The sequence below is a fragment of the Salvelinus namaycush genome, chromosome 5 (genome assembly GCF_016432855.1).
Source record: "Salvelinus namaycush isolate Seneca chromosome 5, SaNama_1.0, whole genome shotgun sequence".
NCBI lineage: Eukaryota > Metazoa > Chordata > Actinopteri > Salmoniformes > Salmonidae > Salvelinus > Salvelinus namaycush.
In genome coordinates, this window is record NC_052311.1 from 62,018,959 (window position 1) to 62,073,114 (window position 54,156).

Genomic DNA, 54,156 nt, shown 5'->3' on the forward strand with positions numbered 1-54,156 from the left:
CATGGAGAACACTAAACATGATGACAGACTAACCATGGAGAACACTAAACATGATGACAGACTAACCATGAAGAACACTAAACATGATGACAGACTAACCATGGAGAGCACTAAACATGATGACAGCCTAACCAGTGAGAACACTAAACATGATGACAGACTAACCAGGGAGAACACTAAACATGATGACAGACTAACCATGGAGAACACTAAACATGATGACAGACTAACCATGGAGAACACTAAACATGAGGACAGACTAACCATGGAGAACACTAAACATGATGACAGACTAACCATGGAGAACACTAAACATGATGACAGACTAACCAGTGAGAACACTAAACATGATGACAGACTAACCAGGGAGAACACTAAACATGATGACAGACTAACCAGGGAGAACACTAAACATGATGACAGACTAACCATGGAGAACACTAAACATGATGACAGACTAACCATGGAGAACATAAAACATGATGACAGACTAACCATGGAGAACACTAAACATGATGACAGACTAACCATGGAGAACACTAAACATGATGACAGACTAACCAGGGAGAACACAAAACATGATGACAGACTAACCATGGAGAACACTAAACATGATGACAGACTAACCATGGAGAACACTAAACATGATGACAGACTAACCAGGGAGAACACTAAACATGATGACAGACTAACCAGGGAGAACACTAAACATGATGACAGACTAACCATGGAGAACACTAAACATGATGACAGACTAACCATGGAGAACATAAAACATGATGACAGACTAACCATGGAGAACACTAAACATGATGACAGACTAACCATGGAGAACACTAAACATGATGACAGACTAACCAGGGAGAACACAAAACATGATGACAGACTAACCATGGAGAACACTAAACATGATGACAGACTAACCATGGAGAACACTAAACATGATGACAGACTAGGATAACCCTTTTTGATTCCAGGTAGAACACTTTTGGTTTCAGGTAGAACCCTATTGGGTTCCATATAAAACCCTTTCTCTAGAGGGTTCTACATGGAACCCAAAAGTTCTACCTGGAACCAAAAAGGACTCTCCTATGGGGACAGCCGAAGAACCATTTTTTTCTAAGAGTGTAGGATTTGAATATGTGTATGGAATGTGAGGCTCTCACATAGAGAGGGAGTTCCAGAGTTGGCTAAAAGCCCGGTCTCCAATGGAGTGGAGCCTGGTGTGAGGGATGATGAGGCAGCCAGTATCAGAGGAGCTCAGTGAACAGGTGGGAGTGTAGGCATAGCATAGGCACAAGAAAACATGTTTTGCATGAGCTATAGATGGCTATATCCGGTCAGCTAATAAAGGACTAGCAAAGGCCCAGTGCACTACTTTTGTAAAAAAAAATATATATATTTTTTTTGGTCCGTTAAAATGACATCAAATTGATCAGAAATACAGTGTAGACATTGTTAATGTTGTAAATTACTATTGTAGCTGGAAACGGCTGTTTTTTAATGGAATATCTACATAGGCGTACAGAGGCCCATTATGAGCAACCATCACTCCTGTGTTCCAATGGCACGTTGTGTTAGCTAATCCAAGATTGTCATTTTAAAAGGCTAATTGACCTTTAGAAAACCCTTTTGCAATTATGTTAGCACAGCTGAAAACTGTTGTTCTGATTAAAGAAGCAAAAAAACTGGCCTTCTTTAGACTAGTTGAGTATCTGGAGCATCAGCATTTGTGGGTTCGATTACAGGCTCAAGATGGCCAGAAACAAATAACTTTCTTCTGAAACTTGTCAGTCTATTCTTGTTCTGAGAAATGAAGGCTATTCCATGTGAGAAATTGCCAAGAAACTGAAGATTTCGTACAACTTTGTGTACTACTCCCTCACAGAACAGCGCCAACTGTCTCTAACCAGAATAAAAAGAGTAGTGGGAGGCTCCGGTGCACAACTGAGCAAGAGGACAAGTACATTAGAGTGTGTAGTTTGAGAAACAGACACCTCACAATTCCTCAACTGGCAGCTTCATTAAATAATACCCGCAAAACACCAGTCTCAAAGTCAACAGTGAAGAGGCGAGTCCGGGATGCTGGCCTTCTAGGCAGAGTTGCAAAGAAAAAGCCATATATCAGACTGGCCAATAAAAATAAAAGATTAAGATGGGCAAAATAACACAAACACTGGACAGAGGAACTCTGTCTAGAAGGCCAGCATCCTGGAGTCGCCTCTTCCCTGTTGACATTGAGACTGGTGTTTTGCGGGTACTATTTAATGAAGCTGCCAGTTGAGGACTTGTGAGGTGTCTGTTTCTTGTTATTTACTGCAAGGACTTCTGATTGGTCAACCCCAGGCTAGGGTGGGGGGTTATAAGTGGCATCCTGTTTCTTTGTTCTGTGGAGAAAAGCTGAGGACAGGGGGAATGAAAATCTACTGTACCTCCCAGCATAACATCTATGACAAGGAAACTTAGCAACTGTGTGTTGATCCAGAGGAAAGAGAGAAGGCTGCCCGCAACTCACTTTGGGAAGTCAACTCTTAATCTCCTGATTGATGGCTGGGTGAGTCTAGACCAATATCCTTTTAAAAGAACCAAATCAGGTTAAAATAGTGCATGCAATGAGTGATATGTATCTGTGATGTACAAGGGTTCAAGTCCTTTTTTCTATTACAGAGTTTAGTTCTTTGTTTGCTCGGTTAGGGGTTCAAGTCCTCTATTAAAAGGTTTGAGTCCTTTCTCTATTATAGGGGTTTGAGTCCTATTAAAAGGTTTGAGGCCTCTGTTTTTGTGAAACCTTCTTGTAGCATAGAAGTGAGTTGCTAGTTGAGTAGCAATTTTTACACATGCGGTAAATGTAAGCCTTTAAAGCATTCAACAAGCTTTGAAGTGAACATACGTTTTATGGGTAACCAGGCCCTACAGAAACAATTTGTGTTCTAGAAGATAATAGAGATTTGAGTCCACAAAAGGGGTTACATAAATATATGTATATTGGGGTTAAGTAAATATATAAACATAGAGATATACATTATACAACTTTTGATGTTAATGTAATGTCATTGTTAAGTGAGAAAAGCACTCTGGAAAAGGGAGGAACAGCTCTTCCGGATGTGAACATGAAACAGATTTTAAACTCACCGTCCAGTGATATAAAGAACCATTGCAAAGTAGAGGAGGAGACATGGGTGAAAAAGTCAGACGTGACCCCCACCTGTAGCCTCTCTGTTCCCTCTATATATCCTCACATTGAGTTGTGCAAGACAGATCAGGTTTCAAGCATCTGGTCAGTACTGCCTGGCTTTGAGTCAACGGATACTGACAGCAGAGACGAACGATGTCTTAGGCCAACCAGAACACAGGCTGTAAAAGGTAGTAAAGATAAACCTCTAGTGACAGTAATCACACATAAATCAGTATCTCCAAAGCAATTTGATGAATGGTCAAAAACTTTTAAGCATCCACGAGACGTGGGTATCAGAGTTGTGCAGGATCAGAGTGAAACCAACAACATTATTCGTTCAGCAAAAAAGGAGCCTGGTGTATGTCATTATTGCGGGATTTCTGTTCACTGGTAACGAGAATGTCGGAAAAGAAAACGTGATTTTATGAGAAGTGGCCAGGAGAAGTAGGGTCCGTCTAAGGGAAAATGGAATCAAGACAACAGCCACAAAGACAACGCTAATGCAGAAATGTAAGAAGCTCTCTCTGGCTCAGCAGCAGAGTTTGCTGGATACCGTGGAGGTAAACTAACAGGCCCTGCAGAAACAATTTGTGTTCTAGTAGATAATAGGTTTGAGTCCTTAAAAGGGGTTATATACAGTTGAAGTCGGAAGTTTACATACACTTAGGTTGGAGTCATTAAAACAAATTTTTCAACCACTCCACCAATTTCTTGTTAACAAACTATAGTTTTGGCAAGTCGGTTAGGATATCTACTTTGTGCATGACACAAGTAATTTGTCCAACAATTGTTTACAGACAGATTATTTCACTTATAATTCACCGCATCACAATTCCAGTGGGTCAGAAGTTTACATACACTAAGTTGACAGTGCCTTTAACAGCTTGGAAAATTCCAGAAAATTATATCATGGCTTTAGAAGCTTCTGATAGGCTAATTGACATTATTTGAGTTAATTGGAGGTGTACCTGTAGATGTATTTCAAGGCCTACCTTCAAACTCAGTGCCACTTTGCTTGACATCATGGGAAAATCAAAAGAAATCAGTCAAGACCTCAGAAAAAAAATGGTATACCTCCACAAGTCTGGTTCATCCTTGGGAGCAATTTCCAAATGCCTGAAGGTACCACGTTCATCTGTACAAACAATAGTATGCAAGTATAAACACCATGGGACCACGCAGCCGCCATACCGCTCAGGAAGGAGACGCGTTCGCTCTCCTAGAGATGAACGTACTTTGGTGCGAAAAGTGCAAATCAATCCCAGAACAACAGCAAAGGACCTTGTGAAGATGCTGGAGGAAACAGGTACAAAAGTATCTATATCCACAGTAAAAATGAGTCCTATATCGACATAACCTGAAAGGCTGCTCAGCAAGGAAGAAGCCAATGCTCCAAAACCGCCATAAAAAAGCCAGACTACGGTTTGCAACTGCACATGGGGAAAATATCTTACTTTTTGGAGAAATGTCTTCTGGTCTGATGAAACAAAAATAGAACTGTTTGGCCATGATGACCATTGTTATGTTTGGAGGGAAAAGGGGGAGGCTTGCAAGCCGAAGAACAACATCCCAACCGTGAAGCACGGGGTGGCAGCATCATGTTGTGGGGGTGCTTTGTTGCAGGAGGGACTGGTGCACTTCACAAAATAGATGGCTTCATGAGGAAGGAAAATTATGTGGATATTTTGAAGCAACATCTCAAGACATCAGTCAGGAAGTTAAAGCTTGGTCGCAAATGGATCTTCCAAATGGACAATGACCCCAAACATACTTCCAAAGTTGTGGCAAAATGGCTTAAGGACAACAAAGTCATGGTATTGGAGTGGCCATCACAAAGCCCTGACCTCAATCCTATAGAAAATTTGTGGGCAGAACTGAAAAAGTGTGTGCGAGCAAGGAGGCCTACAAACCTGACTCAGTTCCACCAGCTCTTGACAATAGGACGATTGAATATTATTGTCTTGCAGACAAGTGAAAGATGTTTGAAATGATTTTCCTTGTGAGTTTATACAGTATGTGCTTATACAGTATGTGGGTGGTGTTTCCATTTCTAACACAGATGCATCAGAAGGATGAGGGACACTCGGGCATCAATACGTTTCTAGCTCTCTCTCTACACTATTCCACAGTAGTCAATAAAAGTAGTTGTTGGGTTTGTACGCATGCTCCAGTCACATCAAGACCAGGTTTTCCATTAAGGGCTATTCCTCTTAACCAGAGTGAAATGTTGGTTATATGGAGAGATCTTAATTGGTATAAGGTGATTATTGGTACTAATTGGGGTGAGAATGTTGAGTATCAACATACAAGAGTACCTAGTTCTGCAGATAGGTGCTGGAGGAGGCCTGATACTCCTGGATGTGTGTCCATTCAACAACATGTGGATGAGTTGGGGGTGGAGCTGACATCCTGGAGTGATAGGTACCTTCCTTCATTTGAGGTTACCAATGACACTAATCTGCGACCACCTTACCTAGTTATTACACATGCCCCTGTTTGGTGGTTATGTTTTAATAGGTCATTCTCTCTGAACTTATCTCAACTGCACCAGGACGTGTTTGTCAAAGTAGGACAGAGTAAGTGTGACCAGACAACAGATCTATCTGCCTGTGACGGTACTAAAGTTGCGGAATGTCTAATGTCTGGGTACATGGGGAAGTTTTTTGGTGAGCATGATACTTCCAAAAGTGGGAGTTGTGGTCATTTTTCTTATCCTCATCCAGGTTATCAGATGTGCTATTGCCCGATGTTTGTCTGCTAAAATCCGACGGTTACGTGATAGGGGATATCATAAAATTCATCAAACGTGTCCTTTTGGAGATGGGTGTCAGTGGTGTTCACAAGAATGTGATGGGGATCACAAGGGTCCTCATCATCACACCAAGCCTCATGATTGTGGTCAATGTGTCCGTGGAAACTGTCCTCGGTGCTGTAACGAACCATGCTCTCTCAGATGTGGTATCACATCTGTTAATACCTCTTTTCTATAACTTTGTGTGAAATCTATTTCTTATTGCAACGGCAAGTAAAATATGCCCTTTGTGTTTTATAGGAATGTGTAACGGCGGCCTTCCCTCTCTTCACTAGAAGAGGGGGTGAAACAGGGATCGGACCAACACGCAGCGTAGCCAGTGCTCAACATGTTTAATTAACAAAAAACTACAGTGAACACTAAACAAATACAAAATAACAAAAGTGGCAAACCGATACAGACCTATCTGGTGCAGAATACAAACACAGAGACAGGAAACAACCACCCACAATCCCCAACACAAAACAAGCCACCTATATATGATTCTCAATCAGGGACAACGATTGACAGCTGTCTCTGATTGAGAACCATATTAGGCTGAACACAGAAACAGACGAACTAGACACACAACATAGAATTCCCACCCAGCTCACGTCCTGACCAACACTAAACAAGCAAAACACATAAGAACTCTGGTCAGGACGTTAAAGAATGCAAGGTGTTTAATGTGAATGATTTTATGCTTACCGCTAATGTTTTTATTCTGTCTATTTTTTCATGTTTTCTATTGTTTTCCAAAAATATATTTTAAGTATATTTATTTTTTAAATGGTCTAGGGGGTATAAGAATATTTTGAAGATCAAATCAAATCAAATGTATTTATATAGCCCTTCTTAGATCAGCTGATATCTCAAAGTGCTGTACAGAAACTCAGCCTAAAACGCCAAACAACAAGCAATGCAGGTGTAGAAGCACGGTAGCTAGGAAAAACTCCCTAGAAAGGCCAAAACCCAGGAAGAAACCTAGAGAGGAACCAGGCTATGAGGGGTGGCCATTCCTCTTCTGGCTGTGCCGGGTGGAGATTATAACAGAACATTTGCCAAGATGTTCAAATGTTCATAAATGACCAGCATGGTCAAATAATAATAATCACAGTAGTTGTTGAGGGTGCAACAAGTCAGAACCTCAGGAGTAAATGTCAGTTGGCTTTTCATAGCCGATCATTGAGAGTATCTCTACCACTCCTGCTGTCTCTAGAGAGTTGAAAACAGCAGGTCTGGGACAGGTAGCACGTCCGGTGAACAGGTCAGGGTTCCATAGCCGCAGGCAGAACAGTTGAAACTGGAGCAGCAGCACGGCCAGGTGGACTGGGGACAGCAAGGAGTCATTATGCCAGGTAGTCCTGAGGCATGGTACTAGGGCTCAGGTCCTCCGAGAGAGAGAAAGAAAGAAAGAGAGAAAGAGAGAATTAGAGAGAGCATACTTAAATTCACACAGGACACCGGATAAGACAGGAGAAGTACTCCAGATATAACAGACTGACCCTAGCCCCCCGACACATAAACTACTGCAGCATAAATACTGGAGGCTGAGACAGGAGGGGTCAGGAGACACTGTGGCCCCATCCGATGATACCCCCGGACAGGGCCAAACAGGCAGGATATAACCCCACCCACTTTACCAAAGCACAGCCCCCACACCACTAGAGGGATATCTTCAACCACCAAGATAAATACACAACACAGAGGATGAAAGGACGAGAGTACTAAATACGAAATAGAGTACTAATGGTCAATAGGGAATTGTCAATGGAAATAGTTGGTTCAGTTCAACAGCTGTTTAGAATCTGTGGAATGTCAGTCCTGAACTCAGAGCTACGTGTGCCACATTTTCATTGGTCTGTACATTGAGTCTGGAGCAGGATACTTGTTAGAAAAAGCCATATATCAGACTGGCCAATAAAAATAAAAGATTAAGATGGGCAAAAGAACACAAACACTGGACAGAGGAACTCCGTCTAGAAGGCCAGCATCCTGGAGTCGCCTCTTCCCTGTTGACATTGAGACTGGTGTTTTGCGGGTACTATTTAATGAAGCTGCCAGTTGAGGACTTGCGAGGTGTCTGTTTCTTGTTATTTGTCCATTGGCCCAGTTGTACTGCAATGACTTCTGATTGGTCATCCCCAGGCTAGGGTGGGGGGTTATAAGTGGCATCCTGTTTCTTTGTTCTGTGGAGAAAAGCTGAGGACAGGGGAAATTAACATCTACCATCTACCACCCAGCATAACATCTATGATTTGTCCTTCTCAAATAAATCCATTTTTCTCCCCCTAATTTGCTTTGGGGTCTGTGTTATTGAAGAATAATATGAACTGCTAACACTCGCCACCATTTGCCTTGATGACAGCTTTGCACACTCTTGGCATTCTCTCAACCAGCTTCACCTGGAATGCTTTGCCAACAGGCTTGAAGGAGTTCCCACATATGCTGAGCACTCGTTGGCTGCTTTTCCTTCACTCTGCAGTCTGACTCATCCCAAACCATCTCAATTTGTTTGAGGTCAGGGGATTGTGGAGGCCAGATCATCTGATGCACCACTCAATTACTCTTCTTCTTGGTAAAATAGCCCTTAAATAGCCTGGACATGTGTTGGGTCATTGTCCTGTTGAAAAATAAATGATAGTCCAACTAAGCCAGATGGGATGGGTTATTGCTGCAGAATGCTGTGGTAGCCATGCTGGTTAAGTGTGCCTTGAATTCTAAATAAATCACAGACAGTGTCACCAGCAAAGCACTCCCACACCATAACACCTCCTCCTCCATGCTTTACGGTGGGAAATGCACATGCGGAGATCATCCGTTCACCCACACCGCGTCTCACAAAGACACAGCTGTTGGAACCAAAAATCTAAAATTTGAACTCATCAGACCAAAGGACAGTTTACCACCGGTCTAATGTCCATTGCTCGTGTTTCTTGGCCCAAGGACGTCTCTTCTTATTATTGGTGTCCTTTAGTAGTGGTTTCTTTGCAGCAATTCGACCATGAAGGCCTGATTCACACAGTCTCCTCTGAACAGTTGATGTTGAGATTAGAGGTCGACCGATTAATCGGAATGGCCGATTAATTAGGGCCGATTTCAAGTTTTCATAACAATCGGAAATCGGTATTTTTGGACACCGATTTGGCAGATTTTTTTACACCTTTATTTAACTAGGCAAGTCAGTTAAAAACACATTCTTATTTTCAATGACGGCCTAGGAACGGTGGGCCTTGTTCAGGGGCAGAACAACAGATTTTTACCTTGTCAGCTCGGGGATTCAATCTTGCAACCTCACAGTTAACTAGTCCAACGCTATAACCACCTGCCTCTCATTGCACTCCACGAGGAGCCTGCCTGTTACGCGAATGCAGTAAGAAGCCAAGGTAAGTTGCTAGCTAGCATTAAACTTATCTTATAAAAAACAATCAATCAATCAATCATAATCACTAGTTAACTACACATGGTTGATGATATTACTAGTTTATCTAGCATGTCCTGCGTTGCATATAATCGATGCAGTGCGCACTCACGGAAAAAGGACTGTCGTTGCTCCAATGTGTACCTAACCATAAACATCAATGCCTTTCTTAAAATCAATACACAGAAGTATATATTTTTAAACCTGCATATTTAGCTAAAAGAAATCCAGGTTAGCAGGCAATATTAACCAGGTGAAATTGTGTCACTTCTCTTGCGTTCATTGCACGCAGAGTCAGGGTATATGCGATAATAATAAACGTTTTGTTTTCGAAATGATAGTTTCCGGATTCGACCATATTAAGGACCAAAGGCTCGTATTTCTGTGTGTTATTATGTTATAATTAAGTCTATGATTTGATATTTGATAGAGCAGTCTGACTGAGCGATGGTAGGCAGCAGCAGGCTCATAAGCATTCATTCAAACAGCACTTTCGTGCGTTTTGCCAGCAGCTCTTCACTGTGCTTCAAGTATTGCGCTGTTTATGACTTCAAGCCTATCAACTCCCGAGATTAGGCTGGTGTAACCGATGTGAAATGGCTAGCTAGTTAGCGGGGTGCGCGCTAATAGCGTTTCATACGTCACTCGCTCTGAGACTTGGAGTAGTTGTTCGCCTTGCACTGCATGGGTAACGCTGCTTCGAGGGTGGCTGTTGTCGATGTGTTCCTTGTTCGAGCCCAGGTAGGAGCGAGGAGAGGGACGGAAGCTATACTGTTACACTGGCAATACTAAAGTGCCTATAAGAACATCCAATAGTCAAAGGTATATGGAATACAAATGGTATAGAGAGAAATAGTCCTATAAATACTATATTAACTACAACCTAAAACCTCTTACCTTGGAATATTGAAGTCTCATGTTAAAAGGAACCACCAGCTTTCATATGTTCTCATGTTCTGAGCAAGGAACTTAAACGTTAGCTTTCTTACATGGCACATATTGCACTTTTACTTTCTTCTCCAACACTTTGTTTTTGCATTGTTTAAACCAAATTGAACATGTTTCATTATTTATTTGAGGCTAACTTTATGTATTATATTAAGTTAAAATAAGTGTTCATTCAGTATTGTTGTAATTGTCATTATTACAAATAAAAATAAAAATCGGCCGATTAATCGGTATCGGCTTTTTTTGGTCCTCCAATTATCGGTATCGGCATTGAAAAATCATCTAGTTGATATGTGTCTGTTACTTGAACTCTGGGAAGCATTTGTTTGGGCTACAATTTCTGAGGCTGATAACTCTAATGTACTTATTATCTGCAGCAGAGGTAACTCTGGGTCTTCCATTCCTGTGGCAGTCCTCATGAGAGCCAGTTTCATCATAGTGCTTGATGGCTTTTGCGACTCCACTTTTTCCGGATTGACTGACCTTCATGTCTTAAAGTAATGATTGGCTGTCGTTTCTCTTTGCTTATTTGAGCTGTTCTTGCCATAATATGGACTTGGTATTTTACCAAATAGGGCAATCTTCTGTATACCACCCCTACCTTGTCACAACACAACTGATTGGCTCAAACGCATTAAGAAGGAAAGAAATTCCACAAATTAACTTTTAACAAGGCACACCTGTTAATTGTAATGCATTCCAGGTGACTACCTCATGGTTGAGAGAATGCCAAGAGCGTGCAAAGCTGTCATCAAGACAAAGGGTTGCTATTTTGAATAATCTCAGATATAACATAGATTTTGATTTGTTTAACACTTTTTTGCATTCTACCAGATTTCATGTGTTATTTTATAGTTTTGATGTCTTCACTATTATTCTACAATGTAGAAAATAGTACAAATTAAGAAAAACCCTGGGATGTCCAAACTTTTAACTGGTACTGTATATATACACATATATAGACCAAATTAATTACTTAAAAAAACAGATTTTCTTATGGGGTGCTGCAGCACCCACAGCACCCCAACTTCTCGTTGCTATGAGTGTAGGGGTGCAGGAGGTCCGTAATGTATGTAAGCATGAGCAATTTGAAGATGATTCTGTATTGAACTGGAAGCCAGTGGATTTTGATGAGAGTGGGGGTGATGTGGTCCCAAGGTCTGATGTGTGTGATGACTCGTGCGTAGGCCAGGTACCAAAACAAAGGCATGAATGAGGGTTTCTGCGGTGGGGTCAGTGAGATATTTTTGAGATGGAAGAAGGCTGACTTGGTGATATTCCGGATGTGGGGTTCAAATGAAAGAGTTGGGTCAAATGTCACCCAAAAATTCCTGACTTTGGAGTTGGAGTGGATAGTGCAGCCGTCAACTGTCATGTTGAGTTGAATACTCTGACACACTCAAATCTTTTTCAGTCAAAGGATCGAGGGCAGGGGTAGGCAACCCTGTTCCTGGAGTGCCACAGGTACTGCAGGATTTTGTCCCAACTTGGCACCATACCTGACCAACTGAGCTCATTGATCAGTTCAGTGATTGCCTAAATTCAACATACTTGGTTTTCCAGGTTGGTTAAATCAAAAACATGAAGTGCCTGCAGCAGTCCGGGACCAGGGTTTCATACCCCTGGTTGTCTATCCCTGGTCTAGGGCCACATCTATCCACCGCTCATCCTCTTACACTCACTGAGACACAGGAAGTCAGACCCCACTGAACCATGTTTTGTTCAAGTCCTGGGTGGGCTTGTTTGCTGTAACAGTAAAAGACAAAGACTCTGAACAATAGTGTTGAGGGAGTCGCACAATAAATTTGAGGTTTAGGTACCGCTTAGTTTTTCACTGTCAGCATGTAGGCGTTTTGTCTGGAGTCTGTATCATGTGTTTTACTTTAGGGGGTCTCCTGTTTCTCATGTCCTTGAAACGGTCTCTTATAGCTAGTGTTAGGAGCCTACAATAATGTCCTGCCATTGCTGTCACGTATACTCCCTCTCCGGCCTCTAGGTCATCAGGCTGCTGATCCCGCACACCTGTCACCATCATCTTGCGTACCTGCGCCTCATGACACTCACCTGGACTCTATCACCTCCTTGATTATCTTCCCTATATCTGTCACTCCCCTTGGTTTGCCTTGGTTCCGGGAACTGCTACAGGCTCTCGTGCCTCAACCAGATCGTCGGGCTTCCCCCCCTTCAGCCGGCTTGTCGGGCCCCACCCCCTCAGCCGGCTCGTCTGGCTTTCATTCCTCCGCCGGATCACCGGGCTCTCCTGCTTCCATCGGCTCGTCAGGTTCTCATGCCTCAGCCGGATCGCCAGGCTCCCCTGCCTCAACCGATCTGTCAGGTTCCCGCGCCACAGCTGAATCGACAGGTTCCCGCGCCTCAGCTGGCATGACAGGTTCTTGCGCATCAGCAGGGGTGAACGGTCCGCTCCTGATCCCCGGGTTCGTCCCCTTTGACGGTGTCCTGTGGCTGGAGCCGCGTCTGTCAAGGAGGGGGTACTGTCACGTATACTCCCTCTCCGACCTCTAGGTCATCAGGCTGCTGATTATCCCGCACACCTGTCACCATCGTCTCGCGCACCTGCGCCTCATGACACTCACCTGGACTCTATCACCTCCTTGATTATCTTCTCTATCTGTCACTCCCCTTGGTTCTTTCCTCGGGTGTTATTGACTATGTGTTCATGTCGGTGCGTTTGTGTTTCGTGTTTATTGTATTTATTAAAACACTCACTCCCTGAACTTGCTTCCCGACTCTCAGCACACTCGTTACAATTGCAATGCTTATCTGTTAATAATATATTGTTGATACAGTATTTTTATAAATGCAGTATATGTCGATGTTTTGAAGTTCTTAGTCAATATTTACAGGATATTTTACGTCTTCCTCTTTTTCTCTTCATTCCTCTGATGCATCTCTTCTGGTGGATCACCCACATCTTTCTATCCCTCCCTTCTCTCCTCTCTCTTGTCCAATCCCTCCCTTCTCTCCTCTCTCTTGTCCAATCCCTCCCTTCTCTCCTCTCTCTTGTCCAATCCCTCACGTGCGACAATGAGACACAGTATGCTTGGTAAGCCAATGGTGCTGCAACAAATGTCCACCAGGTAAGCCATTTTGAATAAGACGTGTGTGTGTGTGTGTGAGTGTAAAATGTACTGTATTGTCCTATGCAGGCCAGCGTATGGTGGGACGCTGCATTGGTCAGAACAGCCCAAACAAGGGTGCTGAATAGTCAGAATGTAATTGATAGCAAGTATATCAACACCTGTGCCAGATTTAACTGGGTTCAGATGATTAGAGGACATAAAATGTTTTGTGATTCAGTATTATTCTCTCTCAAAAAAAGTTACCCACTGGGCACAGACGTCAGTTCAACGTCTAGTTTTGATTTATATTTGGTTGAGCTATCAACTAACGTGAAATCAACCAAAAATGTCACCTTGTCATTGGATTTAGGTTAAAAGTTGGGTGAAGAAGAAACAGAATTCCCTTACGGGGATGACTTTTTGTAAATCCAATCAGTGTTCCATGTTGATTCAACATCATGACATTACATTTTTTGCTTGAAATTATGTGGAAACAACGCTGATTGAACCAGTTTTCACCCAGTAGGTAGTGTGAACACCAATTAGAAATCACTTAGAATATATTAAATAACGTTTTCAACTCTGTCAAAATCAGTCCTATTATTTGTGTGGTCGTTGATACAGTTTGTTTGCTGGTCAAGCTTAGCGTCACCATAGTGAAATAAAATCACAGACCATGTTGTTCCAGGAACTGGTAAGACAAAACACATCTGTAAAAGAGGTTCCTTTTTACTATAAGCACATTTCAGTTCCCATACCACATGGAAGTAGTGTACTCAGTCAAACTTGTTACGGTACACACAGGTATCCAAATGCATTAATCAGCAATGATGAAGCCAAGTTTTATTGTTTCAACCAATCAGAAATCCTGTAATACATTACGCTTGCCTAAATGGATCTGAGTGAAATATTTTGTTTGATGGTGACTAGGCCCATTCACACCTCTCTGGCCTACAGGACCTCTGCCATAAACAGAGTAAGTCAACCACCTTTTCATCAGTTGCTGACTGCAGAGGCAAGACACTTCCAATCTCATCTCTGGTAAGAAATAACGTTGCTGCAGTTTTTGTGGCTCAATTATGTTTTCATGACTTTTACCCTCAAGACATTCATACAATCGTTGGCAGGCAGCATTTGTAAGTAGGTTACACAACTAGCACCACCAGTCATTCAGGTGGTTTATACCAGTATGTGTCCTCACATGACACCTATTACAGACTACCCCTCTACTTCTTCAGTAAGCTTCTCCAGTCCCATGGGAAACAGTGTCCAGCGGCCACATGTTCCATGAAAAAGCTGCAGTTCCATGAAAAAGCTGCAGCATCTACCTCAAAAAGTACTACACAAGATCTTCACAAAACCTACTGGTTATACTACTTGATTGATACTGAGATGTGTAGTGATTTATGTAATGATAAATTGGGACATTTTTACTACTGGTGAACCCTACATATTTCCTATTTAAATCACTACATATTTCTCCCTTAATGACTACTGTGTAACTAATGAGCTTTTGGGTATCTAATACTTAAAACCTACACATACTTAAACAATTCCTACATGTTCACTACTGAATTACTACACAATGCCTACACATTACTGCTGTATGCCTACTCAATCCCTATTGATACTACTGCCAGTGCCATCTGTGTGTTTAGTGTTGTCACTACTGAATTGCTCCTGATCCTTTTTCCTTTCCTACATAAACCCTTTTGAATTACTATTAAAAACATTTACTACTGTTTGCTTATTCAAAATCACTATTGACATCTTGTTTAACTACTAGACTGGTGCACTTGTTTCTAACTGTAGTTATATCATCAAACAAGAAATAATACGCTTATACAAACTTTATAGCACTTTGTATTAATAAAATGAAGTCCCTTTGAGGCCTTGTTTTCATGCAGCTTTGATAGAGCTATCTTCAGATCCTCTTTTTTTTTTTTTGCAGACACTTCTCCATCACGTAACATTTTTAGAAAATAAAGAAAAGCACAAAAAAAAACCAATTATGTCATTATCAATAATCTGCTAACAGAGGTCACATAATACAACAGAAAAACATTTGATAAACAATGTTAATTTTATTATCAATGGCTTCCAGTCTTCTTACAGATGTAGGATCTTAATTTGAGCTAGTTTGCTACAGCAGGAAAATACATCTGCAATAACAGGAAATGTGAATTATTTGGATTATAGTTAATGGACATTTGTGTAGGGGTCGATACATTTTCGTAAGGGCAAATCAAGTCTGAAACTTCAAAGTGGAAATCGAAGCTGTATAAGTCTCTTTAAGCCTCATGCACTACAAGTTTGCATTTCCTGTTGTCCAGGACAATTCTCAGCAAAAGAGTGATCAAATTAAGATCCTACATCTGTATGTCGAGGGCTTCCTTGGCAACAGGTTAAAAGAGGTAGGTAGAATGGGTAAGTAAACCAACGGGAACATACTGTACATTTGCATACAAACACACACACTTATTAGCTAGCATGACAAAAACAGAGGCTACATGGCTACATTTCAATAGGGCTAGCAAACATATATGCTAAACTCAATACATCTCTATGACAACGGCTAACGGCTAATACCATTTTGGCTAGCAATCTAAAAAGATATATAAACGGCTAAACAACGATATGAAAGTATTCATAAAACATAAAGGAAAGTTAAACTTACAAATGGTGCCTGCATAAGTGCTATCAAAGACAGGATGATGAAGGATGGAAGGTGATTACATTCGGGATTGTCAAAAACAGTAGCTAGCTAACAACCAACAACTTCCTGTTTTGCCTTCTGTGGTTTCAAAAAGCCAGTGTAGTCTGGCTGTAGTGTTGTGATACTTATTTACTACCATCATCAAGTAGTCAAAACTCTGCCTGATTACTGTTGAAAAGACTGTTTAGTAAAGCTGTAGTGTTTTTGCTAGTTATGAACTACCAACATAAAGTTGTAAAAATCTCTACCTGATTACAACACGACTGTTTTCCTACTGAACACTACAGAACTCTACTTCTGTATCTTGAGTAGTTGTAACGATCGTCCTGGAAAGAAGGTGACCAAAATGCAGCGTGGTAAGTGTTCATTGTAATTTAATAAAATAACCTGAATACTGAAACAACAAAACCAACAAAGAGAGTGAATGAAACGAAACAGTTCTGTCTGGTGCAACAACAGAAAACTACCCACCACACACAGGTGGAAAAAGGCTACCTAAGTATGGTTCTCAATCAGAGACAACGATAGACAGCTGCCTCTGATTGAGAACCACACCCGGCCAAACACACAGAAAAGAAAATATAGAACACCAGACATAGAATGCCCACCCCAACTCACACCATAACCAAACCAAAATAGAGACATAAAAAGGATCTCTAAGGTCAGGGCGTGACAGTAGTGCATAAATTACACATTCACTACACAATCCCTGCAAGTCTCTAAATAGTCACACATGTACAAATAGGTTTTGTGTAGTAATTCAGAAGTACTTTTTCATGAGGGCACTTCATGTTATGGTGAGGATATATTTAACTGTCAATCAGCCCAGAACAATAACAATGTGAAACACCGTACGTTGCTACACAGTAACAAAGAGGAAACATTATTTTGGGAAAAACGCTGTTTCCCTTCACAATTACTGATCACGTGCTTCGTTCATATTTTCAACTGTCTCCATTTATGTGTCTTTATTAATAAACCCATCTTGAATGGGTGAGGGGTAGTGAGAGTGGAAGTGGGCTGCCTGGCAACTGTACTTCACCTTTCAAATGGCACATTACTTCCTGTTTACGCTAATAACTCATAATATATCAATATTAATATAATATCAAGGCTGTTTGACCACAAAAATGTTTAGAATACATTGATATCCAATTTCGTGAGTGCATCTGTGCATCTCTGTGTGTGTGTGGTTGGGGGTTGGTGTTGGGTGTCTTTGCATGTGAACAGTGCTGAGAAGAGCAGAGTTTAGGGCCCATTATAGAAATATATAGAGGACTCATTGTGTGTATATAACCTGTTTTTTAACATCAACATTGCCATTGAGGGCTTCCACTATGCGCTGGCCATGCTGTCACAGACGCTATAATGGCACAGATATAAAGATGAGATCTCTTAGTGTTCCACATGCAGCTTGTTCTATCGATAGCTCACCTCACATACTACAGCTGCACCGGACGCTGCAAAGGTGTGAAAAAAACACTGCAACTACACCATGTGCACAGACCAGACAAGAAGAACAGAGACCGACACTGAAACAAGCCAGATGTGTGTGTGTGTGTGTGTATGTGTATGTGTGTGTGTGTGTGTGTGTGTGTGTGTGTGTGTGTGTGTGTGTGCGAGAGACAGGTGATGTGGTTTGATGGCTTCGGTGGGGATCACAACATGAAAGAAAGTAGTAGAAAAAGGATGTAAAGAGGGTTAGAAAGTAAGATAAGTTGAAATCAAGATAAAGAACATTTGGTTCATTCATAATGAAAACCTTAGAGATCACAATGTCATAATACTAGTTCCGCATTTAAGATGCCATATGTCCGTGGCAGAGTTATTGCAAATTATATATCTCTTTTTTCATGGGCCTAATGGGAAAGACTTATTTTAACTGTCAAAATGTATGACCTTTTAATGTGGCATGAACACAACCAGTCATAATGTTTTAATCTAATTGTCAGAACAGCTACCTGCTCAAATTTGTCTACTCCAAAATCATTCCAGCATCCAAACAGTGCACTGTGTGCACCTGCCATTTGATGAATGGAAAGACACAATTGTTACAAATTGCTAAAAAGTCACATTTGACGATTGCTATTAGGTTCACACTTTTGTTGCCTGAATTAATTGATGCATCTTGCTGATAAATTTTCATTTTTTGAAAAAAGAAAACTCAAGACACCTGAAAAAGGGCTGAAATACGTGACTGTCCCAGGATGAAAAGTGCAGCTACATGGGAAAATGTAGAAACTATGACAGAGAGTTGGGAGTGTTCGTTTCATTTGGAATAAGATTAGATTTTCATATTTACCACTGTAGCAGTACAAAATTGCATCTTAAACAAATTGGACAATGGTTAAATTAGCAGTAATTACTTAGAGACCCCCCAAAGTTTGACTTTTGTTGCATTTAAGGGTGCTTATCTCTCATTCAGGGGGGTTTAGTCCCCCGTAATTCACACTCTGGGGTAGGTGGAGTCTGTTCAGTGTGACTGTGGTTAATTGTGCCAACCTCAGCACAGGATCTTATCATCCTTCACCTTTGTGCAAGCCAACAATGTTAAACAATTTTTTTTCTCATCTCTCTTCTTTTTGTTATGGCGTCCAACAATGTGTTTTAATTAATAACACATTCGTTACAAACAACAGGAAAACAAGGCATGGAATATAATGAATACAAATTAATGCTCATTCACAAATAAATCTGATACAAATCTGTGATCAACATTGAGCCTGTAGAAGTATTACAAATGAATAAATATTGCATATGAATACCTTTGAGTTTATTTCCTGTCTCCTGGTTCCTCCCCATTTACTGAAAATAGCAGTTCTGTTTGACATCATGCTCACAACGCGGCAGCCCATCATCTCTGTGGAAACTGATTGATTGACTGCATCAATACCATTCAAAGGCATGGTAAGTGTCCCGATATACACATATTCCAACTGCATATACAAAATACTCACTATCACATTGAATAACAACATTGATTTTGTACAAATGGGTACAGGTTTATTTTATTTGTCTATTGCTTTAAAAAAATAAGTTGGGAGCATTAATGGTATTATAAGCAATTTTATATTACTTTTCATAATGCACATTGTTAATAACAATAGGCTTTCAATTAGTTAAATGCACTGAAAAAAAAATCTAAATTTGAATCAGACCTAAGAGAAGCACCTTAACATTAAGTGTAGGTGTGAACAGTCTTTGAATGAGTCAAATTGAATCGTCTGAAAATACCGAAACCCAGAAGTTATTGACATTTGACAACTCCGATAGGGCTTTAGATAGTGTCCCCACATCGCATTTAGCATGTTTCACAGGTGCAGTGCAGGGTATATAATATGTGTGAAAAGAAAGACAGTACCCACACATTTTGTTAAGATGTTCAGATGTTCCACAATAACGCACCAATATTTTGACTCACAGTTGCATTATTGGGGTGCATCTGAAAATATTGTGACTATATTCTCCTTCCTTCTCATAGTATGTTTTGGACATCTAACCCCTTTTAAACATTGTGTGAGCTACAGACTTCTGGGTTGTATTATTAGATTTGTTTATAGATAGATACCAACCATTAACAAGGGTTGAGTGGCATTTGTGAGACAAGGGTGGACCCCTGGTCTTTTTACAAAAATGTATGTAAAAGCTATCTATGAAAAACTGAAACTCTCACAAACACACACATGTAACATGTTTTGCAGTATGATGCTCACAAGCTACACAAGAGTCGTTAAAACATAAGGGGTTCTTCTACATAGAAGATCATAGTGAATCCCAGGACATAGTGTCTATAATACTGTAATAAGCTAACATAGTTGCTGTCAAACTCCAACAGTTGTCACTGACTAGTTGGATATTAATTTCCCAGTGAGCAAACATTCCGTACTTATAGCATTCATTAAAATTCATTTTTCATGTGTTTTTTTTTGCTTTAGCAGAGTTTAAAAATGTGTTTGTGTAATTGTTTATGTCAAATAGTTTTGTGTTGTACTTACAGCCCTGGTTGTCCTGAAAATAAAATGTTAAAACATTTAATTGTGGGGCTAAATATAAGGACTGGACATGCAGATAAAAGCCGATTTTTGTTGGGGTCTCTGGACTGATAGGGTTAACTGAAGACGATGTTGGCGATGAAACTACAGAAAGCCATTCATATCCAATGGAAGAGAAGCAAAGTGGGCAGCTTTCCCAAACTTTGGTTCCGCCCTGTTCAGACTCCATCACCCATGCTCGCATCGCCCAACGGTCCCCTCGCCCACTTCACTTCCCTTCATTGAAAATGTATGGGGCTCCGGTTGTGTTATGTGGAAATGCACTATAATGGCTGTTGATACCTAGCACTACCTAGCCTGCTTGCTAGCACCAAAATCAGGGTGAAGCTAGTGTGGCTATGCAAATGATCATGTTATGTGTAAGTTCACTACAAGGAAATTAGATCAAGTGTTAACCAGTGATAGTGACACCTGCATAGCTGTTGTTTTGGTGGTGTTCAAATCAAGTAACATTTTATTGGTCACATGCAGATGTTAATGCGAGTGTAGCGAAATGCTTGTTCTTGTAATTCCGACTATGCAGTAATATCTAACAAGTAATCTAACAAATTCACAACAACAACCTTATACACACAAATACACACAAATGTAAAGGGATGAATAAGTATGTACATGTAAATATATGGATGAGCGATGGCCGTGCGGCATAGGCAAGATGCAGTAGATGGTGTAGAATACAGTATATACTGTACATATGAGATGAGTAATGTAGGATACGTAAACATTATTAAAGTGGCGTTATTTATAGTGACTAGTGATACATTTATTAAGTCTGTTTATTTAAGTGGCCAGAGATTTGAGTCTGTATGTAGGCAGCAGCCTCTCTATGTTAGTGATGGCTGTTTAACAGACTGATGGCCTTGATATAGAAGCTGTTTTTCAGCCTCTCGCTCCCAGCTTTGATGCACCTGTACTGACCTCGCCTTCTGGATGATAGCGGGGTGAGCAGGCAGTGGCTCGGGTGGTTGTTGTCCTTGAGGATCTTTTTGGTCTTCCTGTGACATCGGGTGCTGTAGGTGTCCTGGAGGGCAGGTAGTTTGCCCCCGGTGATGTGTTGTGAAGGCCGCACTAACCTCTGGTGAGCCTTGTGGTTGAGGGCGGTGCAATTGCCGTACCAGGCGGTGATACAGCCCGACAGGATGCTCTCGATTGTGCATCTGTAAAAGTTTCTTCAGCCTCCTGAGGTTGAAGAGGCGCTGTTGCGCCTTCTTCACCGCGCTGTCTGTGTGGGTGGACCATTTCAGTTTGTCCGTGACGTGTACGCCGAGGAACTTTAAACTTATGACCTTCTCCACTACTGTCCCATCGATGTGGATGGCGGGGTGCTCCCTCTGCTGTTCTCACTTCGGCTCTTCTATAGTAATGGCGTCTTTTTGTAAGCACTAACTCCGCCATGGCCAAAGCATACGGAAATGTTTTTATTTATTTGGTGGGGGGTAGGGGGGGGGGGGGGGGGGGGGGGGGTTGGTTAGATCTTATATGTTTTGTTCTATGAGATCATCTTCATCAGTTAACATCACTTTTGTGAATTCTGAAGAATTTATGTAATACAAACAAACAAATAAAGACATTTTTTTCCGAAAAGTCATGTTAACTGTTAGATATTATCTCATAGAACAAAAGGTATAAGATCTCTGTACCTTATTTTCGGCGTTTATCCCAAAACCCCATTCTTTCCCCATTAATTTCCCCCATAGGAATGGCTGAACGAACCAAAGGCAACTAATTTCTGTATCAGTCAGTAGACAGCGCCCCCTTGGGTGCACAATGGAGCCGTCTGTATGATCATTTGTCATAAATATATAATCATCTGAATTACAGTCCCAGTCATCTGAAAATATATTTGTCACACATATATCATACTAAAGCCACATAAATCCTACTGGTGAAACACTCCAGGAAAAACAATACTTTTGGCACTTTTTCTGACATTGCATTTTACTCACACACCGTGAAGCCTAAATCAAACTGAATGTAAAACTGAATTTGTTCTGTTTCCTTTACAGGAATCTTTCACGGCCAATGGTGAGAAATTTACAATTAACATATCTGTCATTGACCTCGAATATTATTTTGACAAGGAGTATAGTAACTACACCGATACCAGTGACACGTGCTGTTCTACTGGGGAGGTGTGCAGCTTGGAGGAGGGTATGAGATTTGATGCTGTGTTCCTGCCCGTGTTCTACTCCCTGACACTGGTTCTGGGGCTGCTGGGTAACGGGTTGGTCCTGTTGGTTCTGGTCCAGAGGAGGCGTGGCTGGAGCGTGACGGACACCTTCATCCTGCACCTCTGTGTGGCTGACATCCTGCTGCTCCTCACTCTGCCCTTTTGGGCTGCTCAGGCCGCTGGGGAATGGAGCTTCGGGACCCCCCTCTGCAAGATCACTGGAGCCATATTCACAGTAAGGGGGGTGGAGAGGAGGGGCTGGTCTGGGAAGCAAGAGTATACGTATCTGTAATAACACATAAATAAACTGCAACGAAATTGTTATCAAGATACCCAATTACAGCAGTAGTCTTTGTCTGAACCTTGTAACAGTTGTATAACAGTCATGTTTCCCTCTGTCTCGGTGTCTCTGTCTCAGATCAACTTTTACTGTGGCATCTTCCTGCTGGCCTGCATCAGTCTGGACCGCTACCTGTCCGTGGTCCACGCGGTCCAGATGTACTCTCGCAAGAAGCCCTGGATGGTGCAGGCCAGCTGCCTGTCCGTGTGGCTCCTCTCCATCCTCCTCTCCATCCCCGACTGGCACTTCCTGGAGTCTGTGAGGGACACCAGACGAGACAAACAGGAGTGTGTCCACAACTACCCGTCTCTCTCCCAGTCTGGGTTTGACTGGCGCCTGGCCTCCCGCCTGCTCTACCACATTGTGGGCTTCCTCCTCCCATCTGCCGTGCTGCTCTTCTGCTACTCCTGCATCCTGCTGCAGCTGCAGCGTGGCTCCCAGGGCCTCCAGAAGCAGAGGGCCATCCGGGTCATCCTGGTGTTGGTGCTGGTCTTCTTCCTCTGCTGGACGCCCTACAACATCACCCTAATGGTGGACACCCTCTACTCCAACAACACCTGCGAGAGCCATAAAGCCCTGGACATCTCCCTGACGGCCACCTCCTCTCTGGGCTACCTGCACTGCAGCCTCAACCCTGTGCTCTACGCCTTCGTGGGGGTGAAGTTCCGGCGCCACCTGCTGGACATGCTGAGGTCCCTGGGCTGCAAGCTGAAGAGTGGAGTCAGGCTGCAGACTGCCAGCCGGAGGAGCTCCATGTGGTCTGAGTCTGGAGACACCTCCCACACCTCTGCCATCTATTAAGGACTTATCTCTCTATCCCAAGGTCTCCCAAACTATGTCCTAAGGACCTCAAATGGTGCATGTTTTGTTTTTTACCCTAGCACTACACATCTGATACAAATAATTGGCTAATCATCAAGCTTTGAAAATGTGAATCAGCTGTGTAGTGTTAGGGCAAAAACCAAAACGTCCACGCCTTGGTGTCCCGAGGACCGAGTTTAGGAAACACTGCTCTATCCTGTTGCTCTTGAGTTGTCATTGACTCAATAATTGGATGATCAATGTGACCTTTAGCCTACTCCAACCTCCCCTCCAGTAGATTTGGGCTGGAGGAAAGGTTGTTAGATCCACCGTGTTTCACCATCATCTTTTCCCAATAGAGCACGCTCAGAAAACTCATTATTTTGTAGAATTATTGCCTATTAAAGAAACTCTTTGTAAATAATGGAGCCTATAATGAAGTTACACATAAGTAAATCAGATGTACATACTAAAAAATAATAACGTGATTACAAAATTATATTTCCACTATAAAAAAAAAGATATAATTTTTTTTTTAGAGTATGAACAATATCTTATGAGTTTTAAGCTTGTCATTTATCATTTTACTTACCTGCTTTATGTTTTGTTAAATGACAACTGGCATATGTGCTCTGTTATAGTTAATGCATTTGTTATTACTGACACATGCAATGATTTGATGTATATTTTTTTCATAACAAAAATGCACAGTATCCTATGACAGGTTAAAATTTCAAGGAACCATAGTGAAATACTGAATAAAGTTGAATTCTTTATACTATCGTTCAGAATCTCTGTCTTTTAATGGTTGGTAAAAAAATGTCTGTACATCAAAAACGAAACCCCCTAGAGGAAGCCACTCAGATCAGCAGAGATTTAGCCACACCACCAACAAGGGCCTGTTCAGGATGATTCAACATCACAGAACAATCATAGACATGTATGATTGTCTGGCATGTAGAATGGGGAATTGTGTCAGCTCTATACATTACATTTCTATCTGTAAACATTCTGAACATTCCACCTCACTAAACACAACATTGTAGGCCTGCTGGTAGTCTAGCGGTTAAGAGTGTTGCACCAGTAACCGGAAGGTCTCTGGTTTGAATCTCTGTGGAGATTAGGTAAAAAACTAAATCGGCAGATGTGCCCTTGAGCAAGGCACATAACCCTAATTGCTCTGGAAAAGAGTGTCTGCAAAAAGATAACATAATTACCCAAATTCTCTGTGATTTCAGCTGAAAAAGACATACTTTTACTGTGGCAGGAAGCCAAGTAAAGCTTACCAACATGGGGTGACAAAGCTTGGCACACAAAAAATTAAATATAACACAGGAGTGAAGAGCGATATGAGAAGTCACCACCCAAGATGACGAAGAGACAGTCTACAGCATCTGTGCACCTAAATGTTTATTCTAGAAGGACATGCAGTAGCAACAAAAACTTTCACTTGTTCCATTCAAGAGCTTCATAAGCACTTCAGCCTTTAGTTAGCTTTACTTAATCATCAACAATGTTGAGTGACAGGACTTAAATGGACAGCATCATTCAGTCCAACTGAACAGCTTGCCTCTACCACCTTTTAGCAAGAAGAGAAAAGTGGCATCTACTTTAGCTGATACAGGAAGAGAAACAGGAAGCAGGTCATATCTTGAGTTTGGTGTGTTGCTTCTACTGCCACATGATTCCTCTGTCCTCCATATCTCATAGAAAACAAGAGGTGAAATATCACACAGTGAAACAAAACCAAAACATGTATAAACATGAACGAAAACAGGAAGGAGGAAAAGTGGTTAAAATTGTGTTTTGTGCTAAAGAATTGGAAACCAGACATTCAGCTTAACCAAAATACAAATAGGGTCAAGATCTGTCATGAATATTCCAGGTCAGTTCTTCTGTTCCATTCCATGTCAAATTTGTTCTGAATCACATATACAGTATATACAGTACCAGTCCTAAGTTTGTACACACCTACTCAATCAAGGGTTTTTCTATATTTTTACTATTTTCTACAATGTATAATAATAATTGTGAAGACATCAAAACTATGACATTTTGATTTGTTTAACACCTTTTTGCTTACTACATGATTCCATATGTGTTATTTCATAGTTTTGATGTATTCACTATTATTCTACAATGTAGACAATTATAAAACATTTAGAAAAACCCTTGAATGAGTAGGTGTGTCCAAACTTGACAGTTACAGGATATTTCTTTTACAACTCATTTACATGACATAATCTGCTCAAAAATAGCCCATTGTATTTAAAAGACATGTATTGACTTGCATGTCAATGTTTAGCATTGAAAACAAAGGATTAGTGAGTCACACACCGTGCAACCCTAAAATCATCTCTCTTTCTCTATATCTCTCTCCACCTCCTTCTTTTCTGTTTCCTCTTATCTTGCCTTCTCCCACAGTGTGACCTGGTTGACAATGCCCACTACAGTCCTCTCTTAGTAAAATAAACAGTGGAGTATTCAGACGGATATCGATTAACCATGGCTGTGTGGGACGGAGTGGGAAACCCTGTCTCATGCTGCTGTCAGACAGGGTAAAACCAGCCAGTAGAAATGGTAAAACAACATTGGGCTTCCCCAGAGTGGGTCAATTTACAGGATATTGTGACACCGACTTGAGGAAATCAAAAGTGAAACAATTGTTGTAAAAAGGGAAACATACTCTTATTCATTAATTATATACAGTAATGGAAAAATAAAATAACAGTATATAATTGAAAAAAATAACATTATAGTTACACAATAGAACAGTAACATACACAAGTCTTACTAAAACTTCAATATTCTGTGAGAAAAGTTTGGGATTTCTTCATACAGATAATTATGAATGAATCTGAATAATATTGAGTGAGAAAGTTACAGATATATAAATATCATACTCATAAATATCCAAAATATCATACAGAAAATCCTATGCTCCCCTGTTATTGGTAATGGCGAGAGGTTAGCATTCCTTGGGGGCATGATCTTTGTGCATCTGTAACTTTCTTACTCATCACTAATCACGATTGATTCAGGATTATCCGTAATCATGGTAGCCACTTTAATATAGAAGAAAACACATTCTATTCTTATTTATAATAAAAGTGACTCCAGAATGAAACAATACAATATTTATCATTAATTTCTATTCGACATAACATAATCTGAAACACATCAAAAACAAACTGCAAACGCATCCAACAAGTTTGTAGAGTCACATGCTTGATGAAGTCATTGCGTGCTAGAATTATGGGACCAAAAACTAAACTTTTGACAAAATTTAACACACTAAAGTGAATTTGTCCAAATACTTATGACACCTTCTAGGACTAGATACATAAAGTGCATTCATTTCTAAACAGTAAAACAGATACTTATGAAAACACCCTCAAATAAAAGGTGACATGCTGTACTGTCTAATATTGTCACGTCCTGACCTTAGTATTCTTTGTTTTCTTTATTATTTTTGGTTAGGTCAGGGTGTGACAAGGGTGATATATGTTTTTTGTCCTGTCTTTGTCCTGTCTAGGGTTAGTTGCCTGTGTCAGCACTATTATTATATAGCTTCACGTTCATTTTGTTGTTTTTGTATAGTTCGTTCAGTGTTCTTTCTTTATTAAAGAAGATGTACTCAAATCACGCTGCGCTTTGGTCTCATCACTATAACGAACGTGACAAATATAAAACATTTGATTTCAAATCCAAAATGCTGCAGTATAGAGCCACATAAAAAGTTTTAGCTTCACTTTCCAAATAAATATGTAGGGGAGTGTAACAATCTAAATGTATGATGTATGTGTCTGCTGAGAACGTTGTTTACTCTAAAATCCATTACATTCAGTGAAGTGCTCTGTAATAATAATAATACAATAGATATAGGTTTGAATAACTAATGCATGAATCTTTCCAACAGATTCTCCAGAGCCGGACGACATCGATAGGTAAAACAAAACGTGAAGATCAGACAACCCACTGACTTTATACAAATATACATTTATACATTTAGAGCGTTTTCCATTAAAGTGCAATTCAAAGAAAGCAGTCCTCATAAGGGACTTTCTACTATGCATGTCTTTCTCTCATGACCCAGGTCACAGTCATCCACCAATCCCCAGACCCATGACCCATACAACTTCCCCTCAAGGCAGGAAGACATACTATATTAGTCATTAGGATCCTCTTCCTACCCATCAGCTCTGGGTGGACTGTACCTGTCCTATGGTTGTCATTGGGTTCAACGTCCCCATCTCCTCTGCTTGGTCAGGTGAGTCTTCAACCACACCTGAATCCCATAGTGAGAGTTTCGGATCGTTCTGCACCACCTCAACACACCTCACCATATCCAGCACGTGTCGCCGGAAGTTTCTACACAGGCCGAGATGGAGCACTGGGTTGAGGCAAGCGTGCAGGCAGGCTAGAGCGAACGTAACCACCAGAGTGTTCTCCAGAGCTGTCCTCCTGTTCTCACAGGACCCAGAAACAGGCTCCCCAGGCCTCCCCTGAAAGGTGTCCACCATTAGGGTGATGTTGTAGGGCGTCCAGCAGAGGAAGAAGACCAGCACCAACACCAGGATGACCCGGATGGCCCTCTGCTTCTGGAGGCCCTGGGAGCCACGCTGCAGCCGCAGCAGGATGCAGGAGTAGCAGAAGAGCAGCACGGCAGATGGGAGGAGGAAGCCCACCGTGTGGTAGAGCAGGCGGGAGGCCAGACGCCAGTCAAACCCAGACTGGGAGAGAGACGGGTAGTTGTGGACACACTCCTGTTTGTCTCGTCTGGTGTCCCTCACAGACTCCAGGAAGTGCCAGTCGGGGATGGAGAGGAGGATGGAGAGGAGCCACACGGACAGGCAGCTGGCCTGCACCATCCAGGGCTTCCTGCGAGAGTACATCTGGACCGCGTGGACCACGGACAGGTAGCGGTCCAGACTGATGCAGGCCAGCAGGAAGATGCTACAGTAAAAGTTGATCTGAGGAGAGAGAGATATATATATAGAGAGAACAGAGAGATATACACTTGAGAAAGCTCTTAGCTGGAATGAACATTAAGATGAAACAGCTGTGTTCCTCCTCTGTACTTCCTCTTTTCCCAGAAATGTTGACAGTTTATTATTGGACTCAGAGGAAGAGCTCATTAAGAGTACATTAACCCTGATCTGGATTGAAGGATGTATTGAAAGTGTATCCGATGACTTAGCAGAATAATAGGATGTAAAATCTCTTCGTCCCCTTCTTATCCTACACTACCCAGCCCTCGGATTTCACAGCACTAGAACCCCCCATCATATACCACACTACTCCACACTAGTCCAAATCCTTTACCCCCTCTCCCCATCCCCATCCCCATCCCCAACCCCCAGTTCATGTGTTCATACAGATATATACACTTGCTAGACCAGTCGCCCCCCACCCCCCACAAGTCCTTACTGTGAACATGGCTCCAGTGATCTTGCAGAGGGGGGTCCCGAAGCTCCATTCCCCAGTGGCCTGAACAGCCCAGAGGGGCAGCGTGACCAGCAGCAGGGTGTCGGTCAAGACCAGGTGCAGGATGAAGGTGTCCGTCACGCTCCAGCTACTCCTCCTCTGGACCAGAACCACCAGGACCAGCACGTTACCCACTAGCCCCAGGACCAGCGTCAGGGAGTAGAGCATCGGGAGGAACACCGTGCCAAAACACACCCCAACGCCATCTTCAGGGGAGCACTCCTCTTTATAAACATAGTCCTCATCGTAGTTATAGGTGCTATTCTCTAGAAATATCCCTCCCAGGTCCAAATCCATGTCTGTCTGTAGAGAAGTCGAGAATCAGTTTATCGTTTGGGTAATACAGACCAATCTATTGGGTTTCAGACAAAAACAATGCGAGCAGAATATGTGTTGGCGAGGACAACAATTTCCTCTTTCACCAAGTTATACCTAGAGAGATCTGTCTTTAGTCTCCAGTCCTCTGCTCTAACACTGACAAGTTGTGTGAGAAAGAGAGGTATCCCCTGAAGTGTCTCATCTGACAATGGCCAGATCAGATTATATTCACGCTGCTCACATGATTCCGATGTCACCAGATGAGGCAACACCACACACAGCATAGTAGAGTGGAAAGTACAGTTCCCCTTACAGGGGCTGTCCACTGCACTGCAGACCATCTGACTGGTGCCATTGACACACTATGGGAGATTGTCTCGTTGTGCTCGAACCACACTCTCTAACCTCTCTGTAGGTATTCTATACTTATCAGATTTTCTGTTAAACCAGAAAGACTGGTGGGAGATGGCAAGAGAGAGGGGGAGACAGAGAGAAAGCAAAAGAGATACAGAGAGAGAGAAGACTTGTCCTGGGAAATTTGGACGCACAGACATATGCACAAGCACACACACACACACACACACACACACACACACACACACACAGGAATTCAAATAGCATGAAAGACATAAGTGGAGTAAAGAGAACTTGTGTAGGACAAAGACCACAGACGAGGAGAAAAGAGAAAACACATAGACAGTAAAAGGGGTTTGAAATGAGAAATGTACTTACCACATAAGCCGTGTTCTATAGTTAAATAAAGGTTCAACTTAAAACAAAAATAGCCGATCATTCTGTAGTCCCAGTAGTATTGCAGAGACTGGAGACAAACACTGCTCTGTTTGCTTACACTATAAGTAGAGAACAGACAGTTTGTTTGAATGGCTGCATTCCCTGAGCAGGAAAGAGAGAGAACAAAACAAAAGTGAAGGAGGTCAAGGGGATGAGGCAGGACTTTTAGAAGAGAGGAGGTATAGTCATTTCAGTCCTCTACTCTCACGGTAACCAGAGGTGTACAGTACACATGTCACACAACCAGAGAACCAGCGCCAATATTTTTGGAGCTTTACAGAAGAGAGTATACCTCAGCTGCCGGTTGTCCATCAATAACACGTACTTGGCAGGGCTTACGCTCACAAAAGCAGTGCTGTGCGCAGTGTGAACACGGTCGCGAGCCGTTGAGAGTGGATTTGTCAGAATGTATTGTGTCGATGTTGCATCCTGGTCTCATAGACAAGACTTAACATAGTAAACGTAAATCCGGATTCAGGACACTTAAATTAGTATCATATGTTCTGTTTGGGATGGTTACATAAGACAGATGGTTACAAGGCAGTCCTTCTCAAATAGTGGGGCGCGCCCCCATGGAGGGGCTCGGAGCGATGCCAGGGGATCTGTGCGTGTGATCCCGGGGAACATGCTTTTTTTTTGCCACAAAGAGTAGTTTTTTTTTGCACCGAACAAGAGCACACAGCACAGAACAGGATATATGAAGTGCAGATAACAAACCCTTAAGAGACACCATGGAAACATATTTAACAGGGATGAAAAGAAAGGCAGAGAGAGACGGAGATAATGAGACAAACGTAAGTCTCCCGAAAGCTAAGACGAGGAAATATGACGACGCGTATGTAGCGCTTGGCTTCACTATGACTACGGTGGGAGACGAGGAAAGACCGGTATGTTTACTGTGTCTAAAAATGTTTGCAGCGGTCAGCATGAAGCCAAATAAATTAAGGCGTCACTTAAAGACATTACACCCCAATCACGCTGATAAGCCGCTTGAGTTTTTTCAGCGAAAACGTGCCGAATATTGCCAACAATCGTCCCGCTTTGTGAATGCTACTTCAGTAAACCAGCGATTACTGCTGGCATCATATGAGGTGGCGTACCAAATTGCTCAGTGCAAAAAAAAACACTCCATAGCAGAGGAGCTGATACTGCCTGCAGCATTAGACATGGTCTCTGTCATGCCGGATGACGCAAGTGCTGCAAAAATAAAAACTATAACTTCCTCATTTTGATTTAAAAAAAATCAGCACAAATTGTTTTATTCATTTTTGTTTTATAGGTCAGTGTTTCATATATTGTGCTCCTGAGTTAATGTTGCTGATCAATTTGAATGTATTATTATTCATTGATTATATTTTATTTTTCAGTATGAAATGGTCAAAAAATGTTTACAGTTTGAATAAGGCTTGAATTATTTTTTACATTTCAGGCAAATTGATGCACTTTAAGTCTTTTCTGTTACAGACTAAAAAACAATGTTAATAAAGTTATTCTTTGTTGTAAGTTGATCTGTATTTCTTTCTTTTTTTGTTTTCTTTAATGTTAATAAGGATACAATGTTATGCAGAGGTGTACTTATAACAATTTTATAGACAAATGATACTATTTACAGTCGCGGCGGAGAGTTGGGGGGCGCAAAATGTTTACTTCTTCCTAGGGGGGGGGGGGGGGGGGGGGCGTAACAGAAAATAATTGAGAAGCACTGCTTTAAGGAAACAGCGAAAGTATGGTGGTTGGTCGGGGTTGGTGTATAACGTGAACGTCTAGCAACCCAAAGGTTGTGAATTCAAATTTCATCATGGATGAAATGTAGCATTTTAGTTAATTAGCAACTTTTCAACTACTTTGCAACTACTTAGAATGTTAGCTAACGCTTCCCCTAACCTTAACCCTTTAATCTAACTCCTAAACTTAACCCTAACCTCAAGCTTAGCTAAGAAAGGGCAAGCTAGCTAACATTAGCCACCTAGCTAGAATTCGTAACACATCATACATTTAGCATATTCATAATATATTTTACATTTAGCAAATTCGTAAAGTAAACATTTTGCAGATTCGTAACATATTTTACGTTTTGCAAATTCATAACAATATAGGAATTTTAATTCGTAACATATCTTACGAAATGGGCGATGGACATCCACATATTAATACATACCATACTAAACGTAACATATCATAATAAATTGAGCGTCCCAGATTTAAATACAAAGTAATACGAAATGCTCTGAGACCAGGTTGGGCCATAGGATATGTACTGTATGTATGCATAACCATGTTTCTTTTAGTAAGCTAATCTTGTGTCTTCAGATCAGTGAAGGAGGAGAGGAGATGAGATTAGAGCAGGAGGTGTTCTTAGTCTAAACTATTGAGATGGACATGCACCACTAATTTAATATGACTGAAGCACTATTCTGGCAGGCACAGCGTAGCACAACTACTGCTGGTGAAGTCTAGAATATGCATGCAAACTAGAAGTCTCCAACACCTCATGTTATGTTTGGACCATGGCTCTCATATGAAAAAGAGCGGTGCCTAACACTAGAGAAGCGGATAAACATTTCCCTCGTGGTAACCGCAGCTGCTTATACCAGCAGTATATCTCCTTCACTATCTCTCCCCACCTCCTTATTTTCTGTTTCCTCTTATCTTACCTTCTCCCAGTTTCACCTGGTTGACAATGCCCACTACAGTCCTCTCTTAGTAAAACAAACAGTGGTGTATTCAGACGGATATGGAGGACACAGACCCGTGAAAAGTGCACAGGACACAAAGAGCAATATTACTGTCTCCCTCTCCCACCACATCTGACCAATGATGTCACTAACCATGGCTGTGTGTCATCAGGCGTGCCAAAGGCCTAAACAGCCTGTTGCAACAAAGGAATTAACTCAAGCCTGGGACGTCTGGGACGGAGTGGGAAACCCTGTCTCATGCTGCTGTCAGACAGGGTAAAACCAGCCAGTAGAAATGGTAAAACAACATTGGGCTTCCCCAGAGTGGGTCAATTTACAGGATATTGTGACACCGACTTGAGGAAATCAAAAGTGAAACAATTGTTGTAAAAAGGGAAACATACTCTTATTCATTAATTATATACAGTAATGGAAAAATAAAATAACAGTATATAATTGAAAAAAATAACATTATAGTTACACAATAGAACAGTAACATACACAAGTCTTACTAAAACTTCAATATTCTGTGAGAAAAGTTTGGGATTTCTTCATACAGATAATTATGAATGAATCTGAATAATATTGAGTGAGAAAGTTACAGATATATAAATATCATACTCATAAATATCCGAAATATCATACAGAAAATCCTATGCTCCCCTGTTATTGGTAATGGCGAGAGGTTAGCATTCCTTGGGGGCATGATCTTTGTGCATCTGTAACTTTCTTACTCATCACTAATCACGATTGATTCAGGATTATCCGTAATCATGGTAGCCACTTTAATATAGAAGAAAACACATTCTATTCTTATTTATAATAAAAGTGACTCCAGAATGAAACAATACAATATTTATCAATAATTTCTATTCGACATAACATAATCTGAAACACATCAAAAACAAACTGCAAACGCATCCAACAAGTTTGTAGAGTCACATGCTTGATGAAGTCATTGCGTGCTAGAATTATGGGACCAAAAACTAAACTTTTGACTAAATTTAACACACTAAAGTGAATTTGTCCAAATACTTATGACACCTTCTAGGACTAGATACATAAAGTGCATTCATTTCTAAACAGTAAAACAGATACTTATGAAAACACCCTCAAATAAAAGGTGACATGCTGTACTGTCTAATATTGTCACGTCCTGACCTTAGTATTCTTTGTTTTCTTTCTTATTTTTGGTTAGGTCAGGGTGTGACAAGGGTGATATATGTTTTTTGTCCTGTCTTTGTCCTGTCTAGGGTTAGTTGCCTGTGCCAGCACTATTATTATATAGCTTCACGTTCATTTTGTTGTTTTTGTATAGTTCGTTCAGTGTTCTTTCTTTATTAAAGAAGATGTACTCAAATCACGCTGCGCTTTGGTCTCATCACTATAACGAACGTGACAAATATAAAACATTTGATTTCAAATCCAAAATGCTGGAGTATAGAGCCACATAAAAAGTTTTAGCTTCACTTTCCAAATAAATATGTAGGGGAGTGTAACAATCTAAATGTATGATGTATGTGTCTGCTGAGAACGTTGTTTACTCTAAAATCCATTACATTCAGTGAAGTGCTCTGTAATAATAATAATACAATAGATATAGGTTTGAATAACTAATGCATGAATCTTTCCAACAGATTCTCCAGAGCCGGACGACATCGATAGGTAAAACAAAACGTGAAGATCAGACAACCCACTGACTTTATACAAATATACATTTAGTCTGAGCGTTTTCCATTAAAGTGCAATTCAAAGAAAGCAGTCCTCATAAGGGACTTTCTACTATGCATGTCTTTCTCTCATGACCCAGGTCACAGTCATCCACCAATCCCCAGACCCATGACCCATACAACTTCCCCTCAAGGCAGGAAGACATACTATATTAGTCATTAGGATCCTCTTCCTACCCATCAGCTCTGGGTGGACTGTACCTGTCCTATGGTTGTCATTGGGTTCAACGTCCCCATCTCCTCTGCTTGGTCAGGTGAGTCTTCAACCACACCTGAATCCCATAGTGAGAGTTTCGGATCGTTCTGCACCACCTCAACACACCTCACCATATCCAGCACGTGTCGCCGGAAGTTTCTACACAGGCCGAGATGGAGCACTGGGTTGAGGCAAGCGTGCAGGCAGGCTAGAGCGAACGTAACCACCAGAGTGTTCTCCAGAGCTGTCCTCCTGTTCTCACAGGACCCAGAAACAGGCTCCCCAGGCCTCCCCTGAAAGGTGTCCACCATTAGGGTGATGTTGTAGGGCGTCCAGCAGAGGAAGAAGACCAGCACCAGCGCCAGGATGACCCGGATGGCCCTCTGCTTCTGGAGGCCCTGGGAGCCACGCTGCAGCTGCAGCAGGATGCAGGAGTAGCAGAAGAGCAGCACGGCAGATGGGAGGAGGAAGCCCACCGTGTGGTAGAGCAGGCGGGAGGCCAGGCGCCAGTCAAACCCAGACTGGGAGAGAGACGGGTAGTTGTGGACACACTCCTGTTTGTCTCGTCTGGTGTCCCTCACAGACTCCAGGAAGTGCCAGTCGGGGATGGAGAGGAGGAGGGAGAGGAGCCACACGGACAGGCAGCTGGCCTGCACCATCCAGGGCTTTCTGCGAGAGTACATCTGGACTGCGTGGACCACGGACAGGTAGCGGTCCAGACTGATGCAGGCCAGCAGGAAGATGCTACAGTAAAAGTTGATCTGAGGAGAGAGAGATATATATATAGAGAGAACAGAGAGATATACACTTGAGAAAGCTCTTAGCTGGAATGAACATTAAGATGAAACAGCTGTGTTCCTCCTCTGTACTTCCTCTTTTCCCAGAAATGTTGACAGTTTATTATTGGACTCAGAGGAAGAGCTCATTAAGAGTACATTAACCCTGATCTGGATTGAAGGATGTATTGAAAGTGTATCCGATGACTTAGCAGAATAATAGGATGTAAAATCTCTTCGTCCCCTTCTTATCCTACACTACCCAGCCCTCGGATTTCACAGCACTAGAACCCCCCATCATATACCACACTACTCCACACTAGTCCAAATCCTTTACCCCCTCTCCCCATCCCCATCCCCAACCCCCAGTTCATGTGTTCATACAGATATATACACTTGCTAGACCAGTCGCCCCCCACCCCCCACAAGTCCTTACTGTGAACATGGCTCCAGTGATCTTGCAGAGGGGGGTCCCGAAGCTCCATTCCCCAGTGGCCTGAACAGCCCAGAGGGGCAGCGTGACCAGCAGCAGGGTGTCGGTCAAGACCAGGTGCAGGATGAAGGTGTCCGTCACGCTCCAGCTACTCCTCCTCTGGACCAGAACCACCAGGACCAGCACGTTACCCACTAGCCCCAGGACCAGCGTCAGGGAGTAGAGCATCGGGAGGAACACCGTGCCAAAACACACCCCAACGCCATCTTCAGGGGAGCATTCCTCTTTATAAACATAGTCCTCGTCGTAGTTATAGGTGCTATTCTCTAGAAATATCCCTCCCAGGTCCAAATCCATGTCTGTCTGTAGAGAAGTCGAGAATCAGTTTATCGTTTGGGTAATACAGACCAATCTATTGGGTTTCAGACAAAAACAATGCGAGCAGAATGTGTGTTGGCGAGGACAACAATTTCCTCTTTCACCAAGTTATACCTAGAGAGATCTGTCTTTAGTCTCCGGTCCTCTGCTCTAACACTTACAAGTTGTGTGAGAAAGAGAGGTATCCCCTGAAGTGTCTCATCTGACAATGGCCAGATCATATTATATTCACGCTGCTCACATGATTCCGATGTCACCAGATGAGGCAACACCACACACAGCATAGTAAGAGTGGAAAGTACAGTTCCCCTTACAGGGGATGTCCACTGCACTGCAGACCATCTGACTGGTGCCATTGACACACTATGGGAGTTTGTCTCGTTGTGCTCGAACCACACTCTCTAACCTCTCTGTAGGTATTCTATACTTATCAGATTTTCTGTTAAACCAGAAAGACTGGTGGGAGATGGCAAGAGAGAGGGGGAAACAGAGAGAAAGCAAAACAGAGAGAACATGGGAAATGTGGACGTATGGGTGCACGGACATATGCACACAAACACACGAAGCATGAAAGACATAAGTGGAGTAAAGAGAACTTGTGTAGGACAAAGACCACAGACGAGGAGAAAAGAGAAAACACATAGACAGTAAAAGGGGTTTGAAATGAGAAATGTACTTACCACATAAGCCGTGTTCTATAGTTAAATAAAGGTTCAATTTAAAATAAAAATAGCCGATCATTCAGTAGTCCCAGTAGCATTGGAGAGACTGGAGAGAGACTTACACTATAAATAAGCCAGTAGAGAACAGACAGTTTGTTTGAATGGCTGCATTCCCTAAGCAGGAAAGAGAGAGAACAACTTGAACTAACAGTTCACACAAAACAAAAGTGAAGGAGGTCACGGGGATGATGCAAGACTTTTAGAGAATTAACGCCTACCACAGCTTCCGATTGTTGGTCAATAACATGTACTTGGCGGGGCTTGCGCTCACAACAGCTGTGCTGCGCGCAGTGCAGCGCAGCGATCTGGCAAGAGTGGATTTGTCCGAACGTGTTGTGTTGATGTTGCAGCCTGGTCTCATAGACAAGACGTAACATAGTAAACATAAATCCGGAACCGTGACACAAAAATGTGTATGACACGTTACGTTTGGTATGGTTAGATAAGGCAGATGGCTACTTAAGGAAATAACTAAAGTATGGTGGTTGGTTGGGATTGGCGTATAACGTGTACGTCTAGCAACTCAAAGGTTGTAAATTCAAATCTCATCATGGCCAAATGTAGCCTTTTAGCTAACTACTTTTGAGCTACTTTGCAACTACTTAGCATGTTAGCTACCCTAACCTTAGCCCTATTAGGTAGCCCTTTAAGGTAACCCTTCCCCTAACCCTAACCTTAACCCTTTAATCTAACTCCTAACCCTAACCCATAGCGTAGCTAACATTAGCCAACAAGCTAAGGTTAGCCACCTAGGTAATGTTAGCCACCTAGCCACATAGCTAAAAATCGTAATATATTATACTTTTGCAAATCCGTAACAAATTGTACGTTTTGCAAATGCATATAATTGGATTTGCAATTGTTAACATATCATAAGAAATGGGTGATGGACATCCACAAATTAATACATACCATACGAAACGTAACATACAGTATCATCCGGCCATGATTTGGAGTCCCATAGGGCGGCACACAATTGGCCCGGGGTTGTCCGTGTTTAGCCGAGGTAGGCCGTCATTGTAAATAAAAATGTGTTCTTAACTGACTTGCCTAGTTAAATAAAGGTTAAATACAAATAAAAATCATACAAAATGGAGTGCTTCGGTACACACAGAGTAATACGAAATGCTCTGAGACCAGCTTGGCAGATATACTGCTGGTATCAGCAGCTGTGGTTACTTCGCGGGAAATTTTGATCCACTTCTGTATTGGTAGGCGGCGCTGCTATACATATGAGCTCCAAGGTCCAAACATGAAGTGTTGGAGACAGTTCTAGTTTGCATGCTTAACCTAGGCTTCAACCGTGGGAGTTGTGCTACATCGAGGCCTGACAGAATAGTGCTTCAGTTATATTAAATTTGTGGAGCAAGTCAATCTCAGTAGTTTAGACTAAAAACGCCTGCCCTAATCTCATCTCATCTCCTCTCCTCCTTCACTGATCTGAAGACACAAGATTAGCACCAAGGTAAAGACAGTTTCAGGTTGGATATTCAACGGATATTCGCCTCTAGTTATCCTTACGTCCACCAACAGCAGTTAGGGACCGTCAACATAGTGACAAATCAAATTTTTCAAATTTCAATAGCTCTTTAACCATTACTCCTAACAATTGCAAAACTCGTTGTAGCTAACCTGATGTCATAGACACACATTGCACACCCTTTAGTTTGTCCATTTTCATCTCACATGGTTTTACATGAATTTTTCAAAATGTATAATTTCAATAGCTCCTTGTTCATGTGACCTGGTGACTTCAAACAAGTTTCAGAATGTCCACTCAGTGGGCCTACACATTGCACACCCTTTAGTTTGTCCATATATCTTTTTTTATATCAGATGGTTTTACATTCATTTTTCAAAGTTTAGAAATTCAATAGCTCCTTGGTCATGTGACCTAATGACTTCAAACAAGGTTCAGAATGTCCACTGACTACCCTTCTATATTGCACACCCTTTAGTTTGTCCATTTTCATCTCACATGGTTATAAATGAATTTTTCAAAATGTAGAATTTCAATAGGTCCTTGGTCATGTGACCTAGTGACTTCAAACAAGGTTCAGAATGTCTACTCGGTGGGCCTACACATTGCACACCCTTGAGTTTGTCCATTTTCATCTCACATGATTTAACATACATTTTTCAAAATTTAGCATTTCAATAGCTTCTTGGTCATGTGATCTACTGACCTCAAACAAGGTTCAGAATGTCCACTGACTATACCTTCATAGCGCACACTCTGATGTTTGTTTACTTTCATCTCATGCTATTAGACTTAAATCTGTAAGCTTTGCAGGCCCTCATTTTACATGGGTGTTAAATATTTTTTTGTTAAGTCAACAAATGTTCCATCCTCGCAATAACTATCTTTCACATGGACACTGAAAAGATCCGCAAATGGCTGTATGTGGTATGGATCAAGGAGAGGAGAGGTGTTCAGAGGTGCTTAAAGGAAGGTGCACAGGTAGGCCTAATGAAAAACAATGTTTCATATGCTCTTTTTAATCACAGTAATAGGCAGTGATTTGTCAGTCAGCTTGATAACGTGAAATAATCCTTTTCATAGCATCACTTTCATATACTGTACATTAAGACAAATCCTTCTACGTTGAGTATTAGAACGCAGTTTACAGAACCTGATAATGACTTGATACTTGATACAACAAGACACCTGCAGACAACTTACAAAATGCTATAGTGCATTTGAGGGTTCGTTTTTCTAATGAAAATAGTTATTTGATGCATGGCCTACTATTTCTAACTGGGAAAATAAATTCCTATGTCTTTTGTGAGTAAAATCCTTTTCCCAAAATTGATTTAGGTACCTTTTTGTGAAGAGGTATGAAGGTTGGGATGTGGGTCATTTAATAGTAAAATCATTTAAGGGATCAATACATTTCTATATTGCTTCCCCAGTATCTGCATGAACCATCAGGCCAAGTGTTTTTGGTTGACCCTGCTGGACAGAAGGGGGAATCGGAACACGCTGCATTTAAATTCAGGTCTTAGTTATTCCATTGTACTGGATCTAATACATATTAGCATTTTACATACATTCATAAGTGTAATACTTTTTTATGACATACTGTGAAAAACTCTCTTGGCTGCTGGCTCTGTCACTTTCAGACATGTGCAGAGCAGACTTAAACCACAGGGGCTCTCTGTAAAGAGAGAGTAATCCAAAAGGCACAGACACACCCCTTGACTTTCAATTGGCACCGTTAACCTGCATGTATTCTCTCCTGATTGCCTCTGTCGTGCACAGTCTGGCAGTCTGACTAAAGTGCCAGAGGTATGAGGAGAGACACCCTCCTTTGTATTTATGGGAACAAATATTTCCTAACACTTTGGATCCTATTCTTGGACAGTTAGAAGACACAATGCATCAATGCAAACACAAATGTATTACTAATTACTGTCCATGAGTAACCTCAACCTTGTGGGTCTATGGGTGTTTGGGCCAATAAAGTGCTAACTCAATTCTACCACTGACTAGTCTCTGATGCCCCTATGAACGGGGACACAGGGCAATTGTTTTTAATCTAAACCAGCCCTTTTTACTGGAGTACACTAACCCCTAATTGGGGCTCTTTTCTTGACACATAGTAGCAGTTTACCAGATAACAAGTCAAGAAGAACAAAAAGTAGATTGTTGTATTACATCCTGTGCTGGCCCCATTGTCATATCTATTCTGGATTCTGAGTGGTAAAATCATAGCTGAAAAATGCCTTTATGTATCTGTATAAATTTTCCGCCAAGACAGAACTGCCAAAGGGGGTGGAGTTGCAATCTACTGCAGAGACAGCCTGCAGAGTTCTGTCATGCTATCCAGGTCTGTGCCCAAACAGTTCGAGCTTCTACTTTTAAAAATCCACCTTTCCAGAAACAAGTCTCTCACTGTTGTGACAGAACCCCCTCAGCCCCCAGCTGCGCCCTGGACACCATAAGTGAATTAATTGCCACCCATTTATCTTCAGAGTTTGTAATATTAGGTGACCTAAACTGGGATATGCTTAACACCCCGGCCGTCCGACAATCTAAGCCCTCAATCTCACCCAAATTTTCATGGAACCTACCAGGCACAACCCCAAATCCGTAAACCCGGGCACCCTCATAGATATCATCCTGACCAACCTGTCCTCCAAATACACCTCTGCTGTCTTCAACCAGGATCTCAGCGATCACTGCCTCATTGAATGTGTCAGTAATTTGTCCGTGGTCAAACGACCACCCCTCATCACAGTCAAACGCTCCCTAAAACACTTCAGCGAGCAGGCCTTTCTAATCGACCTGGCCCGGGTATCCTGGAAAGATATTGACCTCATTCTGTCAGTAGAGGATGCCTGGTTTTTCTTTAAAAGTGCTTTCCTCACCATCTTAAATAAGCATGCCCCATTCAAAAAATGTAGAACCAGGAACAGATATAGCCCTTGGTTCACTCCAGACCTGACTGCCCTTGACCAGCACAAAAACATCCTGTGGCGTACTGCATTAGCATCGAATAGCCCCCACGATATGCAACTTTTCAGGGAAGTTAGGAACCAATATACACAAGCAGTTAGGAAAGTAAAGGCTTGCTTTTTCAAACAGAAATTTGCATCCTGTAGCACAAACTCCCAAAAGTTCTGGGACACTGTCAAGTCCATGGAGAATAAGAGCACCTCCTCCCAGCTGCCCACTGCACTGAGGCTAGGAAACACTATCACCACCGATAAATCTACGATAATCGAGAATTTCAATAAGCATTTCCCTAAGGTTGGGCCTGCTTTCCACCTGGCTACCCCTACCCCGGTCAAAAGCTCTGCACGCCCCACAGCAACTTGCCCAAGCCTCCCCCATTTCTCCTTCACCCAAATCCAGATATCTGATGTTTTGAAAGAGTTGCAAAATCTGGACCCCTACAAATGAGCTGGGCTAGACAATCTGGACCCTCTCTTTCTAAAATAATCCGCCGCAATTGTTGCAACCCCTATTACTAGCCTGTTCAACCTCTCTTTCGTTTCATCTGAGATCCATAAAGATTGGAAAGCTGCCACGGTCATCCCCGTCTTCAAAAGGGGAGACACTCTAGACCCAAACTGTTACAGACCTATATCTATCCTACCTTTATCTATCCTACCGACAGGGGTCGCTGGTGCACCGACAGGAGTCGCGATGAGACAAGGATATCCCTACTGGCCAAACCCTCCTTAACCCGGATGACGCTAGGCCAATTGTGCGTCGCCCCACGGACCTCCCGGTCGCGAACCCAGAGTCTCTGGTGGCACAGCTAGCGCTGCGATGCAGTGCCCTAGACCACTGCGCCACCCGGGAGGCCCCCTACCTTGCCTTTCTAAGGTCTTCGAAAGCCAAGTTAACAAACAGATCACCGACTATTTCGAATCCCACTGTACCTTCTCCGCTTTGCAATCTGGTTTCCTAGCTGGTCATGGGTGCACCTCAGCCACGCTCAAGGTCCTAAACGATATCATATTTGCCATCGATAAAGACAATACTGTGCAGCCGTATTCATCGACCTGGCCAAGGCTTTCGACTCTGTCAATCACCGCATTCTTATCGGCAGACTCAACAGCCTTGGTTTCTCAAATGACTGTCTCGCCTGGTACACCAACTACTTCTCAGATAGAGTACAGTGTGTTAAATGGGAGGGCCTGTTGTCCGGACCTCTGGCAGTCTCTATGGGGATGCCACAGGGTTCAATTCTCGGGCCGACTCTTTTCTCTGTATACATCAATGATGTCGCTCTTGCGGCTGGTGATTCTCTGATCCACCTCTATGCAAACAACACCATTCTGTATACTTCTGGTCCTTCATTGGACACTGTGTTAACTAACCTCCAGACGAGCTTCAATGGCATACAACTCTCCTTCCGTGGCCTCCAACTGCTCTTAAATGCAAGTAAAACTAAATGCATGCTCTTCAACCGATCGCTGCCCGCACCTGCCCACCCGCCTAGCATCACTACTCTGGACGGTCTGACTTAGTATATGTTGACAACTACAAATACCTAGGTGTCTGGTTAGACTTTAAACTCTCCTTCCAGACTCATATTAAGCATCTCCAATCCAAAATTAAATCTACAATCGGCTTCCTATTTCGCAACAAAGCATCCTTCACTCATGCTGCCAAACATACCCTCGTAAAACTGACTATCCTACCGATCCTTGACTTCGGTGATGTCATTTACAAAATAGCCTCCAAAACTCTACTCAGCAAATTGGATGCAGTCTATCACAGTGCCATCCGTTTTGTCACCAAAGTCCCATATACTAAACACCACTGCGACCTGTATGCTCTCGTTGGCTGGCCCTCGATTCATATTCGTCGCCAAACCCACTGGCTCCAGGTCATCTATAAGTCCTTGCTAGGTAAAGCACCGCCTTATCTCAGCTCACTTGTCACCATAGCAGCACCCACCAATAGCACGTGCTCCAGCAGGTATATTTCACTGGTCACCCCCAAAACCAATTTCTCCTTTGGCCGCCTTTCCTTCCAGTTCTCTGCTGCCAATGACTGGAACAAATTGCAAAAGTTACTGAAGCTGGAGACTCATATCTCCCTCACTATCTTTAAGCATCAGCTATCAGAGCAGCTTACAGATCATTGCACCTGTACGTTGCCCATCTGTAAATAGCCCATCCAACTACCTCATCCCCATATTGTTATTTATTTTATTTATATATATTTATTTTTTTGCTCCTTTGCACCATAGTATCTCTACTTGCACATTCATCTTCTGCACATCTCACTCCAGTGTTTATTTGCGAAATTGTAATTATTTCACCACTACGGCCTATTTATTGCCTTATCTCCCTAATCTTACTTAATTTGCACACACTGTATATAGACTTTTGTATTGTGTTATTGATTGTACGTTTGTTTATTCCATGTGTAACTCTGTGTTGTTGTTTGTGTCACACTGCTTCGCTTTATCTTGGCCAGGTCGCAGTTGTAAATGATAACTTGTTCTCATTTGGCTTACCTGGTTGAAAAAAGATGATTTTATTTTATTTTAAATACTGTATGTGGGAATGTCTTATGTCCGTCCTACATGTAGTGTTGGCTATTCCTCAACTGCATATATCATAAATTGCTATTGCAAATAAGGGTATTATGTTCAACATCTGACTTTTTCAGATATTATTTTGACACACACACTTTGGTGCTTACAATTCATTCTCTACTGTCATAGATTTGGTGGGCACTGTCATCTGTGATCTTTGTGATATTACTTTCTTTAAGCACGTACTGATGAAACTGTCACTTAATATTTTTTTCTTAAAGTCTACAAACGCTCCACAGTCGTGGCCAAAAGTTTTGAGAATGACACAAATATTAATTTCCACAAAGTTTGCTGCTTCAGTGTCTTTAGATATTTTTGTCAGATGTTGCTATGGAATACTGAAGTACAATTACAAGCATTTCATAAGTGTCAAAGGCTTTTATTGACAATTACATGAAGTTGATGCAAGGAGTCAATATTTGCAGTATTGACCCTTCTTTTTCAAGACCTCTGCAATCCGCCCTGGCATGCTGTTAATTAACTTCTGGGCCACATCCTGACTGATGGCAGCCCATTCTTGCATAATCAATGCTTGGAGTTTCTCAGAATTTGTGGGGTTTTGTTTGTCCACTCGCCTCTTGAGGATTGACCACAAGTTCTCAATGGGATTAAGGTCTGGGGAGTTTCCTGGCCATGGACCCAAAATATCGATGTTTTGTTCCCTGAGCCACTTAGTTATCACTTTTGCCTTATGGCAAGGTGCTCCATCATGCTGGAAAATGCAATGTTCGTCACCAAACTGTTCCTGGATGGTTTGGAGAAGTTGCTCTCGGAGGATGTGTTGGTACCATTCTTTATTCATGGCTGTGTTCTTGGGCAAAATTGTGAGTGAGCCCACTCCCTTGGCTGAGAAGCAACCCCACACATGAATGGTCTCAGGATGCGTTACTGTTGGCATGACACAGGACTGATGGTAGCACTCACCCTGTCTTCTCCGGACAAGCTTTTTTCCGGATGACCCAAACAATCGGAAAAGGGATTCATCAGAGAAAATGACAGTACCCCGGTCCTCAGCAGTCCAATCCCTGTACTTTTTGCAGAATATCAGTCTGTCCCTGATGTTTTTCCTGGAGAGAAGTGGCTTCTTTGCTGCCTTTCTTGACACCAGGCCATCCTCCAAAAGTCTTTGCCTCACTGTGTGTGCAGATGCACTCACACCTGCCTGCTGCCATTCCTGAGCAAGCTCTGTAGTGGTGTTGCCCCGATCCAGCAGCTGAATCAACTTTAGTAGACGGTCCTGGTGCTTGATGAAGCCTTCTTCCCAACAATTGAACCGCTCTCCTTGAAGTTCTTCATGATCTGATAAATGGTTGATTTAGGTGCAATCTTACTGGCAGCAATATCCTTGCCTGTGAAGCCCTTTTTTGTGCAAAGCAATGATGACGGCACGTGTTTCCTTGCAGGTAACCATGATTGACAGAGGAAGAACAATGATTCCAGGCACCACCCTCCTTTTGCTGCTTACAGTCTGTTATTCGAACTCAATCAGCATGACAGAGTGATCTCCAGCCTTGTCCTCGTCAACACTCACACCTGTGTTAACGAGAGAATCACTGACATGGTGTCAGCTGGTCCTTTTGTAGCAGGGCTGAAAGGCAGTGTAAATGTTTTTGGGGGATTCAGTTGATTTGCATGGCAAAGAGGGACTTTGCAGTTAATTGCAATTCATCTAATCCCTCTTCATAACATTCTGGAGTATATGCAAATTGCCATCATACAAACTGAGGCAGCACTTTGTGAAAATTAATATTTGTGTCATTCTCAAAACTTTTGGCCACGACTGTACATTTATTCACTCTGTGATAGGGTTGGATCCTATATGCTACTTGTCACGTTCTGACCCTAGTTCTTTTGTATTTTCTTTGTTTTAGTGTTGGTCAGGACGTGTTGGGTGGGTTCTATGTTTTCTATTTCTAGGTTGGGTTTCTCGTTTGGCCTGATATGGTTCTCAATCAGAGGCAGGTGTTAGTCATTGTCTCTGATTGGGAACCATATTTAGGTAGCCTGTTTTCTGTTGTGTTTTGTGGGTGTTTGTTTCCGTGTGAGTGTTTGTTGCCACACGGTACTGTTTCGGTTTCGTTCATGTTCACATTTATTGTTTTGTATTTCGTGGCGTCCAGTTTATGTTTTAAAATAAACGTTATGGACACTTACCACGCTGCGCATTGTTCTTCCAATCCTTCAAACTTCTCCTCCTCAGATGAGGAGGACGACAGCCGTTACACTACTTTTATTGTCCTGTAAATGGTTCAGTGCCTATAATTTAGGCTGTGTGTAGAATGGGGCATAAAGGAAATTACCTCTACTAATAAATTACTACTAGATTATAGTGATAAGGAAAACAGCATACAAATTTGGCTTGTGTATTCATTTGCCTATAGCTAATCATAATTCCATTATTTTTACATAAAAAGGAGAATACTTCAAAATGAGAAGATCCTGCCATGGAAAAGACGACTGGGCGGACATAAAGTGTAAAGGAGGGGGAATAACTCACACCATGCAGCAGGACACCTTCAGCTGTGGGGTCTTTGTAATGCAGGTTTGATAGTTATATTTTCAATAATGAATGGTTAGCTGTAATGTGACAATTAGGTCAAAAACTCAATTTTATTTTTTGGTGTAGATGGCCAAGGAGGTTGCACAGAACTTCCAACATCCCCTCCCAAATTGATATAGAACCTTCACAAAAACACATGGAGCAACTGTGAAAAGAAATGGCTGAGGATATACTAAAAATGTCTGGTATGCAATGACATTTAATTCAAAGTAAATGTAAATTCTTTATTTTTATGTAGTTGTGTGGGACAGCCATATGTTCAGTTCATGCCTATGATTTCAGAGTTCAACAAAGCCAACAACTGCTTTGTGTGTGCCACTAATAAAGAACCTGGATGTGGCCCAAAGACTGTCTGGGTTAGTAACTTTATTTAACATGTTTAGAATCTTTTGACAACAATGACGGCATGTAAGACAATTTATGATATAACACAATGGATGGCTAATTCGAAATTCGTTGATATTTGATATTATTTATAACGTATTAGGCTTTGTTTTGTTTTGATTGAATGTTTTGCATGCCAATGGTGGTTCCATGTGCTGTGCCTAGGAATGATGACAAAAGAGTTCAACAGAGTAAAGAACACAAACTGGAAGTGCAGTCTTTGTTGTTGAAAATGTATGCTATACCCCATCCACACTGAAGAGGCTCTGAAATGTACATCAACCAGGGATAAAGAGAAAGTTAACACTGTGAAATTTTTCATACTTAATTGAAGTTAAGTGTCTGTTGATATGTTGGAAAAGATTAAAGGTCTACAATTCATTGATTTACTGGCCACCATCACTGTGGTTACATGTTCCGTATATGTATTGACCAGCAAACCCACTGCAGCCTACCTCACTAGCTCACTCTTCATCCCTGCTTTGGACAATTAATAGCATGACTCTCATACTTTGCCCTTTTCCTTTATGGTTGATATTAACGATGAAAGGAGATATTATCTGTCAAGGACAAGGCCTCCTGCATGTCTCCCCAGCCTGGTGAGTTCTGTGTCTGTGCTAAGCACTAACCCTCCTGCATGTCTCCCCAGCCTGGTGAGTCCTGTGCTTTCTCCCAGAGCCAGACCTTCTGTGTGTCTCTCCAATCCTGTGATAATCCATGGCACGAAGCCTCCAGTGATGATCCATGGCACGAAGCCTCCAGTGATGATCCATGGCACGAAGCCTCCAGTGATGATCCATGGCACGAAGCCTCCAGTGATGATCCATGGCAAGAAGCCTCCAGTGATGATCCATGGCACGAAGCCTTCTGTGAGGATCCATGGCACGAAGCCTCCTGTGAGGATCCATGGCACGAAGCCTCCGGTGAGGATCCATGGCACGAAGCCTCCGGTGAGGATCCATGGCACGAAGCCTCCGGTGAGGATCCATGGCATGAGGCCTCCAACGAAGGAAGCTAGTCCGGAGCCTCCAGCGACGCCCTCTAGTCCGGAGCCTCCAGCGACGCCCTCTAGTCCGGAGCCTCCGGAGTCTCCCTCTAGTCCGGAGCAGCCGGAGTCTCCCTCTAGTCCGGAGCAACCGGAGTCTCCCTCTAGTCCGGAGCAGCCGGAGTCTCCCTCTAGTCCGAGGATCCATGGCATGAAGCCTCCGGTGAGGATCCATGGCACGAAGCCTCCGGTGAGGATCCATGGCATGAGGCCTCCAACGAAGGAAGCTAGTCCGGAGCCTCCAGCGACGCCCTCTAGTCCGGAGCCTCCAGCGACGCCCTCTAGTCCGGAGCCTGCGGAGTCTCCCTCTAGTCCGGAGCCTGCGGAGTCTCCCTCTAGTCCGGAGCAGCCGGAGTCTCCCTCTAGTCCGGAGCAGCCGGAGTCTCCCTCTAGTCCGGAGCAGCCGGAGTCTCCCTCTAGTCCGGAGCAACCGGAGTTTCCCTCTAGTCCGGAGCAGCCGGAGTCTCCCTCTAGTCCGGAGCAGCCGGAGTCTCCCTCCAGTCCGGAGCAGCCGGAGTCTCCCTCCAGTCCGGAGCGGCCGGAGTCCCCCTCCTGTCCGGAGCAGCCGGAGTCTCACTCCTGTCCGGAGCAGCCGGAGTCTCCCTCCTGTCAGGAGCTGCCTGAGCCGCCCTTCACTATTCGGGGCCCTCTGATAGGATTCCCAGTCCGGGGTCGGCGGCGAGGGTCGCCGCTCCAAAGGCGCCACCTAAGTGGGCTAAGACTATGGTGGAGTGGGATCCACGTCCCGCACCAGAGCCGCCACCGTGGACAGATGCCCACCCAGACCCTCCCCTATAGGTTCAGGTTTTGCGGCCAGAGTCCGCACCTTTGGGGGGGGGGGGGGGGGGGGGGGGCTACTGCACGCCCTGACCATAGATTGCTTTGTATGTTTCTATGTTTTGTTTGGTCAGGGTGTGATGTGGGTGGGCATTCTATGTTGTATGTCTAGGTTGTCTATTTCCGTGTTTGGCCTGGTGTGGTTCCCAATCAGAGGCAGCTGTCTATCGTTGTCTCTGATTGGGAACTATATTTAGGTAGCCTGTTTTTCATTGTGTTTTGTGGGTGATTGTTTCCTGTGTTAGTGTTTGTTTCACATTTCAGGACTGTTTCGGTTTTCATATTCATTCACTTTGATATTTTTGTATTTTTGTCGTGTTCAGTTTTATTAAAATATAATGGACACTTACCATGCTGCGTATTAATCCGATATCTCCTACTCCTCCTCAGGCGAAGAGGACGAAAGCCGTTACAAAAATAAGTACTTAGAACTACCAATTCTTGTAGATAAATATTAAAGAAAAGGGTAAACAGAACACTGGACTGAACCCCCTAATTGTCAAACTAATATTAATGTACAACAATATAGAAGATACATGACTAGAGGTTATGCAATATGGGTGTATATCCACTGCACGCTTCTTAGGTGTGTAATTGACATGACCAATGAGCTATTGCAAATTTGAAACTACGAAAAATGTACGTTACACCACATGATTTTACAGTACACAAACAAGAGTGTGCAATACAGAAGGGTAGTCAGTGGACATTAGTTCACATGACCAAGGAGCCATATGAGACCATATGAGATACAAATGGACAAACTAAAGGCTGTGCAATGTGTAGGCCCACTGAGTGGACATTCTGAACCTTGTTTGAAGTCACCAGGTCACATGACCAAGGAGCTATTGAAATTCTACATTTTGAAAAATTAATGTAAAACCATGTGAGATGAAAATGGACAAACTAAAGGGTGTGCAATATAGAAGGGTAGTCAGTGGACATTCTGAACCTTGTTTGAAGTCATTAGGTCACATGACCAAGGAGCTATTGAAATTCTACATTTTTATAAATTCATGTAAAACCATGTGAGATGAAAATGGACAAACTAAAGGGTGTGCAATGTGTAGGCCCACTGAGTGGAAATTCTGAACCCTGTTTGAAGTCACTAGGTCACATGACCAAGGAGCTATTGAAACTTTACATTTGGAAAAATTTATGTAAAATCATGTGAGATGAAAATGGACAAACGAAAGGGTGTGCAATATAGATGGGTAGTCAGTGGACATTCTGAACCTTGTTTGAAGTCAGTAGGTCACATGACCAAGGAGCTATTGAAATTTGAATGTAAAAAAAGTTTGTACTTTACGATCCCTAACTAATTCAACTTGGAATACAAAATGCTGCTCACATTTCCACATGTTTATTGGCTTTGGAAAGCGAATTAATGTCCAAATCGTGAAAATATGACCTGTGCAATGTTGTGCGCAATTTTTCCAACATCATGACACTTATTTGGAGTCTCAAGTGGTTTGAAAGCTTTTGAGGTTTGAAAGCGTGAATATCCGTCGAATATCCAACTTGAAACTGTTTTTACCTTGGTAAGATTAGCCTACTAAAAGCAACAGGCTTTTAAACCTGGTCTCAGAGCATTTTGTATTATTCTATAAGTAATTCTGAGAGATGCAATTTAGTTTGATATGTTACATTTAGTATGGTCAGTTATAGCCTACAGTATATACCGATACTTTTTTCCAGTGTTGTTCACCTTTCTTTCAATCTGACTGGACTGCGTCATCACTGAAAACCCTACAGTGGTTGGCGCATGCCGCTTGTGGAATGTGGGACATGTAGTTTTTAAACAAAAAGCAGGGGGGGAAAAATAGATTACGGTAGGTTGTAATCTTTACTCGCACACTGTGCTCATAAATAATTGTACTTTTAAGGGCAAATGCGAGTGAAATACTCGCACTGTAGAGCCCTGCTACTGTTCAAAAGTTTGGGGTCACTTTGAATTTTTTTTGTTTTTGAAAGAAAAGCACATTTTTTGTCTATTAAAATAACATCAAATTAATCAGAAATACAGTATAGACATTGTTAATGCTGTAAATGACTATTGTAGCTGGAAACGTCAGATTTTTAATGGAATATCTACATAGGCGTACAGAGGCCCATTATCAGCAACCATCACTCCTGTGTTTCAGCAGCACGTTGTGTTAGCTAATCCAAGTTTATAATTTTAAAAGGCTAATTGATCATTAGAAAACCCTTTTGCAATTATATTAGCATAGCTGAAAACTGTTCTGATTAAAACTTCTACCGGGATCTGGGATCATTCTCATCAGAAACGCTGACTAGAATAGCCTAGCCTAGCGCAACAGGGATATCATATAATATAAATACATGAAATCACAAGTCCAATACAGCAAATGAAAGATAAACATCTTGTGATACCAGCCAACATGTCCGATTTTTAAAATGTTTTACAGCGAAAACACAACATATATTTATGTTAACTCACCACCATATCCCAAAAAACACAGCCATTTTCTCACCGGAAAGATAGCTTTCACAAAACCCACAAATAGAGATAAAATTAATCACTAACCTTTGAACAACTTCATCAGATGACAGTCTTATGACATCATGTTATACAATACATTTATGTTTTGTTCGAAAATGTGCATATTTATAGCCAGAAATCGTGGTTTTACATTGGCGCCATGTTCAGAAATGGCTCCAAAACAGCCAGAATAATTACAGAGAGCAACGTGAAATACAGAAATACTCATCATGAAACTTTTATGAAAAATACATGTTGTACACATAATTAAAGATAAACATCTTGTGAATCCAGCCAACATGTCCGATTTTAAAAATGTTTTACAGCGAAAACACAACATATATTTATGTTAGCTCACCACAATAGCCCAAAACACAACGCCATTTTTTCACCGCAAAAATAGCTTTCACAAAACCCACAAAGAGATAATATTAATCACTAACCTTTGAACAACTTCATCAGATGACAGTCTTATGACATCATGTTATACAATACATTTATGTTTTGTTCGAAAATGTGCATATTTATAGCTACAAATCGTGGTTTTACATTGGCGCCATGTTCAGAAATGGCTCCAAAATAGAAATTTTAGAGAGCCACGTAATCTAACAGAAAAACTCATCATAAACTTTGATGAAAAATACATGTTGTACATATAATTAAAGATACACTGGTTCTTAATGCAACCGCTGTGTTAGATAAAAAAAAATAACTTTAGTAAAAAGCACAGCATGCAATAATCTGAGACAGCGCTCAGCCATTCTCCGCCATGTTGGAGTCAACAGAGTCAACAAAAATACGAAATAACATCATAAATATTCCCTTACCTTTCATCAGAATGCAGTGCAAGGAATCCTAGTTCCACAATATATCGTTGTTTTGTTTTATAATGTCCATTTCTTCTGTCGAATTAGCAACTTTGGCTAGCATGTGTAGCTCACGTGTCCATGAAGATTTGACGCAATGAACGAAAACTTCTAAATGTGATAATAAAAGTCGAATAAACTGGTCAAACTCAGTTGAGAATCAATCTTCAGGATGTTTTTCTCATATATATCCAATAACGTCCCAGACGGAGCATTTCTTCGTGTCTATCTATGTAACGGCTTTCCTCCTCCTCTTCATCCGAAAAGGGGGAGCAGGGATTCGACCAAAACGCAGCGTGGTTATATGACATGATATTTATTAAACAAAACCGAAAACACGAAGAACACTTGAATAATTACAAAACAAATAAACGATGTAGACAGACCTGGACACAAACTTACATATAACGTGAAGAACGCATGAACAGGAAACAGACTACATATAAAACGAATGAACGAACGATACCGAAACAGTCCCGTGTGGCGCGACAAACACAGACACAGGAGACAACCACCCACAAACAAACAGTGTGAAAACACCTACCTTAATATGGCTCTCAATCAGAGGAAATGAAAACCACCTGCCTCTAATTGAGAGCCATATCAGGTCACCCTTAACAAACATAGAAACACACAACATAGACTACCCACCCAAACTCACGCCCTGACCGTCAAACACATACAAAATAACAGAAAACCGGTCAGGAACGTGACATAACCCCCCCCTCAAGGTGCGTACTCCGAACGCACCACCAAAAGTCTAGGGGAGGGTCTGGGTGGGCGTCTGACCACGGTGGTGGCTCAGGCTCAGGGCGAGGTCCCCACCCCACCATAGTCAATCCCAGCTTACGTCTCCCCCTCAGAATGACCACCCTCTTACTCCACCCACCTAATTTAAGGGGCAACACCAAGATAAAGGACAGCTCCGGGACAAGGTAGCTCAGGACAGAGAGGTAGCTCAGGACAGAGGGATAGCTCAGGATAGAGAGGTAGCTCAGGATAGAGAGGTAGCTCAGGATAGAGGGGCAACTCCGGACTGAAGGGCAGCTCCGGACAGAGAGACAGCTCTGGACTGAGGGGCAGTTCTGGATAAATAACAGCTCCGGGCTGAGGGGCTGCTCATGGCTGGCTGACGACTCTGGACGCTCATGGCTGGCTGACGGCTCTGGATGCTCATGGCTGGCTGACGGCTCTGGACGCTCATGGCTGGCTGACGGCTCTGGCAGATCCTGTCTGGTTGGCGGCTCTGGCAGATCCTGTCTGCTTGGCGGCTCTGGCAGATCCTGTCTGGTTGGCGGCTCTGGCAGATCCTGACTGACGAATGGCTCTAGCGGCTCCTGACTGACTAACGGCTCTGACGGCTCGGGACAGACGGGCGGCTCTAATGGCTCGGGACAGACGGATGGCTCAGACGGCACTTGGGCAGACGGATGGCTCAGATGGCGCTGGGGATACGGATGGCTCAGATGGCGCTGGGGAGACGGATGGCTCAGATGGCACTGGGCAGACGGATGGCTCAGATGGCACTGGGCAGACGGATGGCTCAGATGGCGCTGGGGAGACGGATGGCTCAGATGGCGCTGGGGAGACGGATGGCTCTGGCCGGATGAGGCGCACTGTAGGCCTGGTGCGTGGTGCAGGAACTGGAGGCACCGGGCTAAGGACACGCACCTTCAGGCTAGTGTGGGGAGCAGGGACAGGGCACACTGACCTCTCGAAGCGCACTATAGGCCTGGTGCGTGGTACCGGCACTGGTGGTACCGGGCTAAGGGCACGCACCTCAGGGCGAGTGCGGGGAGAAGGAACAGTGCGTACAGGGCTCTGGAGACGCACAGGTGGCTTAGTGCGTGGTGCCGGAACTGGAGGCACTGGGCTGGAGACACACACCATAGGGAGAGT

The 54,156-nt window shown here is 42.5% G+C and overlaps 3 protein-coding genes across 6 annotated transcripts; 1 reads left to right on the forward strand and 2 right to left on the reverse strand.

Moving 5' to 3' along the window:
* The first annotated feature begins 18,978 nt into the window (after positions 1 to 18,978).
* On the forward strand, positions 18,979 to 24,185 carry LOC120048665 (C-X-C chemokine receptor type 3-like). Its single transcript, XM_038994775.1, has 3 exons — positions 18,979 to 19,038; positions 22,190 to 22,588; positions 22,772 to 24,185. Exons 1-3 carry the CDS (start codon positions 19,036 to 19,038, stop codon positions 23,492 to 23,494), a joined length of 1,125 nt encoding a protein of 374 aa, XP_038850703.1. The 5' UTR covers positions 18,979 to 19,035; the 3' UTR covers positions 23,495 to 24,185.
* A 3,006-nt stretch (positions 24,186 to 27,191) lies between these two features.
* On the reverse strand, positions 27,192 to 29,463 carry LOC120047701 (C-X-C chemokine receptor type 3-like). The gene is made up of 2 exons (XM_038993255.1): positions 28,925 to 29,463; positions 27,192 to 28,467 (listed from the first exon to the last, which is right to left on the reverse strand). The coding sequence occupies exons 1-2, from the start codon at positions 29,276 to 29,278 to the stop codon at positions 27,691 to 27,693; spliced, it is 1,131 nt and encodes a 376-aa protein (XP_038849183.1). The 5' UTR covers positions 29,279 to 29,463; the 3' UTR covers positions 27,192 to 27,690.
* A 4,425-nt stretch (positions 29,464 to 33,888) lies between these two features.
* On the reverse strand, positions 33,889 to 37,144 carry LOC120048666 (C-X-C chemokine receptor type 3-like). Of its 4 annotated transcripts, none has more exons than XM_038994779.1 (3): positions 36,960 to 37,144; positions 35,905 to 36,264; positions 33,889 to 35,453 (listed from the first exon to the last, which is right to left on the reverse strand). In XM_038994779.1, exons 2-3 carry the CDS (start codon positions 36,256 to 36,258, stop codon positions 34,677 to 34,679), a joined length of 1,131 nt encoding a protein of 376 aa, XP_038850707.1. In that variant the 5' UTR covers positions 36,259 to 36,264; positions 36,960 to 37,144; the 3' UTR covers positions 33,889 to 34,676. The 4 variants fall into 4 exon arrangements, with proteins under 4 accessions (XP_038850707.1, XP_038850705.1, XP_038850704.1 ...); XM_038994777.1 differs by lacking the exon at positions 36,960 to 37,144 and adding an exon at positions 36,394 to 36,470 and having other exon boundaries at positions 35,905 to 36,260; XM_038994776.1 differs by lacking the exon at positions 36,960 to 37,144 and adding an exon at positions 36,394 to 36,468.
* Positions 37,145 to 54,156: the final 17,012 nt, after the last annotated feature.

Coding starts and splice junctions, on each gene's coding strand:
- LOC120048665 (XM_038994775.1), top strand. Junction 22,589..22,771: donor TCACTGGAGCCATATTCACA/GTAAGGGGGGTG, acceptor TCTCTGTCTCAG/ATCAACTTTTACTGTGGCAT.
- LOC120047701 (XM_038993255.1), bottom strand. CDS start 29,278: ATGGATTTGGACCTGGGAGGGATATTTCTAGAGAATAGCACCTATAAC. Junction 28,468..28,924: donor TCACTGGAGCCATGTTCACA/GTAAGGACTTGT, acceptor CTCTCTCCTCAG/ATCAACTTTTACTGTAGCAT.
- LOC120048666 (XM_038994779.1), bottom strand. CDS start 36,258: ATGGATTTGGACCTGGGAGGGATATTTCTAGAGAATAGCACCTATAAC. Junction 35,454..35,904: donor TCACTGGAGCCATGTTCACA/GTAAGGACTTGT, acceptor CTCTCTCCTCAG/ATCAACTTTTACTGTAGCAT.